Source organism: Coregonus clupeaformis, chromosome 15, assembly GCF_020615455.1.
Source record: "Coregonus clupeaformis isolate EN_2021a chromosome 15, ASM2061545v1, whole genome shotgun sequence".
Lineage (NCBI taxonomy): Eukaryota > Metazoa > Chordata > Actinopteri > Salmoniformes > Salmonidae > Coregonus > Coregonus clupeaformis.
In genome coordinates this window covers 3,266,246-3,338,334 of record NC_059206.1, presented here as the reverse complement: position 1 = coordinate 3,338,334, position 72,089 = coordinate 3,266,246, and the positions used below count along the sequence as shown (strand labels likewise).

Below are 72,089 nucleotides of genomic sequence, written 5' to 3'. Positions count from 1 at the left end.
CTTTAGGACTTGGTCAGGTGGTTTAAGCATGTCCCAGTTTAGGTCACCTAGCAGGACAAATTCAGACTTAGTGTAAGGGTCCAGGAGAGAGCTTAGGACAGGTAAGGGTACAGGACATTGCTGATGGTGTATGATAACACCCAGAAACAGTCAACAAAGAGTTATTTGAAAGTTTAATGCTTAAATCCAGCAAATCAAATTGTTTGGGGACAGACTTGGTGGAGATAACCGAGCACTGAAGGTGTTCCTTGGTAAATATTGCCACTCCACCACCTTTGGAAGAAAAAGGTTATAACCAGAAAGGTTAAAATCAGTGTTCAAAACACTCTTTCTTAACCAGGTCTCAGTAATGACCAACACATCTGGATTGGAGCTGTGAACCCACACTTTCAATTGATACATTTGAGGTAATAAGCTTCTAGTGTTAACGTGCAGAAAACCCAGGATTTGACGAAAGCATAAATCATTGAAGCAGATATCAGTCAGAATTGGGGCTAGCAACAGTAGATGGGCCAGGGTGTACATGCACATTTCCAGATATCATCAGCAGTAATACAATCAGGGAATGGCAGAGGACAGGGAGAGCTCTGCAGTGTTTTTTGTTGTTGTTTTTTTTACATTTGAATGTGCATCAGATGGCAACAAGATCATATTGTACAGCAATTTCATCAGGTAACATGAATAAAAGCCGGCGAGAGGTGGTTAGAATAGGATGGGAGGCCAAGACTCTGTGTAACCAATAGAGAGTCAGAGTCTCGAGTGTGGGAACAAACATAGTCTGGCCCACGGTCGGGTAAACAAGCAAGTTCATAGTCAACAAAGCACACAGGAGTCATGAGGCAAATAGCATAAAGCACAATAAAAAAATATAACGACTTGGGGCTAGCCATTGTAAGTTCAAAGAGTCACTCGCCCCAGTAGGCTATAAAAGTATGAGATAAAATAAATAAATAATAGGCCTATACTAGTTAATTAAAGTGTTTCTGAGTAAGCTCATATAATAAGCTTGAAAAGTTAATTAGCCAACCTAAAATTACGATCAGTCCAAAGTCTGCGATGTGAAGGGTTCAGAGGTAGTGTACTATGTAGGGTACAGTTTGTAAAGGTACTGTATGTGTGTGTTTGTCTGTCTGTCTGTCTGTGTGTGTGTCTAACTGTGTGTAGGCCATTCCCCTGCTCCAGAGAGGCCAGACTCATTCCATCACGTTGTCCCAGAGTCAGATAGCTTGTCTGCTGGCCAATGCCTTCTACTGCACCTTCCCCCACCGCAACTCCCCCAACCCCAGAGCAGAGTACAACAACTACCCCACCATCAACTTTAACAGGTCAGAATACACACAACAAACTCCACTGAGGACCCACACACATAGAGACAAACACTAAGTATTCCAACTTCAACAGATGATAACATGTGACCACTGTATCTCTCTGTGTTGTCAGTCTGTTTGGAAAGTGGTCTGAGAGGAAGAGAGAGAAGCTGAGAGCCATCCTTCATTACTTCCACACTGTCACAGACCAAGGTAAGTTACTACCACACACTACTATAGTCACTATAATGACTGGAATACAAGTACTGTTTTGTACTTTAGGGTACTATGTAGGTTACAGGAACCTATTTAAGACATAGTCTGATGAGTGTAGATGAGGAATACCCTCTGATAATAGTTGCTGTGGGAACCAGGTTTACCTGAGCTTTGACCCTTGTTGTTGTCATGACAGCGACCAAGCCCAGTGGACTTGTGACCTTTGAGAGGCGCTACATCAGCGACAGAGACATGCCCAACTGGAGGAGGTACATACACACACACACACACACACACACACACACACACACACAGACCAACTTAATATGTCCCCTCTTGTCTTTCTCTGTGTCAGTTGTAAGGAGACTGTTGCTAAACTCCACGTCACCTCAGCAGGCTGCATAGAGGAACAGGGAACAGGGATGCTACAGGTTGGTGACAGCTCCAGGCTTGTGTGTGTGTGTGTGTGTTTGTGTGTGTGTGTGTGTGTGTTGCAGGTGTATTTATATGGCTCTGGTGTGTGTGTGTGTGTGTAACACTGTATGTGTGTGTTGCAGGTGTAAATATATGGCTCTGGTGTGTGTGTGTAACGCTGTGTGTAACACTGTGCTTGTGTGTTGCAGGTGTAAATATATGGCTCTGGTGTGTGTGTGTGTAACGCTCTGTGTAACAATGTGCTTGTGTGTTGCAGGTGTAAATATATGGCTCTGGTGTGTGTGTGTGTGTGTGAGTGTGTAATGCTAAATGTGTGTGTGTTGCAGGTGTAAATATATGGCTCTGGCGTGTGTGTGTAACGCTGTGTGTAACACTGTGCTTGTGTGTTGCAGGTGTAAATATATGGCTCTGGTGTGTGTGTGTGTAACGCTGTGTGTAACACTGTGCTTTTGTGTTGCAGGTGTAAATATATGGCTCTGGTGTGTGTGTGTGTAACGCTCTGTGTAACAATGTGCTTGTGTGTTGCAGGTGTAAATATATGGCTCTGGTGTGTGTGTGAGTGTGTAACGCTAAATGTGTGTGTGTTGCAGGTGGACTTTGCCTGTAACATGATAGGAGGTGGAGTGTTGGGCTCAGGTCTGGTTCAAGAGGAGATTCTGTTCCTGATGAACCCAGAACTCATCGTATCTCGACTCTTCACTGAGAGACTAGGAGACAACGAGTGTCTCTTCATCACAGGTGTGTGTGTGTGATTGATCACAGGTTATACCTACCACCCTTTATATCTCTCCCCCTCTCCATTTCCCTCCGTCACATCTTCCCTCTCTCTCTCTCGCTCTCGCACTCGCTCTCTCTCCTCTCTCTCTCTCTCTCTCTCTCTCTCTCTCTCTCTCTCTCTCTCTCTCTCTCTCTCTCTCTCTCTCTCTCTCTCTCTCTCTCTCTCTCTCTCTCTCTCTGTAGGCTCTCAACAGTTCAGTCAGTACAGTGGCTACAGCGACACTTTTCAGTGGAAAGGGCCTCACAAAGACAACATTGAGAGGTGAGCACACACACACACAGTCTTGTGCAGCTAACCTTGTGGGGACATGCAGTTCAGTCCCATTCAAAATCCTATTTTCCCTAACCCGTACCCTAACCCTAACCTTAACCCAAAAACCTAACTCAACCTAACCCTAGCTCCTAACCCTAAAACTAACCCTAGCTCCTAACCCTAAACCTAATTCTAACCCTAACACTAATTCTAACCTTAACCCTAAACCCCCTAGAAACAGCATTTGACCTTGTGGGGACCAACAAAATGTCCCCAGTTGGTCAAATGTTTGTTTGTTTACTATTCTTGTGGGGACTTCTGGTACACACACTCACACTCACTAAAATCCCTGATTGCGCTGCCTGTGTTTGCAGGGATGAATGGCAGAGGCTACACAGGCAGATTGTAGCCATGGATGCTCTCCACTTCAGACACCAGAGAGAACAGTACAACATGAGACAGGTCACCAGGGAACTCAACAAGGTGAGAGACAACCCTCCTCTCCTGTAGGGGACAGACTGCAGCTGATTAGTAGAATCAGGTGTGCTAGCTAGAGCAGGGCTGGAGATAAATCTGATGTCGGTGGTCTCCTGTGATATCCTCCCTCAGGCGTACTGTGGCTTTAAGGCAGGTGACAACACTCACCCAGACCTCCTTCCTGACATCGCCACGGGCAACTGGGGCTGCGGAGCCTTCAATGGAGACCCCAAACTTAAAGGTAGCCCTAACTGTTGACCCTGGCTCCTAACCCCCCAAACACTTCTGACACTTGTTTACAAGCATTTCGCTACACCCGCAATAACATCTGCTAAATATGTGTATGTGACCAATAACATTTGATTTCATTTGACTAACTCAACTCTACCCACAGGATATTCCACATACAGTGGCTTGCGAAAGTATTCCCCCCATTGGCATTTTTCTTATTTTGTTGCCTTACAACCTGGAATTAAAATGGATTTTTGGGGGGTTTGTATCATTTGATTTACACAACATGCCTACCGCTTTGAAGATGCAAAATATTTTTTATTGTGAAACAATCAAGAAATAAGACAAGAAAACAGACAACTTGAGCGTGCATAACTATTCACCCCCCCCAAATCAATACTTTGTAGAGCCACCTTTTGCAGCAATTACAGTTGCAAGTCTCTTGGGGAATGTCTCTATAAGCTTGGCACATCTAGCCACTGGGATTTTTGCCCATTCTTCAAGGCAAAACTGCTCCAGCTCCTTCAAGTTGGATGGGTTCCGCTGGTGTAAAGCAATCTTTAAGTCATACCACATATTCTCAATTGGATTGAAGTCTGGGCTTTGACTAGGCCATTCCAAGACATTTAAATGTTTCCCCTTAAACCACTCGAGTGTTGCTTTAGCAGTATGCTGGAAGGTGAACCTCCGTCCCAGTCTCAAATCTCTGGAAGACTGAAACAGGTTTCCCTCAAGAATTTCCCTGTATTTAGCGCCATCCATCATTCCTTCAATTCTGACCAGTTTCCCAGTCCCTGACGATGAAAAACATGCCCACAGCATGATGCTGCCACCACCATGTTTCACTGAGGGGCTGGTGTTCTCGGGGTGATGAGAGGGGTTGGGTTTGCGCCAGACATAGCGTTTTCCTTGATGGCCAAAAAGCTCAATTTTAGTCTCATCTGACTAGAGTACCTTCTTCCATATGTTTGGGGAGTCTCCCACATGCCTTTTGGCGAACACCAAACCTGTTTGCTTATTTTTTTCTGGCCACTCTTCCGTAAAGCCCAGCTCTGTGGATTGTACGGTTTAAAGTGGTCCTATGGACAGATACTCCAATCTCTGCTGTGGAGCTTTGCAGCTCCTTAAGGGTTATCTTTGGTCTCTTTGTTGCCTCTCTGATTAATGTCCTCCTTGCCTGGTCCGTGAGTTTTGGTGGGCGGCCCTCTCTTGGCAGGTTTGTTGTGGTGCCATATTCTTTCAATTTTTTAATACATTTTAGTCATTTAGCAGACGCTATTATCCAGAGCGACTTACAGTTAGTGAGTGCATACATTCTTCATACTGGCCCCCCGGGGGAATCGAACCCACAACCCTGGCGTTGCAAGCGCCATGCTCTACCAACTGAGCTACAGGAGGCCCCTGTAGATTTAATGGTGCTCCGTGGGATGTTCAAAGTTTCTGATATTTTTTTATAACCCAACCCTGATCTGTACTTCTCCACAACTTTGACCCTGACCTGTTTGGAGAGCTCCTTGGTCTTCATGGTGCCGCTTAGTGTTGTTTCAGACTCTGGGGCCTTTCAGAACAAGTGTATATATACTGAGATCATGTGACAGATCATGTGACACTTAGATTGCACACAGGTGGACTTTATTTAACAAATGATGTGACTTCTGAAGGTAATTGGTTGCACCAGATCTTATTTAGGGGCTTCATAGCAAAGGGGGTGAATACATATGCACGTACCACTTTTCCGTTATTTATTTTTTAGAATTTTTTGAAACAAGTTATTTTTTTCATTTCACTTCACCAATTTGGACTATTTTGTGTATGTCCATTAAATGAAATCCAAATAAAAATCAATTTAAATTACAGGTTGTAATGCAACAAAATAGGAAAAACGCCAAGGGGGATGAATACTTTTGCAAGGCACTGTAGACCCACTCTGAAAATTCACAGAAAATGACTCTGTGATCTGATTGGTTGTTTTTCCCCTCCCAGCTCTGATCCAGCTGATGGCTGCAGCCAGGGTTCAGAGAGGCGTGGCCTTCGTCACCTTCAAGAACTTCAGTTTGGAGAGAGAGCTGCAGAACATGCACCAACTACTGGTCACACACAGAACTACAGTGGGTGAGTTAGTGCACACAAAATAGTGGGAGAGTTAGTACACAAAGAACTTCAGTGGGTGAGTTAGTACACACCAAAGTATGTGAGCTGAGTTGAGCAGTCTGAAATCCGGGAGCGGTGCTTGCGCACTGATTGAACGCGCCACCACCTTTCCAACTGCTCTGCTAAAAACTGCTCTGTGCGCACAGGAAAAAAAACTGCCACTCCAAATTCGCTCCACCCATCTATTCTTGTGACTACTTGGACCTACCATTTGGTTTTGAAGTATTGAAACCAAACCATATGATTTGAATGAAAAGTATTTTAATAAACGTGAAATGGTGAACGTAAGAAGCGCTCATCATTTCAAATAGGCGTATTAAACAGCATATAAACACGAAATCGGTCAGGAGCCAGACAGGGAGCCTAAGAAGGAACGAAAATGAATTATTTAGGCTATATTATTATTTCAATTCTATCAAGGCTATAGCCTACAAAGAAATACATTGTGAAGCATTTATGAGTGCAACACCAGGCTGGTAGTGACATAAAGCGCTCAGCATTTAAACAACATTTTGTTGTATTAAATCATTATACTCTATTAATTGCTCATATAGGCTGTGACTTACTTAGAATTAAAAACAAATTAAATGAAAAATGCCTCATTAGACTCAGTGATGCCTCAGTGATGCCTTTGAATTTATTTTTAGAAACACGAGTTCGGCCGGTCTGTGGCTTCAGGCTCATGCGTTGGTGTCCGGAGAACAGGCCAGGCAAAACGGAAAGCTCCTTGAAAGTGGGAATATGCCAGAACAATTTTATTTTTTATTTTTTTATGAGATCAGATTTTTTGTTTATAAATGCTTTCCTACAATGACACTTAGTTATCTACCCACCTCATTCCTTTATTTTAGCATGTGCACGTAGTAAGTACACCATCATGCATTTGGGATATGTGTCCTTTCAGATTCCACAATGATTATTTAGTTATGGACACTACATCACATCACTCCCTCTCTTGCTCTTGGTCCTCCTCATCTTTGTAAGTCCCTTTGATTTTGCACCTGGGTGTTTTATCAGTTTCTTTATGAAAATATTTAGTGAACTCCATGACACTAGCTAAAGCAAGGGGCTATAGCAGCACACAAGTAGACTAGAAATGCATGCTGGGCCGGGCATTCCCGGAGCTCTAAAGTGAACACTACTGCAGCGAAATTGGATCGGGCGAGAAGGCAGACGCTCCTGTCTTTGGGAATCTCACTCCGCGCACCAGTCAAATTGGGCATGCTCCGCACCTCGCTCAAGCTCCGCTCCGCTCACATACTCTGATACACACAGAACTACAGTGGGTGAGTTAGTACACACAGAACTACAGTGGGTGAGTTACCATAGATAGTAGACACAGAACTACAGTCCATTCGGAAAGTATTCAGACCCCTTGACTTTTTCCACATTTTGTTACGTTACAGCCTTATTCTAAAATTGATTAAATTGTTTTGTTTTTTCTCATTTCTCATCTACACACAATACGCCATAATGACAAAGCGAAAACAGGTTGTATTTTATTGTTGTGCACATTTATAAAAATAAACAAAAAACAGAAAAAACGTATTTACGTAAGTATTCAGACCCTTTGCTATGAGACTCGAAATTGAGCTCGGGTGCATCCTGTTTCCATTGATCATCCTTGAGATGTTTCTACAACTTGGAGTCCACCTGTGATAAATTACATTGATTGGACCTGATTTGGAAAGGCACACACCTGTCTATATAAGGTCCCACAGTTGACAGTGCATATCAGAGCAGAAAACAAGCCATGAGGTCGAAGGAATTATCCGTAGAGCTCCGAACCAGGATTGTGTCAAGGCACAGATCTGGGGAAGGGTACTAAAAAATGTCTGCAGCATTGAAGGTTCCCAAGAACACAGTGGCCTCCATCATTCTTAAATGGAAGAAGTTTGGAACCACCAAGACTCTTCCTAGAGCTTGCCACTCAGCCAAACTTAGCAATCGGGGGAGAATGGCCTTGGTCAGGGAGGTGACCAAGAACCTGATGGTCACTCTGACAGAGCTCCAGAGTTCCTCTGTGGAGATGGGAGAACCTTCCAGAAGGACAACCATCTCTGCAGCACTCCACCAATCAGGCCTTTATGGTAGAGTGGCCAGACGGAAGCCACTCCTTAGTAAAAGGCACATGACAGTCTGCTTGGAGTTTGCCAAAAGGCACCTAAATGACTCTCATGCCATGAGAAACAAGATTCTCTGGTCTGATGAATCCAAGATTGAACTCTTTGGCCTGAATGCCACGCGTCACATCTGGAGGAAACCTGGCACCATCTCTACGGTGAAGCATGGTGGTGGTAGCATCATGCTGTGGGAATGTTTTTCAGCGGCAGGGACTGGGAGACTAGTCAGGATCGAGGGAAAGATGAATGGAGCAAAGTACAGAGAACCTGCTCTAGAGCTCTCAGGACCTCAGACTGGGTCGAAGGTTCACCTTCCAACAGGACAACGAACCTAAGCACACAGCTAAGACAACGCAGGAGTGGCTTCGGGACAAGTCTCTGAATGTCCTTGAGTGGCCCAGCCAGAGCCCGGACTTGAACCCGATAGAACATCTCTGGAGAGACCTGAAAATAGCTGTGCAGTGACCCTCCCCATCCAACCTGACAGAGCTTGAGAGGATCTACAGAGAAGAATGGGAGAAACTCCCCAAATACAGGTGTGCCAAGCTTATAGCGTCATACCCAAGAAGACTCAAGGCCGTAATCGCTGCCAAAAGTGCTTCAACAAAGTACTGAGTAAAGGGTCTGAATACTTATGTAAATGTGAAAAAGTCCAGTGTCTGTGTTCTTTTGCCCATCTTAATATTTTCTTTTTATTGGCCAGTCTGAGATATGGCTTTTTCTTTGCAACTCTGCCTAGAAGGTCAGCATCCCGGAGTAGCCTTTTCACTGTTGACGTTGAGACTATTTTGCGGGTACTATGTAATGAAGCTGCCAGTTGAGGACCTGTGAGGCGTCTGTTTCTCAAACTAGACACTAATGTATTTGTCCTCTTGCTCAGTTGTGCACCGGGGCCTCCCACTCCTCTTTCTATTCTGGTTAGAGCCAGTTTGCGCTGTTCTGTGAGGGGAGTAGTACACAGCGTTGTACGATATCTTCAGTTTCTTGGCAATTTCTCGCATGGAATAGCCTTAATTTCTCAGAACAAGAATAGACTGACGAGTTTCAGAAGAAAGTTATTTGTTTCTGGCCATTTTGAGCCTGTAATCGAACCCACAATTGCTGATGCTCCAGATAATCAACTAGTCTCAAGAAGGCCAGTTTTATTGCTTCTTTAATCAGCGCAACAGTTTTCAGCTGTGCTAACATAATGGCAAAAGGGTTTTCTAATGATCAATTAGCCTTTTAAAATGATAAACTTGGATTAGCAAACACAACGTGCCATTTGAACACAGGACCGATAATAATGGACCTCTGTATGCCTATGTAGATATTCCATTAAAAATCAGCCATTTCCAGCTACAATAGCCATTTACAACATTAACAATGTCTACACTGTATTTCTGATCAATTTGATGTTATTTTAATGGACAATAAAATTGCTTTTCTTTCGAAAACAAGGACATTTCTAAGTGACCCCAAACTTTTGAAAGGTAGTGTACATGTGGGTAGAGTTAAAGTGACTATGCATAGATAATAAACAGAGAGGCAGGTTATCTTAGTGTTCTTGGGCACAGGGACTATGGTGGTCTGCTTGAAATATGTTGGTATTAAAAACTCAGTCAGGGACATGTTGAAAATGTCAGTGAAGACACTTGCCAGTTGGTCAGCGCAGGCTCGGAGAACGCGTCCTGGTAATCCGTCTGACCCTGCAGCCTTGTGAATGTTGACCTGCTTAAAAGTCTTACTCACATCTGCTACGGAGAGTGTGATCACATAATCATGCGGAACAGCTGATGCTCTCATGCATGCTTCAGTGTTGCTTGCCTCGACGCAAGCATCATAGAAGTGATTTAGCTCATCTGGTAAGCTTGTGTCACTGGGCTGCTCGTGGCTGTGCTTCCCTTTGTAGTCTGTAATAGTTTGCAAGCCCTGCCACATCCGACAAGCGTCAGAGCCGGTGTAGTACGATTCAATCTTAGTCCTGTATTGACTCTTTGCCTGTTTGATGGTTCATCGGAGGGCATAGCGGGATTTCTTATAAGCGTCCGGGTTAGAGTCCCGCTCCTTGAAAGCGGCTGCTCTACCCTTTTAGCTCAGTGCGGATGTTGCCTGTAATCCATGGCTTCTGGTTGGGGTATGTACGTACGGTGCCTGTGGGGACGACGTCATCGATGCACTTATTGATGAAGCCAGTGACTGATGTGGTGTACTCAATGCCATCGGAAGAATCCCGGAAACATATTCCAGTCTGTGCTAGCAAAACAGTCCTGTACCTTAGCATCTGCGTCATCTGACCACTTCCTTATTAACCGAGTCACTGGTGCTTCCTCCTTTAGTTTTTGCTTATAAGCAGGAATCAGGAGTATAGAATTATGGTCAGATTTGCCAAATGGAGGGCGAGGGTGCACATTTAACATGCTGGTAGAAATTAGGTAGAACGGATTTAAGTTTCCCTGCATTAAAGTCCCCGGCCACTAGGAGCGCTGCCTCTGGATGAGCGTTTTCTTGTTTGCTTATGGCCTTATACAGCTCATTGAGTGCAGTCTTAGTGCCAGCATCGGTTTGTGGTGGTAAATAGACAGCTACGAAAAATATAGATGAAAACTATCTTGGTAAATAGTGTGGTCTACTGCTTATCATGAGATACTCTACCTCAGGCGAGCAAAACCTCGGGACTTCCTTAATATTAGATTTCATGCACCAGCTGTTGTTTACAAACAGCAGGTGCGGTAGAGAGAGAGAGAGAGAGAGTCGAAAACAGCAGGTCCGGGACAAGGTAGAACATCTGGTGAACAGGTCAGGGTTCCATAGCCGCAGGCTGAACAGTTGAAACTGGAGCAGCAGCACAGCTGTTATGAAAGGCCCCAGAGTCTGCAACACCGCTAAGCAAGGGGCACCACCAAGCAAGCGGCACCATGAAGACCAAGGAGCTCTCCAAGCAGGTCAGGGACAAAGTTGTGGAGAAGTACAGATCAGGGTTGGGTTATAAGAAAATATCAGAAACGTTGAACTTCCCACGGAGCATCATTAAATCCATTATTAAAAAATGGAAAGGATATGGCCTGCCAAGAGAGGGCCGCCCACCAAAACTCACGGACCAGGCAAGGAGGACATTAATCAGAGAGGCAACAAAGAGACCAAAGATAACCCTGAAGGAGCTGCAAAGCTCCACAGCGGAATTGGAGTATCTGTCCATAGGACCACTTTAAGCTGTACACTCCACAGAGCTGGGCTTTACGGAAGAGTGGCCAGAAAAAAGACATTGCTTAAAGAAAAAAATAAGCAAACACGTTTGGTGTTCACCAAAAGGCACGTGGGAGACTCCCCAAACATATGGAAGAAGGTACTCTGGTCAGATGAGACTAAAATTGAGCTTTTTGGCCATCAAGGAAAACACTATGTCTGACACAAACCCAACACCTCTCATCACCCCGAGAACACCATCCCCACAGTGAAGCATGGTGGTGGCAGCATCATGCTGTGGGGATGTTTTCATCTGCAGGGACTGGGAAACTGGTCAGAATTGAAGGAATGATGGATATAGCTAAATACAGGGAAATTCTTGAGGTAAACCTGTTTCAGTCTTCCAGAGATTTGAGAGTGGGATCGGAGGTTCACCTTCCAGCAGAATAATGACCCTAAGCATACTGCTAAAGCAACACTTGAGTGGTTTAAGGGGAAACATTTAAATGTATTGGAATGGCCTAGTCAAAGCCCTGACCTCAATCCAATTGAGAATCTGTAGTATGACTTATAGATTGCTGTACACCAGCGGAACCCATCCAACTTGAAGGAGCTGGAGCAGTTTTGCCTTGAAGAATGGGCAAAAATCCCAGTGGCTAGATGTGTCAAGCTTATAGAGACATACCCCAAGAGACTTGCAGCTGTAATTGCTGCAAAAGGTGGCTCTACAAAGTATTGACTTTGGGGGGGTAAATAGTAATGCACGCTCAAGTCTTCTGTTTTTTTGTGTCTTATTTCTTGTTTGTTTCAGAAAAAAAATATTTTGCATCTTCAAAGTGGTAGGCATGTTGTGTAAATCAAATGATACAAACCCCCCCAAAATCAATTTTAATTCCAGGTTTTAAGGCAACAAAATAGGAAAAATGCCAAGGGGGGTGAATACATTCGCAAGCCACAGTGTACTTTATGCGCATAAAAACATTGGATGAAAAACTGGTTATTGTCGGATTTTTATTTTTTACTGAATCTCCGTTTGGATATTGGTTAGGCTACAATGAGGCTGTGGAAGTGTTAGCTAAGTTGAGCTGAGTACTGCTCATGATCATCTTGTCTGGTTGGCTCATTTATTATCACTGATCAGAACATTTTGTTATGTAGCCTAATAACTGGATTATTTTGCTCTTCACTCACAGTTGCTTAGTAACCTAGGCCTACTCCCAACAAAAAGCCTCTGACTTGTCTTAATCAATCAATGTGATTTTGTTTCACTGAATCTCCGGCTGTAGGCTATATTTGGTTACATTCGTGGAGATGGTAAAGCTCATCTATTCATTTGCTCATCTATCACTGATCAGAAACATTTAGCATTCAATAATGTAGCCTAAATCAAGGCCTATTATTTTGCTCGACCACATATAGGCAATTCCAAAAGTCTGAGGAGGTTATGAAATATGAACACGAGATTCACATGCTTTAAAAAATATACAGTATCTCACAAAAGTGAGTACACCCCTCACATTTTTGTAAATATTTGAGTATATCTTTCCATGTGACAAAACTGAAAAAATGACACTTTGCTACAATGTAAAGTAGTGAGTGTACAGCTTGTATAACAGTGTACATTTACTGTCCCCTCAAAATAACACAACACACAGCCATTAATGTCTAAACCGCTGGCAACAAAAGTGAGTACACCCCTAAGTGAAAATGTCCAAATTGGGCCCAAAGTGTCAATATTTTGTGTGGCCACCATCATTTTCCAGCACTGCCTTAACCCTCTTGGGCATGGAGTTCACCAGAGCTTCACAGGTTGCCACTGGAGTCCTCTTCCACTCCTCCATGACGACATCACGGAGCTGGTGGATGTTAGAGACCTTGCACTCCTCCACCTTCCGTTTGAGGATGCCCCACAGATGCTCAATAGGGTTTAGGTCTGGAGACATGCTTGGCCAGTCCATCACCTTTACCCTCAGCTTCTTTAGCAAGGCAGTGGTCGTCTTGGAGGTGTGTTTAGGGTCGTTATCATGTTGGAATACAGCCCTGCGGCCCAGTCTCCGAAGGGAGGGGATCATGCTCTGCTTCAGTATGTCACAGTACATGTTGGCATTCATGGTTCCCTCAATGAACTGTAGCTCCCCAGTGCCGGCAGCACTCATGCAGCCCCAGACCATGACACTCCCACCACCATGCTTGACTGTAGGCAAGACACACTTGTCTTTGTACTCCTCACCTGGTTGCCGCCAAACATGCTTGACACCATCTGAACCAAATATGTTTATCTTGGTCTCATCAGACCACAGGACATGGTTCCAGTAATCCATGTCCTTAGTCTGCTTGTCTTCAGCAAACTGTTTGCGGGCTTTCTTGTGCATCATCTTTAGAAGAGGCTTCCTTCTGGGACGACAGCCATGCAGACCAATTTGATGCAGTGTGCGGCGTATGGTTTGAGCACTGACAGGCTGACCCCCCACCCCTTCAACCTCTGCAGCAATGCTGGCAGCACTCATACGTCTATTTCCCAAAGACAACCTCTGGATATGACACTGAACACGTGCACTCAACTTCTTTGGTCGACCATGGCGAGGCCTGTTCTGAGTGGAACCTGTCCTGTTAAACCGCTGTATGGTCTTGGCCACCGTGCTGCAGCTCAGTTTCAGGGTCTTGGCAATCTTCTTATAGCCCAGGCCATCTTTATGTAGAGCAACAATTCTTTTTTTCAGATCCTCAGAGAGTTCTTTGCCATGAGGTGCCATGTTGAACTTCCAGTGACCAGTATGAGGGAGTGTGAGAGCGATGACACCAAATTTAACACACCTGCTCCCCATTCACACCTGAGACCTTGTAACACTAACGAGACATGACACCGGGGAGGGAAATTGGCTAATTGGGCCCAATTTGGACATTTTCACTTAGGGGTGTACTCACTTTTGTTGCCAGCGGTTTAGACATTAATGGCTGTGTGTTGAGTTATTTTGAGGGGACAGCAAATGTACACTGTTATACAAGCTGTACACTCACTACTTTACATTGTAGCAAAGTGTCATTTCTTCAGTGTTGTCACATGAAAAGATATACTCAAATATTTACAAAAATGTGAGGAGTGTCTGCATGGCTGTCGTCCCAGAAGGAAGCCTCTTCTAAAGATGATGCACACGAAAGCCCGCAAACAGTTTGCTGAAGACAAGTAGACTAAGGACATGGATTACTGGAACCATGTCCTGTGGTCTGATGAGACCAAGATAAACATATTTGGTTCAGATGGTGTCAAGCATGTTTGGCGGCAACCAGGTGAGGAGTACAAAGACAAGTGTGTCTTGCCTACAGTCAAGCATGGTGGTGGGAGTGTCATGGTCTGGGGCTGCATGAGTGCTGCCGGCACTGGGGAGCTACAGTTCATTGATGGAACCATGAATGCCAACATGTACTGTGACATACTGAAGCAGAGCATGATCCCCTCCCTTCGGAGACTGGGCCGCAGGGCTGTATTCCAACATGATAACGACCCTAAACACACCTCCAAGACGACCACTGCCTTGCTAAAGAAGCTGAGGGTAAAGGTGATGGACTGGCCAAGCATGTCTCCAGACCTAAACCCTATTGAGCATCTGTGGGGCATCCTCAAACGGAAGGTGGAAGAGTGCAAGGTCTCTAACATCCACCAGCTCCGTGATGTCGTCATGGAGGAGTGGAAGAGGACTCCAGTGGCAACCTGTGAAGCTCTGGTGAACTCCATGCCCAAGAGGGTTAAGGCAGTGCTGGAAAATGATGGTGGCCACACAAAATATTGACACTTTGGGCCCAATTTGGACATTTTCACTTAGGGGTGTACTCACTTTTGTTGCCAGCGGTTTAGATATTAATGGCTGTGTGTTATTTTGAGGGGACAGCAAATGTACACTGTTATACAAGCTGTACACTCACTACTTTACATTGTAGCAAAGTGTCATTTCTTCAGTGTTGTCACATGAAAAGATATACTCAAATATTTACAAAAATGTGAGGAGTGTACTCACTTTTGTGAGATACTGTAGATAGCTATTATTTTCTATTGGTATGATGAAGATTCTCTAAATGCAAGACCCTACACCTGCTCCCTATCAAAGCGGACTGAGGGTAGGAAAGAGATCAAACGTGGATAAAAAAAACATGGGCTTGCCTTGGGCTCTTTCAAAATATCAAGTTGTGTGGGGAAATGTTTCCTTGTGTTTTATTCTGTTATATTTCATTATATTCTTAGCCTACTATATAATATATGTGTGTTCACTGTGATCAGGGTAGCCTAAGTGTGTCTTGTCTGTTTAATGAACAAACTAACTGTTGATTTCATGTGCATGTAGTCCATAGGCTGTACAGACCAGTAACATAATGAAACTCAGAATATGCCATTCTATTTAGAAATTCAATTTTATTAGTCATATAATGTTTGTTAGGCCCTGCCTAAAACAAATGAATAATGGATTTCTTTGTGATGGTGTATATTCAATGGATTTATTCATGTAGACATCCACTCACAACGGGCCACATCTACTCCCACTCCTACACTTGCAGGCACGGGAGATATAAAAGGCTTATCCCGGCAAGAATGTGGTAAAAATGGGACTGTATGAATTGGGTTCTGAAAAACATTGCCTTTTTTACAGGCAACATACCATAAAGTCAGTCTGTAAAGTGTATTAGGATACAGGAGGTGAAACCTGATCTGAAAGTCCTCCTTCCCTTCACTGTGTTTAGTGAAACCTCATATCCTCTTAGTGGCCATGTAAATAAAGTTTGATTGATTGATTCCTCTCCCCTGTCTCAGGTAAACTGTATGAATTGCTGGATGACTACTGTGCTGTGATACAGTTGTCTCACACACATGTGGACCTATTTGACTGGATCAGGAACACCCTGGAACACAGGAGTCAGCTGTGAGGACACATCTCAATACTCTAAAGGAGCTTCCTTTCCTTGTCTCCTTTCCTTTTTAGGATTATTGAGATGCACCCCAGAGATAGAGTGGCTCTATGAATGATCTGTGGATAGAAACATAGTACAATTCCAAGTAATGGTTGATTATGAATGTGTTTCTCTTTTCGCTACTACACTGTTCCTAAATCAAACTTATACATTTGTAACTGCTGCATACTGAACTATTTAGAAAACAACTAAATGTGATGATAAAACGAAGCTAATGAAATGATGTCAGCAAAACCAGGGGTCCTGCTTTTTGATTTTTCCCTTGATGATAGCCAACAACTCAACCAGCACCAGTTGAAGTCGGAAGTTTACGGACACCTTAGCCAAATACATTTAAACTCAGTTTTTCACAATTCCTGACGTTTAATCCTAGTGAAATTCCCAGTCTTAGGTCAGTTAGGATCACCACTTTATTTTAAGAATGTGAAATGTCAGAATAATAGTAGATATAATGATTTATTTCAGCTTTTAGTTTTCTCATCACATTCCCAGTGGGTCAGAAGTTTACATACACTCAATTAGTATTTGGTAGCATTGCTTTAAATTGTTTAACTTGGGTCAAATGTTTCGGGTAGCCTTTCACAAGCTTCCCACAATAAGTTGGGTGAATTTTGGCCCATTCCTCCTGACAGAGCTGGTGTAACTGAGTCAGGTTTGTAGGCCTCCTTGCTCGCGCACACTTTTTCAGTTCTGCCCACAAATTTTCAATAGGATTGAGGTCAGGGCTTTGTGATGGCCACTCCAATACCTTGACTTTGTTGTCCTTAAGCCATTTTGGCACAACTTTGGAAGTATGCTTGGGGTCATTGTCCATTTGGAAGACCCATTTGTGACCAAGCTTTAACTTCCTGACTGATGTCTTGAGATGTTGCTTCAATATGTCCACATAATTATCCTTCCTCATGATGGCATCTATTTTGTGAAGTGCACCAGTCCCTCCTGCAGCAAAGCACCCCCACAGCATGATGCTGTCACCCCCGTGCTTCACGGTTGGGATGGTGTTCTTCGGCTTGCAAGCAACACCCTTTTTCCTCCAAACATAACGATGGTCATTATGGCCAAACAGTTCTATTTTTGTTTCATCAGACCAGAGGACATTTCTCCAAAAAGTAAGATCTTTGTCCCCATGTGCAGTTGCAAACCGTAGTCTGGCTTTTTTATGGCGGTTTTGGAGCAGTGGCTTCTTCCTTGCTGAGCGGCCTTTCAGGTTATGTCGATATAGGACTCGTTTTACTGTGGATATAGAATATTTTGTACCTTTTCCTCCTTCACAAGGTCCTTTGCTGTTGTTCTGGGATTGATTTGCACTTTTCGCACCAAAGTACGTTCATCTCTAGGAGACAGAACGCGTCTCCTTCCTGAGCGGTATGACGGCTGCGTGGTCCCATGGTGTTTATACTTGTGTACTATTGTTTGTACAGATGAACGTGGTGCCTTCAGGCGTTTGGAAATTGCTCCCAAGGATGAACCAGACTTGTGGAGGTCTACAATTTTTTGGCTGATTTCTTTTGATTTTCCCATGATGTCAAGCAAAGAGGCACTGAGTTTGAAGGTAGGCCTTGAAATACAGCCACAGGTACACCTCCAATTGACTCAAATGATGTCAATTAGCCTATCAGAAGCTTCTAAAGCCATGACATCATTTTCTGGAATTTTTCAAGCTGTTTAAAGGCACAGTCAACTTAGTTTATGTAAACTTCTGACCCACTGGAATTGTGATATAGTGAATTATAAATTAAATAATCTATCTGTAAACAATTGTTGGAAAAATTACTTGTGTCATGCACAAAGTAGATGTCCTAACCGACTTGCCAAAACGATAGTTTGTTGACAAGAAATTTGTGGAGTGTTTGAAAAACAAGTTTTAATGACTCCAACCTAAGTGTATGTAAACTTCCGACTTCAACTGTATATATACGTGCAGTGTACTGTAAAATACAAAAAAAAAGTTTTTTCTTTAAACATTTTGAATAAATTCCTCTTTATAATCCAGTGACTTCACTCTTTGTTTATTGGTAAAATGAGTCTTGTGGCTGACAGACATACCCGTCTCTCTTTCTGTCTGTCTCTCTCACTCACTCACACACACACACACACACACACACACTCTGTCTCCCTCAAGCTATCTTGTTTTCCCTCCCTCCCTCTCTTTCTGTCTCTCTCGCTCACACACACACACACACACACACACTCTGTCTCCCTCAAGCTATCTTGTTTTCCCTCCCTCCCTCTCTTTCTAACTCCACCCTCTGGCAGAAGCAGGAAGTCCCTCCCCCTCCTACAAACTCTCATCTGTGGAAATAAAACTGATCTCTGTCTCTGTGAGAGTGCACAACAACAGTCCAAATGGCTCAGCGGGGAGTTCTGCTGGACCAGGACCAGTTCTGTTGTTCTGTCTGTCTGGATCTACTGAAGGAGCCGGCTATTCCTTGTGGACACAGTTACTGTAGAAGCTGTATTGAGGGCTACTGGGATCAGGATATCTACAGCTGTCCTCAGTGCAGACAGACCTTAACTCCAAGGAAAGCTAGTATGAAAATAAAAAAGAATAATGTATGCACTAACTGTAAGTCGCTCTGGATAAGAGCGTCTGCTAAATGACGTAAATGTAAATGTAATGTTACTGCGAGACTCACCTCCAACCTCACTATGAATCTCCTGGTTTCAAGAAGCACACATTGGTTAAAGCCACCACACAACTACAGGAGAAGATCTGTTCTCATCATGACAAACTGCTGGAGGTTTACTGTCGTACCGATCAACAGTGTATCTGTTATCAGTGTGTGATGGATGAACATAAAGGCCATGATACAGTGTCAGCTGCAGCAGAGAGGACTGAGAAACAGGTTAGACCAGAGCAACTTGTTGGTAACTCTCTGATAAACACAGAATTAAAGACACAGTATGAAGGTTGGTTTAATAGGAGAGAATAAACAAAGTTGAAAAATGAAATCAATCCACAGCAGAAGAAATATAAACATCAAACCTAAATTATCCTAATGTATTACCATTGTTTAACATCAAACACCATTATCATTCTGAATGACTTTTATGAGTCCAAAGTTCAGTCTCTCTGATTAGTATTGTGTACTGTAATAACTATAATCATTCAACTGTGTGCTGTGGTGACTGTGTAGTAACTGTGTTCTGTGGTGACTGTGTAGTAACTGTGTGCTGTAGTGACTGTGTAGTAACTGTGTGCTGTGGTGACTGTAGTAACTGTGCTGTGGTGACTGTGTAGTAACTGTGTGCTGTGGTGACTGACTGGTGATGTAGGTCAGGACATAGTTTAGTTGAGAGGACTGGCCTTTTTAACAATCAACAATATAGATCATATACTTTTCCAAATGGACTTTCTTAAGATTTTTATCCCTACCCTCTATGTTACTTTACTAGTGAACTATTTTGGACACATAAAACTTGATAGCTCAATGAAGAGTGTTTCTCCACAGAGTCAGCTGGGGATGAGTCAGCAGAAAGTCCAGCAGAGAGTCCAGGAGAGAGAGAAGGTGCTGAAGGAGCTCCAACAGGCTGTGGAGTCTCTCAAGGTGAGTATTATTATTGACCAGAGGAGATGCACCATTTCACTTCCCTCCTCCAGTCAGCCAGTGAGGGAGAGAGGGCACTCTCCAGTCCCACTGTCTGAGTCCCACTGTAGGTAACATGCTGTCTGGGTTCCAAGTTAGAGAGGGAATAGACTGATTAACATGGAGCCTCTCTCTCTCTCTCTCTCTCTGTGTCCTAACAGCGCTCTGCAGAAGTGGACAGTGGCTGAGCTGATCCGCTCCATGGAGAGAAGGCGCTCTGAGCTGAAGGAGCTGATCAGAGCCCAGGAGAAGGCTAAAGTGAGTCGAGCTGAAGGACTCCTGGAGCAGGAGATAGCTGCGCTGAGGAGGAGAGATGCTGAGTTGGAGCGTCTCTCACACACAGAGGATCACATCCATTTCCTTCAGGTAACTATACTGCCTTGTTACATGTGGCCTTATACTGTCTTGTTACATTATAAAATGTAATATCTTATTACAGGTGACACTGACTTAGAGCTAGAAGTGACCCTTCTTATAATCCAGTGAAGTCACTCTTTGTTTACTGGTAAACTAAACTGAGCATTGTGGAGCCCTGTATTGTGGCTGACTGCTGACATTCACAAGATATGGTATTAATTAGTTATTAATAATATACAATATTACCATTACATTCATGAAAAGCAAGCCCCATACGTTGACACAGGCAATGTCATGTCTTTATTGAATGAATAAATGATAAAAGAACAAACATAGAACACTATACTAAAATAAATACATAATTGTATTTAGTCCCAAAGAGATCCCCACCAGACCAGTAGGCATTTTCACCTCGTCACATCATAAGTTACTACTGGATCTTATACAATGTTTGATATAATATAGTCATTTCTCATCAAGTAATCTCCCAACAGTTTGTTTACATTTGGCACAGGAGGTGGAAGAGGGGGAGGAGAAGAGAGGGGGAAAAAGAGAGGTAGGAGAGTGAGTGGACAAGAGGAGAGAAAAAAATAGGGGGATGAAAGGAAGGAGGGTGAAAAGACAGGAAGAGAGGGATGGAGAAGATAGAGAATGAGACGGGAGAGATGGAAAATGGAGGGCATTTGTATGGTTGAATACATAGCCTCATAAAATGGGTCCATTCTTTGTCAGACTCCACAGACATTTCCCTCCATGGTTCAACAGTGCAAGAGGAGCTATGGTCAGTCAATGTGCGTTTTGAGGTATCTAAAGTCTTCCATAGCAGACAGTTCAGTGTGAGTTTTGATATAGAAATAATACAGAGACACTGAATGAGGGTTCAGAGTAAGTGTGTTAAGACTATCCAGTGTATTCTGGTTAAGGGATAAGGTTAGGGTGTAGGGTTTAAGTGAGCTAAGACGCAAATGTATGCATCCAGGTGAAAACCTGACTAAGAAGTGTAGTAACTTCAGCAGAATGAGGTAAGGGTAGGGTATAGGCCAGGGTTAGGGTATCAGTGTGCTAAGACTTTCAAGCGTATGCATCCAGTTAAAAATATTTTAACTCCAGCAGGTAGATGTTAGAGTGGAGTGTAGGCCTAGTGTATAAGGGTGTTTTGAGTAGAGTGTAGGGCAGGGATCATCAACTAGATTCAGCAGTGGGCCAAGTTTTTGTTGAGCGGATGGTCGGGGGGCCAGAACATAATTACAAATAATTTGTAGACTGCAAATTGACCACAAGAGCCCCAACATATATAATGTTTGACTAAAACATTTCAAACCTTGCTTACATTTGTATACGATCACGTGTCTCTCTATTATGCGTTGGAATACTTGGGAACAGATTTCTTAAATTCAAATCACTTGGAGCTGATTTCCTGGTGTTTTTACAGTCTTTTGAAACCCCCCGCGGTCCAAATTCGGCCCGCGTGCTGCCAGTTGGGGAACTCTGGTGTAGGGCGTGGGGTTAGGCTATCAGTGTTCTAAGACTTTCAAGTGTCAGCGTCCAGGTTAAAAGCTGTATCTATGAAGTGTTGTAACTCCACCAGGTGAGGTAAGGGTAGGGTGTAGGGGTTAGGGTGTAGGGGTTAGGGTATAAAAGTGAAAGCGTCCAGGTTAAAAGCTGTATCTAGGAAGTGTTGTAACTCCACCAGGTGAGGTAAGGGTAGGGTGTAGGGGTTAGGGTGTAGGGGTTAGGGTATAAAAGTGAAAGCGTCCAGGTTAGAAGCTGTATCTAGGAAGTGTTGTAACTCCACCAGGTGAGGTAAGGGTAGGGTGTAGGGGTTAGGGTGTAGGGGTTAGGGTATAAAAGTGAAAGCGTCCAGGTTAAAAGCTGTATCTAGGAAGTGTTGTAACTCCACCAGGTGAGGTAAGGGTAGGGTGTAGGGGTTAGGGTGTAGGGGTTAGGGTATAAAAGTGAAAGCGTCCAGGTTAGAAGCTGTATCTAGGAAGTGTTGTAACTCCACCAGGTGAGGTAAGGGTAGGGTGTAGGGGTTAGGGTGTAGGGGTTAGGGTATAAAAGTGAAAGCGTCCAGGTTAAAAGCTGTATCTAGGAAGTGTTGTAACTCCACCAGGTGAGGTAAGGGTAGGGTGTAGGGGTTAGGGTGTAGGGGTTAGGGTATAAAAGTGAAAGCGTCCAGGTTAAAAGCTGTATCTAGGAAGTGTTGTAACTCCACCAGGTGAGGTAAGGGTAGGGTGTAGGGGTTAGGGTGTAGGGGTTAGGGTATAAAAGTGAAAGCGTCCAGGTTAAAAGCTGTATCTAGGAAGTGTTGTAACTCCACCAGGTGAGGTAAGGGTAGGGTGTAGGGGTTAGGGTGTAGGGGTTAGGGTATAAAAGTGAAAGCGTCCAGGTTAGAAGCTGTATCTAGGAAGTGTTGTAACTCCACCAGGTGAGGTAAGGGTAGGGTGTAGGGGTTAGGGTGTAGGGGTTAGGGTATAAAAGTGAAAGCGTCCAGGTTAAAAGCTGTATCTAGGAAGTGTTGTAACTCCACCAGGTGAGGTAAGGGTAGGGTGTAGGGGTTAGGGTGTAGGGGTTAGGGTATAAAAGTGAAAGCGTCCAGGTTAAAAGCTGTATCTAGGAAGTGTTGTAACTCCACCAGGTGAGGTAAGGGTAGGGTGTAGGGGTTAGGGTGTAGGGGTTAGGGTATAAAAGTGAAAGCGTCCAGGTTAAAAGCTGTATCTAGGAAGTGTTGTAACTCCACCAGGTGAGGTAAGGGTAGGGTGTAGGGGTTAGGGTGTAGGGGTTAGGGTATAAAAGTGAAAGCGTCCAGGTTAAAAGCTGTATCTAGGAAGTGTTGTAACTCCACCAGGTGAGGTAAGGGTAGGGTGTAGGGGTTAGGGTGTAGGGGTTAGGGTATAAAAGTGAAAGCGTCCAGGTTAAAAGCTGTATCTAGGAAGTGTTGTAACTCCACCAGGTGAGGTAAGGGTAGGGTGTAGGGGTTAGGGTGTAGGGGTTAGGGTATAAAAGTGAAAGCGTCCAGGTTAGAAGCTGTATCTAGGAAGTGTTGTAACTCCACCAGGTGAGGTAAGGGTAGGGTGTAGGGGTTAGGGTGTAGGGGTTAGGGTATAAAAGTGAAAGCGTCCAGGTTAGAAGCTGTATCTAGGAAGTGTTGTAACTCCACCAGGTGAGGTAAGGGTAGGGTGTAGGGGTTAGGGTGTAGGGGTTAGGGTATAAAAGTGAAAGCGTCCAGGTTAGAAGCTGTATCTAGGAAGTGTTGTAACTCCACCAGGTGAGGTAAGGGTAGGGTGTAGGGGTTAGGGTGTAGGGGTTAGGGTATAAAAGTGAAAGCGTCCAGGTTAGAAGCTGTATCTAGGAAGTGTTGTAACTCCACCAGGTGAGGTAAGGGTAGGGTGTAGGGGTTAGGGTGTAGGGGTTAGGGTATAAAAGTGAAAGCGTCCAGGTTAGAAGCTGTATCTAGGAAGTGTTGTAACTCCACCAGGTGAGGTAAGGGTAGGGTGTAGGGGTTAGGGTGTAGGGGTTAGGGTATAAAAGTGAAAGCGTCCAGGTTAAAAGCTGTATCTAGGAAGTGTTGTAACTCCACCAGGTGAGGTAAGGGTAGGGTGTAGGGGTTAGGGTGTAGGGGTTAGGGTATAAAAGTGAAAGCGTCCAGGTTAGAAGCTGTATCTAGGAAGTGTTGTAACTCCACCAGGTGAGGTAAGGGTAGGGTGTAGGGGGTTAGGGTGTAGGGGTTAGGGTATAAAAGTGAAAGCGTCCAGGTTAGAAAGCTGTATCTATGAAGTGTTGTAACTCCACCAGGTGAGGTAAGGGTAGGGTGTAGGGGTTAGGGTGTAGGGGTTAGGGTATAAAAGTGAAAGCGTCCAGGTTAAAAGCTGTATCTAGGAAGTGTTGTAACTCCACCAGGTGAGGTAAGGGTAGGGTGTAGGGGTTAGGGTGTAGGGGTTAGGGTATAAAAGTGAAAGCGTCCAGGTTAAAAGCTGTATCTAGGAAGTGTTGTAACTCCACCAGGTGAGGTAAGGGTAGGGTGTAGGGGTTAGGGTGTAGGGGTTAGGGTATAAAAGTGAAAGCGTCCAGGTTAAAAGCTGTATCTAGGAAGTGTTGTAACTCCACCAGGTGAGCTGCTTTGTTCCCCGTAGCTGGAGCTGCTGCTGGTCCACGACCAGCATACCTACACAAACACACACACACACACACACACACACACAAAAAAGAATAGAGCACACAATTAATACAATACACAGGTCTATTCCCCCCACGTTTCATCAAATCACTCAATGGTATCTTTCCCTGAGCAGGTGCTGTATGAGAGAAGGAGGGTGGGTTGTACCAAACGGGGCGGGTGCAGTCAACGGTGGTTCGTAGGCGGGGTTTGACATAGTCATAGTAACCCTGGTTCTTGTGTTCTTCCTGGCACCACACCAGGTCAGCGTTAGGATAACGATGTGTCTCCACTTTCACCTGGTCAAATGGAAATGGAGAGAGCTGGAGGAAGAGAGAGAGAGAGAGAGAGAGAGGGAGGGAGGAGAGCAAGAGGAGAGAGAGGTGAGATTGGAAATGTGTGTGTGTGTGTGTGTGTGTGTGTGTGTGTTTGTGTGTGTGTGTGTGTGTGTGTGTACCTGCTCTATGCGTGCAATGGCCACAGTATCATCCATGCCTCTGTTGTTGCGTTCTCGGGTCAGTTCATAGTAGACCTTCCCAGTACAGAACACAATCCTCTTCACCCCCTCTGGCTTCTCACACACAGGACCACTGTCTGGGATCAGACGCTGGAAGTGGGTACCTGAAACACACACACGTCAGAGACACTGTGGCTGTTTCTCAAATAATCTTTCCTTGAGTCCTCACATCCTCTCTCCTCGCCTCCTCCTCAAAACCCAATGAGCCCCACTCATCTTCCACTCTCTCCCTCCATCCCTCCATCTCTCACCTGGCAGCATGTCGTCAAAGCTGGACTTGGCCTCTGGGTGGCGCAGCAGAGACTTGGGGGTAAAGACTATCAGCTGGAGGACAGAGAGAATAAATAAAATGAGGTTAGTAAAAGGGCAATATAGGTATGAAGCCTCTGTGTACAAAGTATGTGAGGCAGAGTGTGTGTGTCTGACACTCACAGGCTTCCTGAAGGGCTGTAGTATTTGTCTGCGGAGGACGTGGAAGTAGTTAGCTGGAGTAGAGCAGTTGACTATGATCCAGTTACAGTCATACAGCTGACGCACTGCAAACTCCTCAGCAGAGAATTTCTATTAGACGAGAGAAGGGACAGGGCATAAACACACACGTTTAGAGACTCCCTCGCTCTCGCTGTCTCTCGGACGTGCACAAATGCACACAAACACTCCTACATGGTCTTTCTCTCTCTAACATGCACAAACACAAACACACACACTTACAGGGTAGGCATCTGGGTCTTCGTTACACATCTGCAGGAACCTCTCTGGTCGGGCCGAGGAGTGCTCTGGACCCTGAGTGAAGAATCATGGGATATGCAGTTTATCATCCACATGTGTCAACAGATTTTTTCCCAAACGGACACCGACATTTAGAGAGACAGAGATAGGAGCTGCAGTACTATTCTGTTCTCAGAGACTATGGCAGGCAGACAGACATAAAACTAGTCCCTACCATTCCCTCCATGCCGTGGGGCAGCAGCAGGACTATTCCGTTCTGTCTGACCCACTTGGCCTGTCCTGGGCAGATGAACTGGTCTATAATACACTGGGCTGTGTTGTGGAAGTCTCCAAACTGGGCCTCCCATAGAACCAATGCATTGGGACTGGCCATGGCAAAACCCAGCTCAAAACCTAGAGATAAAGGGGGAGAGAGGGACAGAGAAAGAGAGAGAGAGAGAGAGAGGATGGGGGGTTGTTCAGGTCAGAAGGAATGAGGGTACTAACTAACAAAACAGACAACCCCCCATAATGCTGTCACCAGACAACCCCCATAATGCTGTGGCATGCTGTCACCAGACAACCCCCATAATGCTGTGGCATGATGTGGCCAGACAACCCCCCATAATGCTGTCACCAGACAACCCCCATAATGCTGTGGCATGCTGTCACCAGACAACCCCCATAATGTTGTGGCATGCTGTCACCAGACAACCCCCATAATGCTGTGGCATGCTGTCACCAGACAACCCCCATAATGCTGTCACCAGACAACCCCCCATAATGCTGTGGCATGCTGTCACCAGACAACCCCCATAATGTTGTGGCATGCTGTCACCAGACAACCCCCATAATGCTGTGGCATGCTGTCACCAGACAACCCCCATAATGCTGTCACCAGACAACCCCCATAATGCTGTGGCATGCTGTCACCAGACAACCCCCATAATGCTGTGGCATGCTGTCACCAGACAACCCCCATAATGTTGTGGCATGCTGTCACCAGACAACCCCCATAATGCTGTCACCAGACAACCCCCATAATGCTGTGGCATGCTGTCACCAGACAACCCCCATAATGCTGTCACCAGACAACCCCCATAATGCTGTGGCATGCTGTCACCAGACAACCCCCATAATGCTGTCACCAGACAACCCCCATAATGCTGTGGCATGCTGTCACCAGACAACCCCCATAATGCTGTCACCAGACAACCCCCATAATGCTGTGGCATAATGCGCAAAATAATAGGCTGCATCTGTATGTATATGAATCTGTGCATATACTGTATGTACGTGTGTGTGTGTGTGTACATGTTTAACTATACTTGTGGAATTCCCATAAGAATAGTAAACAAAAATGTATTTGACCAACTGGGGACATTTTGTCAGTCCCCACAAGGAAAAAGTATATTTCTAGTGGGTATAGGGTTAGAATTAGTGTTAGGGTTAGAATAAGGGTTAAAGGTTAGAAGTTAGGTTTAAGGTTATAGGGTAAGGTTTAAGGAAAATAGGATTTTGAATTGGAATCAATTGTGTGTCCCCACAACGTTAATAAATCAAGACTGTATGTGTGCGTCCGTCCGTGCGTGCGTGCGTCCGTGTGTGTGTCCGTCAGTGTGTGTGCGTCCGTTTTTCCGTCTGTCCGTAGGTCCGTGTGTGTGCATCCGTGCGTCCGTCCGTCCGTGTGTGCATGCGTCCGTGAGTGTGCTAACCCAGTACTCCATACTCAGACAGAGAGCTGTTACAGACGGTGTATGGAGCCTGGTTAGGAGAGATGTGGTTCATGGGAATACAGATCCTCTTATCAACGTTCTGGTCATGGAGAACATGGTGCCTGTGACTGTAGAGAGAGGGATGGAGGGAGAGAGAGAGGAGAGAAAGAGAGGCAAATATAGAGAGGGATGGGAGAAGGATGGGTGGAGAAAAAGAGGGAGAGAGGGGTAAAAAGAGAGGGAGAGAAGGGTAAAGAGAGAGGGAGAGAGGGGTAAAAAGAGAGGGAGAGAGGGGTAAAGAGAGAGGGAGAGAGGGGTAAAGAGAGAGGGAGAGAGGGGTAAAGAGAGAGGGAGAGAGGGGTAAAAAGAGAGGGAGAGAGGGGTAAAGAGAGATGGAGAGGAGTACAGCGACAGAAGTTAACACACCACCAAACTGTGACAGTACTGCTTTAGCTACATGTTCATTAAACCAACATAACATCCAGTTATGTATCCCTGGTTTCCTGAAAGACACCTTACTATAGAATACTCATACTACACAACACTGTCAAGCAACTAACTTACGCACAACATAGTCATAACAGTGACATAGGCTGACCTAAGGGTGACATTAGTACCTGAAGGTTCCTCTCTCCACGTCCTGTCCGCTGAGACGTATGTGTGTTCCCTCCTTGAGCAGTGAGCCAAAGGCCATGTACTCTCCTAGAGCCCAGTCACACACACGCTGGCCCACCATCGCTGCACGACCCTTTAATATACGACTCAGACCTGAACCACACACACAGATGGATGGGGATATGTACTTGTCTTCCACAGGTATTGTGTGTGTGTGTACGTGCGTGGGTGGGTGCATGTGTGCTTCCGTATGCATTTGGTGTGTGAGCTTGTGTGTGTGAATGCATGCATCCCTGTGTGTGTGTGTGTATCAGTACCTCCGTGTATGGTGAAGTCTTCCACGGGGACAGATGAAGCGATGTGTCCTATGTGTCCCAGCTCCTCCTCAGGCAGGCCTGTAGACAGACTGGTCATACTCTTAGGCTGGCCATCCACGTTGAAGAAACCTACACACGCGCGCACACACACACACACGCATGCAGGCACACACAAACACAGAGAGATAGAGAAAGATACATGTTGTTAGTGTCTGTCTAGAGATTTTAACATATACACATACAGTACCAGTCAAAAGTTTGGACACACCTACTAATTCCCGGGTTTTTCTTAATCTTTACTATTTTCTACATTGTAGAATAATAGTGAAGACATCAAAACTATGTAATTCACATATGGAATCATGTAGTAACCAAAACAAAGTGTTAAACAAATCAAAATATATTTTCTATTTGAGATTCTTCAAAGTAGCCACCCTTTGTCTTGATGACAGCTTTGCACACTCTTGGCATTCTTTCAACCAGCTTCATGAGGTAGTCACCTGGAATGCATTTCAATTTACAGGTGTACCCTGTTAAAAGTTAATTTGTGGAATTTCTTTCCTTCTTAATACATTTGAGCCAATTAGTTGTGTTGTGACAAGGTAGGGGTGGAATACAGAAGATAGCCCTATTTAGTAAAAGACCAAGTCCATATTATGGCAAAAACAGCTGAAATAAGCAAAGAGAAATGACAGTCCATCATTACTTTAAGACATGAAGGTCAGTCAATACGGAACATTTCAAGAACTTTGAATGTTTCTTCAAGTGCAGTCGCAAAAACCATCAAGCGCTATGATGAAACTGACTCTCATGAGGACCGCCACAGGAAAGGAAGACCCAGAGTTACCTCTGCTGCAGAGGATAAGTTCATTAGAGTTACCAGCCTCAGAAATTGCAGCCCAAATAAACGCTTCAAAGAGTTCAAGTAACAGACACATCTCAACATCAACTGTTCAGAGGATACTGCGTGAAACAGGCCTTCATGGTCGAATTGCTGCAAAGAAACCACTACTAAAAGGACACCAATAAGAAGAAGAGACTTGCTTGGGCCAAGAAACACGAGCAATGGACATAGGTCCCCTGTAGCTCAGTTGGTAGAGCATGGCGCTTGCATAGCCAGGGTTGTGGGTTCGTTTCCCACGGGGGGCCAGTATGTAAATGTATGCACTCACTAACTGTAAGTCGCTCTGTATAAGAGCGTCTGCTAAATGATTAAAATGTAAAATGTAGACCGGTGGAAATATGTCCTTTGGTCTGATGAGTCAATATTTGAGATTTTTGGTTCCAACCGCCGTGTCTTTGTGAGGCGCAGTGTAGGTGAATGGATGATCTCTACATGTATGGTTCCCACCGTGAAGCATGGAGGAGGAGGTGTGATGGTGTGGGGGTGCTTTGCTGGTGACACTGTATGTGATTTATTTAGAATTCAAGGCACACTTAACCAGCATGGCTACCACAGCATTCTGCTGCAATACGCCATCCCATCTGGTTTGCGCTTAGTGGGATCATTTGTTTTTCAACAGGACAATGACCCAAAACACACCTCCAGGCTGTGTAAGGGCTATTTGACCAAGAAGGAGAGTGATGGAGTGCTGCATCAGACGACCTGGCCTCCACAATCACCCAACCTCAACCCAATTGAGATGGTTTGGGATGAGTTGGACTGCAGAGTGAAGGAAAAGCAGCCAACAAGTGCTCAGCATATGTGGGAACTCCTTCAAGACTGTTGGAAAAGCATTCCAGGTGAAGCTGGTGGAGAGAATGCCAAGAGTGTGCAAAGCTGTCGTCAAGGCCAAAGGTGGCTACTTTGAAGAATCGCAAATATAACATATTTTGATTTGTGTAACACTTTTTTGGTTACTACATGATTCCATATGTAATTTCATAGGTTTGATGTCTTCACTATTATTCTACAATGTAAAAATAAAGAAAAACCCTTGAATGAGTAGGTGTGTCCAAACGTTTGACTGGTACTGTATATGCACTTATTATATATTGTAAAACTTACTGTAGGTGCACGCACGCACACACACACACACACACTGACCGGGCCAGGGCGAGTCCAGCCAGTGTTTGATGTGTAGAATCTTCTCGTCTTTAGAGCGAGCATGAGCCTCCTCACAGATCTTGTCATACTTTGCTATCTCTTCCTACAGAGGGGAAGGGTTAATATCCATTTAATGTTGAATTAAGTTATACTCAACAACACCACCTCGCCACCTCATGTCAATCAGTGAGTACATTCTATTTCATTCAGGATAGTATTTTATGTAAAGACAGAGGACAGAATATGATATCTAAGTACAGGTTTGTAAGGTTTGTGTGGGTCACATGGTAGATAGAGCATGGCACATGCAACGCTAGGGTTTTGGGTTCGATTCCCATGGGGGACCAGTACGAACAAATATGAAAATGTATGCTCTGGATAAGAGCGTCTGATAAATGACCTAAATGTAAAATGTTGTATATGATTTATATGGGCATATATATGGGTATATAGTATATATGGCAGAATGTGTTACCTCATAGTCCTGTCTGGTGACTGCTCCCTCTGCTAGGAGTTTCTCAGAGTATTTCTGGAGGACTCCTTTCTGCTTCTTGATCTGCTTGTACATCAGAGGCTGAGTGAACATGGGCTCATCCATCTCATTGTGGCCGTTACGCCTGTAACACACCTGGAGGGTACACACACACACAGAGATCGGAAGGGTGTGTAAACATTGGCTCATTCATCTGATTAAGACGATTACACTATAGGAACACACCTTGGTGACGTTCAGTGGGGCACGCAACAGAAAACGTTATTAAGAGCTGACAGACATTTGCACTGTTTCGCTATAGCTTTAGTCATCAATACGCAAGAGGGCAATATTTTATTAATGTAGTAGTGTTTCCCCCCCTAGAAAGCTACAGTGAGGGAAAAAAGTATTTGATCCCCTGCTGATTTTGTAAGTTTGCCCACTGACAAATAAATAATCAGTCTATAATTTTAATGGTAGGTTTATTTGAACAGTGAGAGACAGAATAACAACAACAAAATCCAGAAAAACACATGTCAAAAATGTTATAAATTGAATTGCATTTTAATGAGGGAAATAAGTATTTGACCCCCTCTCAATCAGAAAGATTTCTGGCTCCCAGGTGTCTTTTATACAGGTAACGAGCTGAGATTAGGAGCATACTCTTAAAGGGAGTGCTCCTAATCTCAGTTTGTTACATTTATAAAAGACACCTGTCCACAGAAGCAATCAATCAATCAGATTCCAAACTCTCCACCATGGCCAAGACCAAAGAGCTCTCCAAGGATGTCAGGGACCAGATTGTAGACCTACACAAGGCTGGAATGGGCTACAAGACCATCGCCAAGCAGCTTGGTGAGAAGGTGACAACAGTTGGTGCGATTATTCGCAAATGGAAGAAACACAAAAGAACTGTCAATCTCCCTCGGCCTGGGGCTCCATGCAAGATCTCACCTCGTGGAGTTGCAATGATCATGAGAACGGTGAGGAATCAGCCCAGAACTACACGGGAGGATCTTGTCAATGATCTCAAGGCAGCTGGGACCATAGTCACCAAGAAAACAATTGGTAACACACCACGCCGTGAAGGACTGAAATCCTGCAGCGCCCGCAAGGTCCCCCTGCTCAAGAAAGCACATATACAGGCCTGTCTGAAGTTTGCCAATGAACATCTGAATGATTCAGAGGAGAACTGGGTGAAAGTGTTGTGGTCAGATGAGACCAAAATTAAGCTCTTTGGCATCAACTCAACTCGCCGTGTTTGGAGGAGGAGGAATGCTGCCTATGACCCCAAGAACACCATCCCCACCGTAAAACATGGAGGTGGAAACATTATGCTTTGGGGGTGTTTTTCTGCTAAGGGGACAGGACAAATTCACTGCATCAAAGGGACGATGGACGGGGCCATGTACCGTCAAATCTTGGGTGAGAACCTCCTTCCTTCAGCCAGGGCATTGAAAATGGGTCGTGGATGGGTATTCCAGCATGACAATGACCCAAAACGCACGGCCAAGGCAACAAAGGAGTGGCTCAAGAAGAAGCACATTAAGGTCCTGGAGTGGCCTAGCCAGTCTCCAGACCTTAATCCCATAGAAAAATCTGTGGAGGGAGCTGAAGGTTTGAGTTGCCAAACGTCAGCCTCGAAACCTTAATGACTTGGAGAAGATCTGCAAAGAGAAGTGGGACAAAATTCCTCCTGAGATGTGTGCAATCCTGGTGGCCAACTACAAGAAACGTCTGACCTCTGTGATTGCCAACAAGGGTTTTGCCACCAAGTACTAAGTCATGTTTTGCAGAGGGGTTAAATACTTACTTCCCTCATTAAAATGCAAATCAATTTATAACATATTTGACATGCGTTTTTCTGGATTTGTTTGTTGTTATTCTGTCTCTCACTGTTCAAATAAACCTACCATTAAAATTATAGCCTGATCATGTCTTTGTCAGTGGGCAAAATTACAAAAATAGCAGGGGATCAAATACTTTTTTCCCCTCACTGTATGACCTTTGGCTTTCACCTGGAATTGTTTATTTATGTCTGAGAAAAATAAAATAAAAAAATTCAACCCATATGACCTAGTACACAATAGAAGTATAATAAAACATATACAAATATGATGATGTGATCAAATCTATTTGTTTTGTGAATGAATAAGCCTTTTCATACTTTATAATATGTCCATATATAGCTAATCTGTTTTAGGAAAATCTACCCAAAATATTTAACTTTATTACTTTACCAAACATATCATGACATTAGTGATAGTCAAAATCTGTTACATTTGTGAAAGTCTGAATCAACATTTGGGCCATTTAAACAGTGTGCGTCCCTCCTATAGACAAGGGGAGAAGGGCTATGTAAAGGACTCCATTTTGTCATTCTGAGCATACAGTACCAGTCAAAAGTTTGGACACACCAAGGGTTTTTCTTTATTTTTACCATTTTCTACATTGTAGAATAATAGTGAAGACATCAAAACTATGAAATAACACATATGGAATCATGTAGTAACCAAAAAAGTGTTAAATCAAAATATGTTATATTTGAGATTCTTCAAAGTAGCCACCCTTTGTCTTGATGACAGCTTTGCACACTCTTGGCATTCTCTCAACCAGCTTCATGAGGTAGTCACCTGGAATGCATTTAATTTAACAGGTGTACCCTGTTAAAAGTTAATTTGTGGAATTTCTTTCCTTCTTAATGCGTTTGAGCCAATTAGTTGTGTTGTGACAAGGTAGGGGTGGAATACAGAAGATAGCCCTATTTAGTAAAAGACCAAGTCCATATTATGGCAAGAACAGCTGAAATAAGCAAAGAGAAATGACAGTCCATCATTACTTTAAGACATGAAGGTCAGTCAATACGGAACATTTCAAGAACTTTGAACGTTTCTTCAAGTGCAGTCGCAAAAACCATCAAGCGCTATGATGAAACTGGCTCTCATGAGGACCGCCACAGGAAAGGAAGACCCAGAGTTACCTCTGCTGCAGAGGATAAGTTCATTAGAGTTACCAGCCTCAGAAATTGCAGCCCAAATAAACGCTTCAAAGAGTTCAAGTAACAGACACATCTCAACATCAACTGTTCAGAGGATACTGCGTGAAACAGGCCTTCATGGTCGAATTGCTGCAAAGAAACCACTACTAAAAGGACACCAATAAGAAGAAGAGACTTGCTTGGGCCGGTGGAAATCTGTCCTTTGGTCTGATGAGTCCAAATCTGAGATTTTTGGTTCCAACCGCCGTGTCTTTGTGAGACGCAGAGTAGGTGAACGGATGATCTCCGCATATGTGGTTCCCACCGTGAAGCATGGAGGAGGTGTGATGGTGTAGGGGTGCTTTGCTGGTGACACTATCGTGATTTATTTAGAATTCAAGGCACAGTTAACCAGCATGGCTACCACAGAATTCTGCAGCGATAAGCCATCCCATCTGGTTTGCGCTTAGTGGGACTATCATTTGTTTCCAACAGGACAATGACCCAACACACCTCCAGGCTGTGTAAGGACTATTTGACCAAGAAGGAGAGTGATGGAGTGCTGCATTAGATGACCTGGCCTCCACAATCACCCGACCTCAACCCAATTGAGATGGTTTGGGATGAGTTGGACCGCAGAGTGAAGGAAAAGCAGCCAACAAGTGCTCAGCATATGTGGGAACTCCTTCAAGACTGTTGGAAAAGCATTCCAGGTGAAGCTGGTTGAGAGAATGCCAAGAGTGTGCAAAGCTGTCATCAAGGCAAAGGGTGGCTACTTTGAAAAATCTAAAATATATTTTAATTTGTTTAACACTTTTATGGTTACTACATGATTCCATATGTGTTATTTCATAGTTTTGATGTCTTCACTATTATCCTGCAATGTGGAAAATAGTAAAAATAAAGAAAAACCCTTGAATGAGTAGGTGTGTCCAAACTTTTGACTGGTACTGTATGCAATGTGTCTGCCTCCGACATAAAACAAAGGTTTCACTTTTACACAAAATTACTTCTTTACTTATTTTAGGAAGTGTGTAGGTTGCATTCTTTATCGTATAGCTATGCAAGTTATGTATTTAGATCCACCTGCTCGAGACATATTTAGCTATTGCTTTGCCATGTCTGTGCTGTGAAGCAGTCGAGCTGGATACATGTTTTTCTAAGTAACTCCCCTTTTGACGTAACGTTGCAGTGAAGTTATATAAATCGATGTAATGCTGCAGCTGACCACCAGAGGGAGGCAAATACAAGTTTATTCGACCGAGCATGTTTACATGGTCCTTGAAAGGTCTGGATTGCAGTCTTCTGACATAAAACGGTGGGAAATCAATAAAAGAAGTCATGTAAACATATACGAGTGGCGCAGTGGTCTAAGGTACTGCAACACAGTGCTAGCTGTGCCACTAGAGATCCTGGTTCGAATCCAGGCTCTGTCGTAGCCGGCCGCGACCGGGAGACCCGTGGGGCGGCGCGCAATTGGCCCAGCGTCGTCCAGGGTAGGGGAGGGAATGGCCTGCAGGGATGTAGCTCAGTTGATAGAGCATGGTGTTTGCAACGCCATGGTTGTGGGTTCGATTCCCACAGGGGGTATGAAAAAAAAAATATATATATATATATTAATGTATGCACTGTAAGTCGCTCTGGATAAGAGCGTCTGCTAAATGACTAAAATGTAAATGTAAAAATGTACATATTTTTTAAAAGTAATTCTAGTGCCCGATTTCAGGGACTGTCAGGTTAAGAGGTAAACTGACAACGAAAATCCTGTTTCAGTCAGTTTTTTTCCGTTTGCCTAATTACATTTACGTCATTTAGCAGACACTCTTATCCAGAGCGACTTACAAATAGGTGCATTCACCTTATTGTGGGATAACCACTTTACAATTTATTTATTATTATAAAAAAAAAAAATTGGGGGGGGTTGGGGTAAGGGGGGGGTAGAAGGATTACTTTATCCTATCCCAGGTATTCCTTAAAGAGGTGGGGTTTCAAATGTCTCCGGAAGGTGGTGAGTGACTCCGCTGTCCAATGAACACCACCCTGATCAGGGAACACACTTACCAAGTCTACCACCACGTCCTTGTGAAAGGTGGCTCTCCACTCGGCGGCGACGTTACACACGTACATGACAGCCTCGGGGTCGTCAGCATTGACGTGGAAGATGGGGGCGTTGACCACCTTGGCCACGTCTGTAGGGTATGAGGATGATCTCGCCACCCTGGGGTCGGTTGTGAAACCAATCTACAGGGAGGAGAGACAGGTGGTTAGAGGGTTAGTGGGTGGGGGGAGCGGGTGTGTAATGTGGTTGTGCTTGCATGCATGTGTGAGTGATGTAGAAGGTTTTGTGAGTGTGTGTGGGTGCGTGTGTGTGTGTAGGTTACGGAGAACAGCAGGCCATCCATGGGGCTGTTAAAGTGTGTTTGTTACCTGGTTGTTAATCTCGAAACTCAGAACCAAATATTGTGTACACTAGCTAACTCTATTTACGTAAGTAAGCCCCTCCCCACTACAGAAACACCCAACATTTTCAGTAAAACTCCCCCCATCCACTTCAAGCATCACCTCCACAAAATCAGTATTTGTCAAAGAGTCTGTGACACGATATACCAAATGAAGATCATCAGAAGAACTTGGACAGTGCCTTGGGTGGTGTAGCAGGATGTGTGTTACCTGGTTGTTGACCACCACATGGACAGTGCCATGTGTGGTGTAGGAGGGCAGGTCAGAGAGGTGGAAGGTCTCGTAGACAACCCCCTGGCCTGCAAACGCTGCATCACCATGGAGCAGGATGGACATCACCTGGAACACACAGAAATATTCATGCACACGGTTTGTGTGTTTGTGTGCATGTGTGTGTGTGTGTACATACTCTTTTGCCCTCTGTGTCTCCAGAGTAGAACTGCTCAGCCTTGGTCTTGCCCTGCACCACGGGGTCCACAGCCTCCAGGTGGGAGGGGTTAGCCATGAGTGACAGCGTGATGTTCCTATCAGTGACCCGGTTGATCCTACGGTGCCACATCCCCAAATGGTACTTCACATCTCCAGAACCCTGATAGGGAGGAGGAGAGAGAGCGAGTAAGAGAGAGCGAGAACATATGTTTCCCATGCCAATAAAGCCCTTAAATTGAAATTGAATTGAATTGAGAGAGAGAAAGACATCACCTACAGAGAAATGAACCTGGAGAAGAGTCCCCTAAACAAGCTGGTCCCGGGGCTCTGTTCACAAACACAAACAGACCCCACAGAGCCCCAGGACAGCAACACAATTAGACCCAACCAAATCATGAGAAAACAAAAAGAGAATTACTTGACACATTGGAAAGAATTAACAAAAACAGAGCAAACTAGAATGCTATTTGGCCCTAAACAGAGAGTACAGAGTGGCAGAATACCTGACCACTGTGACTGACTCAAAATTAAGGAAAGCTTTGACAGTGGCCTGCGAAAGTATTCACCCCCCTTGGCATTTTTCCTATTTTGTTGCCTTACAACCTGGAATTAAAATGGATTTTTGGGGGGTTTGTATCATTTGATTTACACAACATGCCTACCACTTTGAAGATTTTTTGTGAAACAAACAAGAAATAAGACAAAAAAACAGAAAACTTGAGTGTGCATAACTATTCACCCCCCCCAAAGTCAATACTTTGTAGAGCCACCTTTTGCAGCAATTACAGCTGCAAGTCTCTTGGGGTATGTCTCCATAAGCTTTGCACATCTAGCCACTGGGATTTCTGCCCATTCTTCAAGGCAAAGCTGCTCCAGCTCCTTCAAGTTGGATGGGTTCCGCTGGTGTACATCAATCTTTAAGTCATACCACAGATTCTCAATTGGATTGAGGTCTGGGCTTTGACTAGGCCATTCCAAGACATTTAAATGTTTCCCCTTAAACCACTCGAGTGTTGCTTTAGCAGTATGCTTAGGGTCATTGTCCTGCTGGAAGGTGAACCTCCGATCCCAGTCTCAAATCTCTGGAAGACTGACTATAACCCAACTCTGATCTGTACTTCTCCACAACTTTGTCCCTGACCTGTTTGGAGAGCTCCTTGGTCTTCATGGTGCCGCTTGCTTAGTGGTGTTGCAGACTCTGGGGCCTTTCAGAACAGGTGTATATATACTGAGATCATGTGACAGATCATGTGAAACTTAGATTGCACACAGGTGGACTTTATTTAACTAACTATGTGACTTCTGAAGGTAATTGGTTGCACCATATCTTATTTAGGGGCTTCATAGCAAAGGGGGTGAATACATATGCACGCACCACTCTTCCGTTATTTATTTTTTAGAATTTTTTGAAACAAGTTATTTTTTTCATTTCACTTCACCAATTTGGACTATTTTGTATATGTCCATTAAATGAAATCCAAATAAAAATAAATTACAGTTTGTAATGCAACAAAATAGGAAAAACGCAAAGGGGATGAATACTTTTGCAAGGCACTGTACAGACTCAGTGAGCATAGCCTTGCTATTGAGAAAGGCAGCCGTAGGCAGACCTGGCTCTCAAGAGAAGACAGGCTATGTGCACACTGCCCACAAAATGAGGTGAAAACTGAGCTGCACTTCCTAACCTCCTGCCAAATGTATGACCATATTAGAGACACATATTTCCCTCAGATTACACAGACCCACAAAGAATAAAAAAAAACTAATCCAATTTTGATCAACTCGCATATCTATTGGGTGAAATACCACAGTGTGCAATCACAGCAGCAAGATTTGTGACCTGTTGCCACAAGAAAAGGGCAACCAGTGAAGAACAAACACCATTGTAAATACAACCCATATTTATGTTGATTTATTTTCCCTTTTGTACTTTAACTATTTGCACATCGTTACAACACTGTATATAGTCATAATATGATGTGAAATAAAGGGGAGGGAGAGAGAAAGAGGTTCAGAAGTTAAATGGAGGTGAATTGTATGAGTACTACTTTTTCATTTTCTTTAGCTTATGATAAGACTTTTTCCATGTTATTCACTTTCCACATTGTGTTACCAGGAGAGTTTCCATTGTGTTACCAGGAGAGATTCCACTGTGTTACCAGGAGTTTCCGTTCTACACCTGGGTTGTTATCATTAAGGCAGCAATGGACAGCATGTTACAATGTCCCCCCCCCCGGTTTGGTGATTAATGAGCAGGACCCTGCTCTCTGCTAGCTGTATAATTTACCTCATCAGCAGCCTCCAGCTTGGAGTCAAACTGACAGAAGATCTGATCCAGCTCCTTACGGATCACATTGGCCAACACATTCAACCTCCCCCTAGAGAGAGAGAGAGAGAGCGAGAGCGAGAGAGCGAGAGAGAGAGAAAGAGAGAGAGAGAGAGAGAGAGAGAGAGAGAGAGAGAGAGAGATTAACTTTCATGTACGGTATAGTAAATGTTACAAGTCTAATGAACAGTCTACCTGGGTATTCCAGTAAAGAACATGTTTAAGCAGCATGTAAGTAGTTGTAATGTAAACTGTGAATATTCCCGGGATCCCAGCAACCAGGAGAGCTACAACAGTAGGTTGAGAGCGGTGTCTAGTGCTACCGTAGCTATGCTACGTGTGGGGCAGCCTGTGATTGGTGTTTCCATGGTAACAGAACCTGTGGGGCATGCCCATGATGATGCTCTCCACTCCGTTCATGCTGGACTTGTCGATGATGGTTTTCAGGGCTGGGATGAGAGACTCACAGCCCTCCAGACCAAAACGCTTCTCTGATGACCACTTCCTCTGGAGGAACTCCTCGAACCTGACCAACAGGAAGTCATACCAGGTTAGGCCCCGCCCACTAATTTTACCCAGTCCAGAATCCAGTCCTAGAGTTATACAGTGAGGTCTGGAATTATTGGATCCCTTGATAAAGAGCAAAAAAGACTGAGCTATATTGTATGTAAACATTTTATAAAAATGATATTATTTTATACTAATACAATTGCTCAGGAAAATATATTTTGTTCAACAAGTAATCATACAAAATCTCAAAAAGATGGTCAAAATGATTGGATCCCCTGTTTCCAATACTCCAGCACCCTCCCCTTGCGAGGATAACGGCACTGAGCCTTTTTCTCAAATGTTTTATGAGATTGGAGAACACATTGGGAGGGATCTTAGACCATTCCTCCATACAGAATCTTTCCAGATCCTTGATAACCTTAATCTGCGCTTATGGACTGTCCTCTTCAATTCAAACCACAGGTTTTAAATTGGGTTTAAGTCCAGAGGCAAAATGTTGATTTTGTGTTCAATTAACAATTTCTTTGTGGATTTTGATGTGTGCGTGTTTTGATTATTGTCTTACTGAAAGATCCACTTGTGGCCAAGTTTCTGCCTCCTGGCAGAGGCAACCAGATTTCTGGCTAAAATGTCCTGCTACTGGGTACAGTTAATGAAGCCATTGATCTTAACAAGAGCCCAAGACCAGTGGAAGCAAAATAGCCCCATAATGTCAAAGATCCACCACCATATTTTACAGTAGGGAAGAGGTATTTTCTGCATTTGCATTGTTCTGTGGCCACATACTGGTGTGCATGGCCAAAAACCTATATTTTTGTGTCATATGACCACACGTACAGACAGACAGACAGGCAGACCTGGTGGATCGAACCATTCTGGTCAGCAGGGTCCTCTTCTCCTCCAGGGTGAACTGCATGACACCTGGCCTCTCAAACCTCTGTCTGATCCACTGACACTGCTCCATGTCATTAATGAACATGAACTCTACTCCAATAGACTGACAGTACGCCATCTACAGGACAGGAAAAGAGAGGTGAGGTCAGTGTGTGCACTATTTTTGTTAGTAATGACTAAGTGAGTGTTGTACACGATACGGCGGATCTACTTTACCTCGAGGCGGCTTATGATCTCTCTGAGGGGCAGAGCGCTCTCGCTGCCCCCGATGAAGGTGGTGGTGGGGAGCCGGAACACCTTGTCCAGGTCGGACTCATCCAGACCATAGAACCCTGCCATCGTCACCATGGAGACAGGGGATAGGGGTGAAGAAACGAAATAGAATGTCAGGAGAGAGGAAGTGGAAGAAAGAGAGAGATGGAGAAAGACAGAAAGAGAGGGAATTAGAGGGAGAGCGAGGGGTGGGGGCATAGAGATGGAAGGCAAATATAAACATCAAACCTACTTGATATCTAGAGAAACACACTATATTTGAATCTAAGTTATACAGACAGCCAAAAAAACTCAGCATTGATTGGTTAAAAGCTCATAGAGGCACAACATTAATTTGATGGACAAAAGCAGGGTTATTGCATGACACAAGAGAGATGGGAGGGATAGGATCAGGTGAGAGAGCGGAAGAGATGAAGAGAAAGAGATGTGAAGAGACAATAGCGCAATACCAAAGTTAAAATGGAGAAGGGTGTTGGAGGGAGATAGAGGGGTGACAAAAATGTCATTCAGCGTCTAGAATACTGTACTTCTAGATTCTATAAATTATATTCTAGAGTGGTATAGCAACAGGAGAGAGAGATTATTTCCTGTCTGGAATGAAAGTGTGAGCGATGATGCAAATACAAAATGGCGGCAGGCAATGGCGTGCACGTGATAGCTTAGTATTCTCTGTGACATCCTAACATATGGAATTGTTTTAAGATGGTCAAACCAAGGATCATTTAGCTATTTGATTTCGAATTTTAGAACCCCTTTAGGTATAAAAAAAGTATATAAAAAAGTATTTGATGAAACATTGAATTTGGCCTTACTGCTATTAGCCCATAGAAACGCATTGAATATCAGATTCATACATGGAAAAACAGATAGTAAAAAATTCATCAAAAGGAAGTTTGTTTTAAAATGTCGCCGGCAGGTAGCTTAGTGGTTAAGAGCGTTGTGCCAATAACCGAAAGGTCGCTGGTTCTAATCCCACTTAACCCTAATTGCTCATGTAAGTCGCTCTGGATAAGAGCGTCTGCTAAATAATGTAAAAAAATGTAAAATGTATATCTGAGATATAAGAAAGATCAATATTTTTATTTATTTTTTACCCATATTTTTTTTATGGACACTAAACTATCTCCATATATCCTGCCATTCATTTTTTAAACTGGTATGGGCTAACTTCAGGCGAGTCTTGTGAGGCTTGTGGGCGTCCCAGAGAAAAACATCTCATCTTGCCGTAGAGGGCTCATATTAGTGTGTAGGCCAAACCATTCAGATGCTACAGACGTTTTCGTGAGAAGACACTGCTGTAGCTCGGCCACCTTCCACTGCAGATGTGGAAGGCTACATTTGGCAGATGTGGAAGGCTACATTTGGCAGATGCGGTGGATTGAGACACAGCCCATGCAAAAAAACATCTCTAGTTCAAACAGACCTATTTTGATGTTGTTGTTTTTTCTTCTGCTAATTAGATTTTCGCGGGGGCATGGACATTGACTCTAGAGGTTTAAACAATATGGTCATTTTTAGATATACAGGGTAAAGTTGATAATTTCATAACGAGAACAGCGAACACTTTTGCAAGGCACACTGCATGGTCAAAGTGGGAGGAGAAAAGAAGCACTCCATAAAAACTTCCAAACGGTCAAAACCATTCAATTTTGAGATGGGGGTGAAATCCTATATAGTTGCGCTGTATATTAATTGGCTATGTCATAGCTAATTTGTAAATGATAAATATTGATACATTCATAGCTCAAACACTTAATCTGCAAAAATGACAAGTTAATTAGTGGCTGATGGTGATTTCAGAACCAAAGTGGGGGGACAAAAAACAGGCTACATTGCCCCCTAATCTGATAGTGGTAGTGGGATGGTAGAGGCCTAGTCTCCCTTATGGCTCAACTCAGGAGCCTACATAGTACATACACCATAGACATACATCATTTACACACACACACACACACACACACACACACACACACCCACACACCCACCCAAACACCCACCGAAGTCAGCTCAGACAGATCCAGCTCAGAGAGGCCCAGCTCATGAGCTCAATCAGCAGCAGGTTTTAATTTAGAATGGAAAATGAATGTGTTTCTGCAACAAATGTTAGTGCATTGTTCCTGTATCGTATCGGAGACCATGTATCTAGAGACGTATCGAATCGTCTTGAAAGGGGAAGATGCACATCCTTAACACACTTGTAGGCACTCATGCACTCACACACACACACACACACTTCAGAAAATAAAAACTTGGGACCACTCTACTTCTATCACTACACTACACTCTACTGCACACAGAGCAACCAGATAGATAGACAAGAAGAGCTACAGTAAGAACTAGGGAGCGTAGCGTTATGACTATAGCGTAGCGTTATGACTATAGCGTAGCTTTATGACTATAGCGTAGCGTTATGACTATAGCGTAGCTTTATGACTATAGCGTAGCTTTATGACTATAGCGTAGCGTTATGACTATAGCGTAGCGGTATGACTATAGCGTAGCTTTATGACTATAGCGTAGCGTTATGACTATAGCGTAGCGGTATGACTATAGCGTAGCGTTATGACTATAGCGTAGCGTTATGACTGTAGCGTTATGACTATAGCGTAGCGTTATGACTATAGCGTAGCGTTATGACTATAGCGTAGCTTTATGACTATAACGTAGCGTTATGACTATAGCGTAGCGCTATGACTATAGTGTAGCGTTATGACTATAGCGTAGCTTTATGACTATAGCGTAGCTTTATGACTATAGCGTAACATTATGACTATAACTACTGTTCCCTAAAGGAGGGAAATGAGGTACAACATACTATGGGGAGCCACACTCTCGCGACTTTGGTTGAAGGATCTACAATCACACCTGACAAGGCCAATGAAATCCGTGCCTCGCTGGAAGCCCCGCCATCCAAAGATGATAAGCGTGAGGCTCGGATTCATTCCTTCAATTTAATACCGCTCTTCATCGAGCCCAGGAACTGGCGGCGCGGGGTACAAACAGGTGTTGTACCTCATTCCTTCCTTCAGGGAATAGTAGTTATAGTCATAACGCTACATTCCCTTTGTCAGGAACAACATACTATGGGGAAATATTATCACGCCCCAAGCAGACCCCAACGGATATTAAACGAAAACGGCCCATGACAGACCAACCAGAACTGACACCGCCAGATGCGGCAGTCTGGGTATTATGCACACTTTCCCCTGTTCCAGCCATAAGAACCCTGTGGGCTACACTGGGACCAATGACATCCAAGTGAAAAAAAATCAAAAAAAGTGTGTGGTGTTGCCCAACTCGCCGAAGCACAAATATCTCCTATAGTCAACCCTTTAACCAACACCCAAGACGCTGCCAGACCCCTGGTGGAGTGGGCGCATACAGCACTAGGTAAATCTTGCCCCTTGCTGCTATATGCCAGGGAAATAGCCTCAACAATCCAGTGGGAGAGACGCTGCTTAGGGAGCGCCCTGCTGCGAGCTGGATTAGCAAAACAGACCAAAAGCTGGTCACATGACCAGATATCCCGGGTCCGTTCAATGTCCGTGCGTAAAGCTCGCACCAGACACAGGGCATGTAACATCTGTTGCTCTTCAGAAGCAAAAGGAGGCGAAAAGGGAAATAGCTAAAAAACGAAGGACCTGTAGGATCAAAGCCATGACTTTTGGGAGAAAGGCCACATTTCCACGCAACATCACCTTAGAGTCGCAGGGGGCGAACTGAGTACCGGATAACAGGTTTAGCTGAGGCCAAAGGATACAGCAAAACATTATAGAAAAAGGCAGTCATAAAATGGAGAGAAAAATATATATACAAACATCACAATTATAACATGGGGCATTTATGGGAGGCTTTGTACATAGGACCACAATGGAAACCATATTTTCCTAAATGTATCAGACCTCTGGTATAAATCAAAGGTACGTTTCTCTAGGGGTAGAATAGCAGAAGCTTGAGAAAGCCACATTCTCGCAGATGGTACTTCAGGTGTGGACCATAATAACAATATGCATTTTTTGGCTAAGTAAACAAGGGTATTGAACAGACGTTCAGAGTCAAACACAACATTACAATCAAAGTGGAGCAAATATAAATAAGGTGAAAAAGCAAATTGTCTACCCAAGATCTTCTGGATGTATAAATGAATATCATTCCAATAAGACTGGATTCTGCTACAGTACAAAAAAAACATGCATGAAGGTATGAAAATGTATGCACTCACTAACTGTAAGTCGCTCTGGATGAGAGCGTCTGTTAAATGACAAAAAAAATTAAAATCATCAGCAAAAATTGAAATTCTATGCACTTCGTCACCCTTAGAGATGCCCCTGATGATATTACTAGACCTTATTGCCTCAGCCAGTGGTTCTATGACTAACGAGAACAGAGCAGGAGATAAAGGACAGCCTTTACGACAGCCCCTACCGATAGGAAATCTTTCTGATAATTTACCATTTGTGTTAACTGCCACTGATGGGTTAGAATAAAGTAATTTTACTAAATTAATAGAATGGTCACCCAGATTAACATTTTCTAATACAACAAATAAGAATTTCCACTCAACTCTTTCGAAGGCCTTTTCAGCATCGAGAGAGACAATGAGTGCAGGGTCTTTAATTCTGCCAAGGTGGTTTATGATAGTCAAAGCACGTCTCACATTGTCCATTCCAAATCTGGATTTGACAAAGCCAGTCTGATCAGGATTAATGAGGTCTGGAAGTAGGACCTCCAAACTGCGAGGAAGTGTCTTAGCTACTATTTTAACATCAACTCCTAGCAAACTGATAGGTCTAAACGAAGCGCAGTTTAATGGGTTCTTGTCATTTTTTTGTATCAAGCTAATGGATGCAGTTTTCCAGGACTCTGGTATGATGTCTCTTTCGAACATATCATTTGGAGCAGGCATGAAGATAGGGCATATCTCAGGCCAGAACTTCTTGTAGAACTCTGCAGAGAAGCTGTCTAGGCCGTGTGCCTTGCCAGAAGGCATTGCCTTAATAGTTTCCCAAACCTCTTCAGGAGTAAAGGGAGCATTTAGTCTATATCTATTGTCATGACTCTCCTGGGTGAGGATCCAAGGCTTCAGATCAGCTTGGTAATGGCTGACAATAACCAGACCCCCTCTCACCCACAGAAGAGGGGAGGGGGGGCAGGGCCAGTTTTGATACCTCACACCCTGTCATAAATTAGGGAGGAGGGGAATCTCTCTCTTGCTCTTCAGTATTGGTAAAGGAATGTCCTTTGTCTCCAGAATACTTTTGCCGCCAAAACTATAACGTCCAAAAAGTGAATAATGGAACACTATTTCTAAGATAAGAATGTGGGGAATGGTCAGTGGGGATCTAAATGATTGTTCATTATTTTGTGATGTCATTAAGAATGGTATCAAGAAAATACTGTAACTTGGAAAGTATACACACTGTATGTGTCAGGTTTTCATCCTTTACGTTGTATATGATATGAAACATTGTGAGAGTATTTTTGTTAAGATAGGAATGTTTTCTAATGAGATAATTGTTTTTCATATAAGCTTTGTACCAGTCAGTAGCCATGCCCGAGTGAGCTCAGAGATCGTGTCAGCAAGTAGGAATGCCCCTTTTACCAAGACTGCATAAAGGCTTGAAAGACAAATTAACATCAGACCAGAAAGATGTGAGACGGTGGTCTACACGTTTGAAAATGGTTGGAATGTTGAACCTCAACATGAGGTGAAGAAGATCAACTCCCAGACTAGACCCAAACATTGCCAGGCTGCATATGTGCGTGTAAAGTGGTCCAAACTCTGACTATCCACACAAGCTAAGTAGTTGTTCTATTTGAACATTCCACTACAAGCCAGGACAACTAAGAAGAAGGACATTGTGACCTCTGGTGGACAACCAGAGCCTTACACCAACCGACCCCTTCCCCATAGAAGGAAGGATTGATTGGTTTCAACAGAGATAGACGACGGCAAACACGTAAATACATTCATGATTTCCTACTCCAAACGGGCGGTGGTTCGTGAGCAATGTATTATGATTACTTTGAGGGTAGTTTCCAAATGTATCAACGATAAGTGTCTCTGTCTCTCTTTCTTTGTCCCTCTTTTAGTAACCAAGCAGTCATGTTGTTCTTAGTCGCTAGGGACTTTTTCTAATGTATTAAGTGTGTATGTTATTCTGTGTTATTATTTAGTTAGCTAGTAAATAAATAAGCCAATTTGTGTAGTGCTGAATAATAAGTAAAGCTGGGGTTCGTGCAGATCCCAGAAGTCTGCGACCGTTCAGAATGAGACTGATAAGAGGTCATGATTAATATGTTGACTGTTTTATACATATTGATAGGTAAAGGCCTTTAGAGTTTATTCGGGAGATGGTAACTCTATAAACAACTTTGTCTGTGATGCCCCAACTCCTAATGAGTTAATTGTTACATGATTAATTTAATCGAGTAACAATTAAACATAGTTAGTTGATTCGATAAATAACAGTCATCATATTAATTAAAGTCACGTCATGACACTATGCTCATCTGATATAGCGGGCAAGATGATCTTATTCAGATATTTTGTAATTTCATTGTTCAATCTTGTACATTGTGAAGTATAAAGAGATTTATTGAAGTCGCAAAATGTATTATTGATAAGCAATGGATCAAAAGAAGTAGAGCGATCTGCCATCCTTATAGACTTAATTGATCTTTCATTCTGTTCATTTTTAAGTTGATGTGCAAGTAGACGGCACGGACGGTTACCGAACTCATAATATCTTTGCTTGGTAAAAAACAGTTTTTTGACATGCTTTGTATGTTCTAAATTGAGTTTGGCCTTAGCACAAGCTAGTGAATTCCAGTTTGCCTCGGTTTGTTGTCGTTTATGAGAAAGTTCTAAATGCTTTAATTCAGCCTCCAATTTTTTCCTATTTTTCATTCTAAGCTTCTTGATCAGAGAGGCATGGGAAATGATATAACCTCCTATGGTTGCTTTAATAGCATCGCAGATAGTTGCAACTGAGACAGGAGAGAGTTGATTGTCGAGCTAGTTATGTGATAATTTATATTTTATCACAGAGCAGAATCCTTCATTGTCAAGCAGAGATGTATTAAGTCTCCCATATCTCGTTTTGGGGATTGTTTTGCCAATTTTTATATCTATATACACTGGGGCATGGTCAGGAATTACTATAGAACCAATAGCACATGACTGGACTACATGCATGTAAGCAGAGGGCATAAGAAAATAGTCCAACCTAGAATATGAATTATGGGGTCTAGAGTAGAAAGTATAGTCTCTGACATTAGGATTTAGCTCTCTCCATACGTCTACTAAACCAGATGAATCACAAACGCTTCTGAGAGCATTTGAGGCTCTATGATTCGAGACTGGTGCAGTTGATGATTTATCCAATTTACCCAAAGTACAATTAAAATCTCCTGAAATAAACCCAAGTTCCTTGCAGTGTTGATTAAATAATAAAATCATGTCAGACATAGATTTGGGGAAGTCTGTGTTCGGGCCATATACATTTAGTATAGTAATATGTTGACCAAGTATATTACCTGTAATCAAACTAAATCGTCCTTCAGGGTCTGTATATTGGTGCTCAAATATAAAATGGGACATTTTTATTTACAAGGATGGCAGTGCCTCTTTTGTTTGAACTAAAATAAGAAAAGTACACCTGGCCCACCCAGTCCCGCTTCAGCTTAGCATGTTCTGTTGAAGATAACTGGGTCTCCTGTAGCATAGCAATTGAAACCCTTTCCTTTTTTAAGAACGTTAGAATTTTCTTCCTCTTGACCACATGCCCACTGCCCCGAACATTCCAGGAGACTGCTTTAAATGAACTGTTTATGTTACAGTAATATTAAAGAATAACTTCACCCATACTGAGTAGTGCATCACAAAAAACATACATAATATTGATGTTTGTGTAACCCTAAAATAAATTTTAAAAAAACACTGCCGAGTCCCCAAATGAAACGACAGAACCCAAAAACAGTACCTACCCTGTTTTCTGTCAAGTTACTAACAGGAAGCCCACTAAGGGTTTTTAAGAAAAAAGAAAAAAAACGTTTCACTATGTCCTATGTTGAATAAAGGTGAATTAACATAGATCTATGGACATGTGGATGAAAAATGAATAACCTAATCTTTTAAATTGTCCTAAGCATGATCACTTTTGCACTCATATGCACGTGCCTGAACACACACACCATACAGTCACATGTAGCCTAGCCTATATAATAAAAAATAAAAATTGTGGGTCTAAAGTAAATGAATATAGCCTAGTAATTACGCTCCTTTGCCTACCTTGAGGCCCAACTAAAGTAGCAAATTAACAGGAACGTCATTTGGCTTATTCATTCATGAAAAAATGAAAAAGAAACTCAGTTCTATAAATGAAAAGCTTAGTTATATTACACCATAATGCTTATTAACAATTACTTTGTATACCATGGCATGGTAGACAGTTCCATCCCGAGGTAGTTAGCCATCTATATGCGGTGCATGGACTGCCCAAATAGGGCAAATAAAATGTACTCACGTTCACGTCCATAAACTGACCATGTGTGCACCCTAATAACAGAACTAGCAGCCTTCACAGATCTGGGTTCTGTGCCGCTGTTGAGTGGATATTGTCCCGGTAGAAGGTGAGTGCAGACTGAGGGTCGTCAAATGTGTGGCTAGCCCCCTGGAAAGTAATCCTCAGTTTAGCTGGGTGTATCAGGCCAAATCTGACTCCTGCCTTGTGAAGGTGGGCTTTCACATCTTCGTATCCAGCGCTGCGTCTTGCCAGGTCTGCCGAGTAATCTGGGAAGATATGGATCCGCTTTTTATTTTATTTTTATTTCACCTTTATTTAACCAGGTAAGCCAGTTGAGAACAAGTTCTCATTTACAACTGCGACCTGGCCAAGATAAAGCAAAGCAGTGCGATAAAAACAACAACACAGAGTTACATATGGGATAAACAAAACGTACAGTCAAAAACACAATAGAAAATCTATATACAGTGTGTGCAAATGTAGTAAGTTATGGAGGTAAGGCAATAAATAGGCCATAGTGCAAAATAATTACAATTTAGTATTAACACTGGAATGATAGATGTGCAAATAGAGATACTGGGGTGCAAATGAGCAAAATAAATAACAATATGGGGATGAGGTAGTTGGGTGGGCTAATTACAGATGGGCTGTGTACAGGTGCAGTGATCGGTAAGCTGCTCTGACAACTGATGCTTGTAGTTCAGCTGTCCTTTTCGCGGGAGTTCCGAATAATTTTCTCTTTGGTCTGGAAGTAATGTAGGCGGACCAGCATTGCTCTGGGAGGGCGACCGGGCTGTGGTTTTGCCGCTAGAGTTTGATGCGCCCTGTCGATGACTGGGGGCCTGTCAAACGTCTCTCCGCCGAGGACGTCTTGCAGGAAAGAGGCTATGAACTTGGTAGGATTGCACCCTTCCGTCCCTTCTGGGTTTCCGACCACATGTATGTTCTGTCTCCGGGAACGGTTTCCCTGTTAATCTAGACTAACCTTTAGCTTCACGTCCTCGGAGGTAAGCTCGTCGTTTTTAGTCTCCAATTCGGTAAGCCATTTATCGATGTCGGTCAATGGCGTTTCCATATCCTTTATTTTTTGGGTTTGTGTCGTGATAGTTGTTTGTAGTGTCGTCATAGTTGACTGGATTTCTGTCGTAATTTCAGCTCGTAGACTTGACACAGAGGTACGAAGTTCGGTCATGAAATCAGAGTGTAGTGTAGCCATTTCTGCGCGGAAGGTGACTAGCATCTCCATAACGTTAGCATCCGCCATTGTTGCTAGTCTTTGTCGTGTCTTCTTGTTTACCGTTTCGTCTCGTTTTCCCGGTTCCAAACATATCCAAGAATGCCACCCAAATGTAGGTGTGCAAAGTGTGTTCTCGTTTTGATAGATAAAAGGTTAAAACGTAAAAGTATCAACCCTTAGTGGAGAGGCCTCGGAACACGTCTTTACGTGGCCATGTTGAAACCGCACCCGTCGCCATGTACACTTTTAACGTGGAAAATGCCAGCCCCTGCTCGAAAAGCTCCAGTAGGAACATAAGGATGTCCCTCACAGAGCACTGAACCGGAAGTCCTAAATATCCGGCATCGTTTGCCAAACCTTTCCGTGCGCCTGGGACAACAGGTCCCTGCTCAACTGAAGTTGCCATGAGTCCCCGCCTAAAAGGCGAATGATCTCTGCAAACCAAGTCTGCCTGGTCCAACGGGGAGCCACAAGAGCTGGTGAGACAATACGATAACCTCTACAACCCTTCAATGCGGTTCTATTCGGATAAGCACGCCAAAAGACAACAGCAGGAGGGAGATATCACAAAATGTTTACACCGATATTGATATCAAAGAAACATGGAGAAAGATTCGGGACCGGTATGTTGGCAATCTGAAAAGGGTGAAGGAGACGGGGAGGGGAGCTGGTGTTGGTGTGTTCCCCACCGATTGTCAGACAACTGGATTGGCTTAGTGTTCATATGGAACATCGTCAGACAGACACCAATTTGCCAGATACGGTATGTACTCTTGTCATGCATCCGAGTCCTTTTATACAGTGTGTGTGTGTGTGTGTGTGTGATCTTATGTATAGCAGACGTAGTTAGAACATGTGAAATCAGCTCTTTTCTGAATTTGGAGAAATTGTGAGTGGGAAATATTCAGTGCCTGTGTTATTATAATGATTAGCAGGGCTAGTTCAAACATCTGAAAACAGACACTGTGGTGTGTGTGTGTGTGTGTGTGTGTGTGTGTGTGTGTGTGCTAATTAGATTGAGATGTTTATGAAATCAGTTCTTTTGAGTAAGCAACTGAACTCAAAGGAGCCCATGGAGATGTTTTAAGATAGCTTGCAATGTATTCGTCATGGTACCATGGATGGTGTCTATTCCTGCTGATCAATATGTCCCGTTTGTCAGGGGCATGACGATGTACTTTCACAGGACCATCGATCAGCACTGCGTGTCCACTATCTGCTCTCGAGTGAGACAGAGACCTCCGTCTTACCCCAAAAACTGATGTTGTGTGCTTTTTCCTTATTCACACGTTAGGGTCGTGGGTAATTTCCTTATTCACACGTTAGGGTCGTGGGTAATTTACTGGGGGGCTGCATGTTTTCTATATTTACTTATTTCCTAATTCATGTTACTGGTGTTTACTTTGTGTTTTTTTTGTTATTTCCCCTTTCATCACACCTTTCACCTGTGTATTACATTGTGTTTTACATTGCACTATTTTCCTAAATAAATATCTAAAAGGTCTGCAAATGTATTTGTCTGGTTATTTGTACTTGTGGCATAAAATATACTCTTCTGAATCAGTCACTCAGTAAACGTGTACTGCTTTGTACATGAGCTATGTAGATGAGATTAATGTCTTGGGGGTCTGTCCTTATGGTCTACAGCTGACAACTCATTCTCACCCATATACCAAAGCAGGAAGGTCTCCATTGAAAGGCCACTACACATGACCATGTACAACCTTGTGTTATGCTGATTAAGTAAATGCAGAGGGTCTATCCTTATTGTTTACAGCTGGACAGCCATTCTCACCCATTTCCCACCCATGTACCATAGCAGGAAAATTGAAAGGCCAGTACACAACACAAGGTTAGGTAAATGTCTTGAGGGTCTAGCCTCCAAAGAATATATGACAAACTAAAACAACATAAGGATGAAGTTACTGTCATTATGGTAGTCTTTATTGTGATTTGTAAAGTCTGAATAAGAAAAACAGCTAAATTCAAATGTAAAAACCAAGTGTGTAGTGCACAACATGATATACACTGAGTGTACAAAACATTAGGAACACCTGCTCTTACCATGACATAGACTGACCAGGTGAATCCAGGTGAAAGCTATGATTCCTTATTGATGTCACTTGTCTTGAGACAATTGAGACATGGATTGTGTATGTGTGCCATTCAGAGGGTGAATGGACAAGACAAAAGATTTAAGTGCCTTTGAACGTGTTATGGTAGTAGGTGCCAGGTGCACCAGTTTGAGTGTGTCAAGAACTGCAACGCTGCTGGGTTTTTCACGCTCAACAGTTTCCCTTGTGTATCAAGAATAGTCTACCACCCAAAGGACATCCAGCCAACTTGACACAACTGTGGGAAGCATTGGAGTCAACATAGGCCAGCATCCCTTTGGAACGCTTTCGACACCTTGTAGAGTCCATGCCCTGACGAATTGAGGCTGTTCTGAGGGCAAAATGGGGTGCAACTCAATTTTTAGTGTATAAACAGTCATGGGGCAGCAGGTAGCTTAGTGGTTAAGAACGTTGAGCCAGTAACCGAAAGGTCGCTGGTTCTAATCCCCGAGCCGACTAGGTGAAAATCTGTCGATGTGCCCTTGAGCAAGGCACTTAACCCTAATTGCTCCTGTATGTCGCTCTGGATAAGAGCGTCTGCTAAATGACTAAAATGTAAAATTAACCAGAGGAAGAGAACATATGTGGCACGTTTTCCAAAATTGGAACATTTACACAGCTGGTGTGAGGAAGTAGTCCTTGAGGTTGTAATGCACGTCTATAGCAACTGGTTGCCCTGTCTGCCGACATGTTTCTTAGGACCAGGAAGCTGATATCCCCTTGTATTACCTGTCTCCACTCTCCTGGACGCAGGTCCCCAGTGGGTGTGGAGTGGTCAATAAACGGACAAAGGCCTCTTACTGGGATGCCAGATCACTTTATATGTATAGTCACATGTATTTAGCGTATCTTACCTGGATATGGTCACATCAGGTTTACCTTCAGATGGAATGTCTCATCTCCCATGAAGACATATGGGCTCTGTGTTTGGGTCCCTGGCAAGCACTCCAGCCTTGGTAGCGGCAGCTGGCCTGCAATGAGTTGGGAGCTGAACTTGATTTGTGAGAAGATTCCCGCATCTCCCTCCTGACCATATGCACCCACGTCGATCATGGTGAAGCCCATTTTTCCACGGAGGGATAAGCAACAAAATCCTACAAGATAGCCTGGCACACTTCCGTGACGATGGCACAAACTGTAGAGATTCCTACCTTATAACTTGCAGCGATACTTTCCTGTGTGCTGCCACTCGCCAAAAACCGAAGGGTCACAGACGGCCTTTCTGCAGCTGTGAGTGTTCTCATGTGAAATGTGAGGGGCAAGCTGCTGAAGAAAGTCGTCAAATCTGGCAACCGGCATCCGAAAGTATTGAAAATGTCTTTCCTCGTCAATGCTTCGCATAGGTTGGACAAGGGACGTGTATTCTCCATCGTCCCCTTTTGTAGTGTTCAGTGGACGAACTTTCCATTTTCTCAGGCTTTTTCTACTTCTCCTCCTGAGTAGTAAGAGCAGTTCAAGCTCTTGCTGTTCAAGCTCTAGCAATTGCAGTTCATAGGGAGACATGTTTGCTTCTGCTTCTGGGGCTAAAATGTAGCGTCATAAAGCATGGAGCACCAGACTAGCCTGACATGCAGCTAGCTAGCTAGCTAGCTAGCTAGTTAGTATTATTAAACAGGCATTAACTCCGGAAGTTCAAATGTCGTCACTAGCTAGAGTCAGAAAGAGTGCCTGGGCCCCTCTTGCTTGGTAAGCTACTCTGGCTCCCCAAGCACCCTAGTGGATATACACTACACAAGGCGGACTTTGTCTCTGGGTGGAACACAACGAAAAGAGTCCGCTGCCCCAAAAACAGACTCCACCCACATGCACACACGCACGTAGATCAACAGAGTGGGGCTTGTAGCCACATTTGGTGCGCTTAAGACAGTCTCATGTTCAAATTGTTTTAGTAGCATGAATCGTTCCTGTTCACACCGAGGTGAAGAGGGGAATAATTGAAGAAATGAATCCGAGCCTAAATACTTATCACCTTTGGAAGGCAGGGCTTCCTGGTGGCATGGATTTCATTGACCTTGTCAGGCGTGATTGTAGATCCTTCAACCGAAGTTGCAAGAGTGCGACTTACATTTACATAATTTAGCAGACGCTCTTATCCACAGCGACTTACAAATTGGTGCATTCAATTTATGATAGCAAGTGGGACAACCACTTTTTTTAATGGGGGTGGGGGGGAGTAGAAGGATTACTTTATACTATTCCAGGTATTCCTTAAAGAGGTAGGGTTTCAAGTGTCTCCGGAAGGTGGTCAGTGACTCCGCTGTCCTGGCGTCGTGGGGGAGCTTGTTCCACCATTGGGGTGCCAGAGCAGCAAATAGCTTTGACTGGGCTGAGCGGGAACTGCGCTTCTGTAGAGGTAGGGGAGCTAGCAGGCCAGAGGTGGATGAACGTAGTGCCCTCGTTTGGGTGTAGGGTCTGATCAGAGCCTGAAGGTAAGGAGGTGCCGTTCCCCTCACAGCTCTGTAGGCAAGCACCATGGTCTTGTAGTAGATGCGAGCCTCAACTGTAAGCCAGTGGAGTGTGCGGAGGAGCGGGGTGACATGAGAGAACTTGGGAAGGTTGAACACCAGACGGGCTGCGGCGTTCTGGATAAGTTGTAGGGGTTTAATGGCACAGGCAGGGAGCCCAGCCAACAGCGAGTTGCAGTAATCCAGACGGGAGATGACAAGTGCCTGGATTAGGACCTGTGCCGCTTTCTGTGTAAGGTAGGGTCGTACTCTGCGAATGTTGTAGAGCATGAACCTGCAGGATCGGCTCACCGCTTTGATGTTAGCAGAGAACGACAGGGTGTTGTCCAGGGTCACGCCAAGGCTCTTTGCACTCTGGGAGGAGGACACAATGGAGTTGTCAACCGTGATGGCGAGATCATGGAGCGGGCAGTCCTTCCCAGGGAGGAAGAGCAGCTCAGTCTTGCTTGAGGTGGTGATCCGACATCCACACTGATATGTCTGCCAGACATGCAGAGATGCGATTCGCCACCTGGTTATCAGAAGGGGGATAGGAGAAAATTAATTGTGTGTCGTCTGCGTAGCAATGATAGGAGAGACCATGTGAGGATATGACAGAGCCAAGTGACTTGGTGTATAGAGAGAATAGGAGAGGGCCTAGAACTGAGCCCTGGGGGACACCAGTGGCGAGAGCACATGGTGCGGAGACAGATTCTCGCCACGCCACCTGGTAGGAGCGACCTGTCAGGTAGGAAGCAATCCAAGAGTGAGCAGCGCCGGAGATGCCCAACTCGGAGAGGGTGGAGAGGAGGATCTGATGGTTCACAGTATCAAAGGCAGCGGATAGGTCTAGAAGGATAAGAGCAGAGGAGAGAGAGTTAGCTTTAGCAGTGCGGAGAGCCTCCGTGACACAGAGAAGAGCAGTCTCAGTTGAATGACCAGTCTTGAAACCTGACTGGTTTGGATCAAGAAGGTCATTCTGAGAGAGATAGCAGGAGAGTTGGCTAGAGACGGCACGCTCAAGAGTTTTGGAGAGAAAAGAAAGAAGGGATACTGGTCTGTAGTTGTTGACATCGGAGGGATCGAGTGTAGGTTTTTTTTGAGGAGGGGTGCAACTCTCGCTCTCTTGAAGACGGAAGGGACATGGCCAGCGGTCAAGGATGAGTTGATGAGCGAGGTGAGGTAAGGGAGAAGGTCTCCGGAAATGGTCTGGAGAAGAGAGGAGGGGATAGGGTCAAGCGGGCAGGTTGTTGGGCGGCCGGCCGTCACAAGTCGCAAGATTTCATCTGGAGAGAGAGGGGAGAAAGAAGTCAAAGCATAGGGTAGGGCAGTGTGAGCAGGACCAGCGGTGTCATTTAACTTAATAAATGAGGATCGGATGTCGTCAACCTTCTTTTCAAAATGGTTGACGAAGTCATCCACAGACAGGGAGGAGGGAGGGGGAGGAGGAGGAGGATTCAGCAGGGAGGAGAAGGTGGCAAAGAGCTTCCTAGGTTTAGAGGCAGAGGCTTGAAATTTAGAGTGGTAGGAAGTGGCTTTAGCAGCGGAAACAGAGGAAGAGAATGTAGAGAGGAGGGAGTGAAAAGATGACAGGTCCGCAGGGAGTCTAGTTTTCCTCCATTTCCGCTCGGCTGCCCGGAGCCCTCTTCTGTGAGCTCGCAATGAGTCGTCAAGCCACGGAGCAGGAGGGGAGGACCGAGCCGGCCGGGAGGATAGGGGACATAGAGAGTCAAAAGATGCAGAAAGGGAGGAGAGGAGGGTTGAGGAGGCAGAATCAGGAGATCGGAGGGAGAAGGATTTAGCAGAGGGAAGAGATGATAGGATGGAAGAGGAGAGAGTAGCGGGAGAGAGAGAGCGAAGGTTGCGACGGCACATTACCATCTGAGTAGGGGCAGAGTGAGTAGTGTTGGAGGAGAGCGAGAGAGAAAAGGATACAAAGTAGTGGTCGGAGACATGGAGGGGAGTTGCAGTGAGATTAGTAGAAGAACAGCATCTAGTAAAGATGAGGTCAAGCGTATTGCCTGCCTTGTGAGTAGGGGGGGACGGTGAGAGGGTGAGGTCAAAAGAGGAATGGAGTGGAAAGAAGGAGGCAGAGAGAAATTAGTCAAAGGCAGACGTAGGGAGGTTAAAGTCACCCAGAACTGTGAGGGGTGAGACATCCTCAGGAAAGGAACTTATCAAGGCGTCAAGCTCATTGATGAATTCTCCAAGGGAACCTGGAGGGCGATAAATGACAAGGATGTTAAGCTTGAATGGGCTAGTGACTGTGACAGCATGGAATTCAAATGAGGAGATAGACAGATGGGTCAGGGGAAAATGAGAGAATGTCCACTTTGGAGAGATGAGGATTCCTGTGCCACCGCCGCACTGACCAGATGCTCTCTGGGTATGCGAGAACACATGGTTAGACGAGAAAAGAGCAGTAGGAGTAGCAGTGTTTTCTGTGGTAATCCATGTTTCCGTCAGCACCAAGAAGTCGAGGGACTGGAGGGTAGCATAGGCTGAGATGAACTCTGCCTTGTTGGCCGCAGAACGGCAGTTCCAGAGGCTGCCAGAGACCTGGAACTCCACGTGGGTCGTGCACGCAGGGATCACCAGATTAGAGTGGCAACAGCCACGTGGTGTGAAGCGTTTGTATGGCCTGTGCAGAGAGGAGAGAACAGGGATAGACAGACACATAGTTGACAGGCTACAGAGAAAGGCTACAATAATGCAAAGGAGATCGGAATGAAATGAACTAAACATCTGGGAAAGCGAGAGAGCGGGGCCTCCCTCACTTACGTTTCACTGAAACACTCAAATATAACTCTCCCAACTTCCACAAATTATAATTGTTGTAAACTACAGCGGTTCAATGTTTCTAGGAATAGACTCTAACTTAGTTTATTCAGCTAGCTAACTTGGTACACTGAATCATATGACGCCAAAGCCAACTAGCATGCCAGCCTCCAATAACACGGTTTAGCACCAATACTCGGTTACAACAAACCACCAGTGTGTTAACACGCCAAGCAGATCATTCGTGTCCGTGTCTGACGTTGTGTAAAGTTTTGGGGTAGTTTTGACAGTTTGAGTGAGTACGTCGTCAAGACTTCCCATAGTATGTTGTACCGAAGTTGACTGACTGAAAGGGAACTATCCTACCAACATTCACATCTGAGGGGCTAAGGAACCATTACCAGAAAGCTACAGAGAAATCATGGGACCAATTCCAAACCAATACTGTGGCCTTATCCCTAGGACCTTGCCTCTCCATCTGAGAGTGTAGTCTTAGGGCCATAATCAACCAGTACATAGGGACAGGGGATTGGTGACAGTTTGGAATCAGGCTGCAGCAGTAGCGGAGTTGTAGTGGAGCTAAAGAGGAATTATACTAAGAGCATAGGATCCTGGGTTTTGTAGTCTAGGGGGTGTGTCCATACCTCCAGCTGTGAGATCACACAGACGCTCTTTATACCCAGAGATGTCTGGGGGACACAGAGTGAGAGATACACATACATATGGGTTAGTGAAACGTACACACACACACACACACACAGGTTAGTGACGCGCACACGCACGCACACACACAGACACAATCAAGACACATATTCTTGTGCACACCCACAGATGTCTCTTAAACACACAAACCAGGATATTGCTTCACACGGCCTAGCATTTTCTCAAAGGTGTTGAGTGCCCTGTCAGCTAAAAGTGACAGCCAGTCAACCAGCCAGTCAATCAGTCTGTCTACTGAAGCTCAACAATAACAGTTTGAGCCACACAGAACCAAAGGGCAGAAGAGAACTCTTTGACCCTAACACCACATAGGCTATCTGTACATTCCATGTCGTCACTCCTTTTTGAACTCTGTAACCCTTTCAGTGCACACTCATACGCACACATGCGCATATGCAGACAGTACACACCCACATTGGCGCGCGCGCGCACACACACAAACACACAAGCACACACCCTTTCGCTGCCTTCCCTATCGTTGCTTATGTGAACAACACTAGAATAACACTAGACACGTTGTTCTACGTGAAGGCCTTGTGAGAATGCAGGTGCACAATAAGACCAGTCCCCTACATCATCATGATATTGTCAGGCCTTTTAACCCCCAGTCCCCCATGCAGTTAAACCTACATGGGATGTGGGGGTGGGGAAACACACATTTCCATCTGGAACGTTCTGACAGACTGCATGATGACATCACAATGGGGGAATTCCACTAGAGAATTCCAGAACAGAACACTGGGAATGATGACGTCCCCGAAAACATTCCGTCCTCAAAGGGTTCAAGTGACCATCACCCTTATCTTCTCTTCTCTCATCTCTAGCATCTATATGGATACAGTGAAATATTAGTGTTTTACAAATGTGGGATCTTAATTTGATCACTCTTTTGTTGCTGAGAATTTTCCTGCACCGAAGGAAATGCAGATGAGCTTCGTGATTTACATAAATTCACTGAAAACCCATACTAACACACAGTTATATTAACAGTATTGACAGCTAATAGCCTAACCACCGATCAAGCAACATTATAGACTTATCGTTCAAATCCTGTTGCTGCAGGATTATTTTGCTGTGACAATATAGGACAAATTAAGATCCGACATCTGTATGTGTACTGTAAGAGATCATTACCTAGAGATTACCCAGGCAGGAAGAAGGAGTGATTAGATAACAGTATGTCTGGAGAGATTACTAGATCCCATTGTTTAACAGTACGACAATCTGACTCTCTGTTCCTTAAACGTGACTGAGAATGACTGAAACAAAATGTCGGCACGTGATATTTATCCATGGCATATGCAACACTAGCACAGCCATATATATAGTTTGGCTAGCTGCTATAAGTAGCAGCATGTATGCTATAGTACAGGCTAAGGGAATTACATAGTTGGGTGACAGGTGGGTTTAACCATGTGGAGGGTGAGGATGGGGGTTTGGGGTTAGGGTTAGAGATGTGGTGACAGACCATATTTGAGGCCTAAAACCTGTCAGTCTCCGTTACCCCCTTAACCCCTCCTCTCCTCACCCAATTTGTCATTGGAGGTGATGATGTCAGAGGAGGGAGGACCCGAGTCGATGCCAGCCAAGATGCCCAGAGGGTCCAGCTGTGCCATGTGGTGACCTCAAATCTACAGGGGGCAGGAGGGGCAGGTCCGAGAAAAGGGGGGCATCAAATAAAATAAAACATATTTTTAAAAAACTAAACAGAAAAAGAGAGCAGAGGGGAGGGAGGAAACAGAAAGAGGTGAAAGACAAAATAAATAAACAAAAATATATTAAAATATTTTTTTTAAAGAAAGGAAGGGAGAAGACAGAGGAAAAATAAAGAAAGAAAGACAATCAGAAAGATGAATCACAGTTGGCGCCACACAGCAGCGAGGCAAGGCGCACATTTCTCACCAACTTTCTTCAAACCCAGCATTACTGGGGCCTCATCAAAGTCTATCACACTGATGTCCAGAGGGTCCAGCTTGGCTATGTGATGCCCCCGCACCTAGACATAAACAGGGCAACCACACTCAGTGTGTGTGTGTGTGTTAACAAGTCAGTAATGAATCCTCATGTTCAATTACCTCCATCACAAACAACAGTTCACACCATCTAGCTTTTGTTCAATTTCTTTTGACAAGCAATAAGCTTCACCCACAATGATATGAACCTGATGCCCTGACCTCAAGACCCTGTTGTGGAAACAGACCGTGTGTGTGTGTGTGTGTGTGTGTGTACAGTACCTGGTATGATCGTACGAGTGACTGTACAGCCAGATGGTCCTCCACTAGCTTCTCCATGTTAGGTTGAGCTCCAACCATCGCCTGGGCGTTGGCCAATCCCAGAGCAGCACCACCCAGAGGAGGAGGGCTCTGATAGGCTGCGCCTGGTGGCGCCCCAGCATTGGCATTCCGGAAGAAAATATCCCACGACTACAGAGAGAGAACAAATAGAAGAGAGGGAGGACAGAGAGGGGGCGGAGGAGAGGGAGGGATAAACATACTGCAGCTTGGTTAGAAATCCATCAATCCAGGTATGCCAGGTATTCACCAAGAAATGACATGGTTAAGTTGTATTTATACAGTAATAACCTATGAATTACTCTTGTTCCTTTGGAATACATTTTAAAACAAAGAGCATGCGCTGACCAACTGGCAAGTGTCTTCACTGTCATTTTCAACTTGTCCCTGACCGGGTCTGTATTACCTACATGTTTCAAGCAGACCACCATAGTCCCTGTGCCCAAGAACACCAAGGTAACCTGCCTAAATTACTACTAACCTGTAGCACTCATGTCTGTAGCCATGAAGTGCTTTGAAAGGTTGGTCATGGCTCACATCAACACCATCATCCCAGAAACCTTAGGCCCACTCCAATTCGCATACCGCCCCAACAGATCCACAGATGACGCAATCTCTATTGCACTCCACACTGCCCTTTCCCATCTGGACAAAAGGAACAGCTACGTGAGAATGCTGTTCATTGACTACAGCTCAGCGTTCAACACCATAGTGGCCTCAAAGCTCATCACTAAGATAAGGACCCTGGGACTAAACATCTCCCTCTGCAACTGGATCCTGGAGTTCCTGATGGGCCGCTCCCAGGTGGTGACGGTAGGCAACAACACATCTGACACACTGATCCTTAACACGGGGACCCTCAGGGGTGCGTGCTTAGTCCCCTCCTGTACTCCCTGTTCACCCATGACTGCGTGGCCAAGCATGACTCCAACACCATCATTAAGTTTGCAGATGACACAACGGTGGTAGGGCTGATCACCGACAATGATGAGAGCCTATAGGGAGGAGGTCAGAGACCTGGCAATGTGGTGCCAGGACAACAACCTCTCCCTCAACGTGATTAAGACAAAGGAGATGATCGTGGACTACAGGAAAAGGAGGGCCGAGAACGCCCCCATTCACATCGACAGGGCTGTAGTGGAGCAGGTTGAGAGCTTCATGTTCCTTGGTGTCCACATCACCAACAAACTAGCATGGTCCAAACACACCAAGACAGTCTTGAAGAGGACACGACAACGCCTATTCCCCCTCAGGAGACTGAAAATAATTGGCATGGGTCCTCAGATCCTCAAAAAGCTCTACAGCTGCACCATCGACAGCATCCTGACTTGTTGCATCACCGCCTGGTATGGCAGCTGCTCGGCATCCGACCGCAAGGCGCTACAGAGGGTAGTGTGTATGGCCCAGTACATCACTTGGGCCAAGCTTCTTGCCATCCAGGACCTCTATACCAGGCGGTGTCAGAGGAAGACCCTAGAAATTGTCAAAGACTCCAGCCACCCCTAGTCATAGACTGTTCTCTCTGCTACCGCATGGCAATCGGTACCGGAGCGCCAAGTCTAGGTCCAAAAGGCTCCATAACAGCTTCTACCCCTGAGCCATAACACTGCTGAACAGTTAATGAAATGGCTACCCGGACTACTTGCACTGACCCCCATTTTTTTACGCTGCTGCTACTTGCTGTTTATTATCGATGCATAGTCACTTTACCCCTACCTACATGTACATATTACCTCAATTTCCTCGACAACCTGTACCCCCGCACATTGACTTGGTACCGGTACCCCCTGTATATAGCCTCGTTATTTTATTGTGTTACTTTCTTTTTACTTTAGTTTATTTAGTAAATATTTTCTATATATCTACACCTTTTTCGGCGCATGTGACAAATACAGTGGGGAAAAAAAGTATTTAGTCAGCCACCAATTGTGCAAGTTCTCCCACTTAAAAAGATGAGAGAGGTCTGTAATTTTCATCATAGGTACACGTCAACAATGACAGACAAAATGAGGAAAAAAAATCCAGAAAATCACATTGTAGGATTTTTTATGAATTTATTTGCAAATTATGGTGGAAAATAAGTATTTGGTCAATAACAAAAGTTTCTCAATACTTTGTTATATACCCTTTGTTGGCAATGACACAGGTCAAACGTTTTCTGTAAGTCTTCACAAGGTTTTCACACACTGTTGCTGGTATTTTGGCCCATTCCTCCATGCAGATCTCCTCTAGAGCAGTGATGTTTTGGGGCAGTCGCTGGGCATCACGGACTTTCAACTCCCTCCAAAGATTTTCTATGGGGTTGAGATCTGGAGACTGGCTAGGCCACTCCAGGACCTTGAAATGCTTCTTACGAAGCCACTCCTTCGTTACCCGGGCGGTGTGTTTGGGATCATTGTCATGCTGAAAGACCCAGCCACGTTTCATCTTCAATGCCCTTGCTGATGGAAGGAGGTTTTCACTTAAAATCTCACGATACATGGCCCCATTCATTCTTTCCTTTACACGGATCAGTCGTCCTGATCCCTTTGCAGAAAAACAGCCCCAAAGTTGTTTCCACCCCCATGCTTCACAGTAGGTATTGTGTTCTTTGGATGCAACTCAGCATTCTTTGTCCTCCAAACACGACGAGTTGAGTTTTTACCAAAAAGTTATATTTTGGTTTCATCTGACCATATGACATTCTCCCAGTCCTCTTCTGGATCATCCAAATGCACTCTAGCAAACTTCAGACGGGCCTGGACATGTACTGGCTTAAGCAGGGGGACACGTCTGGCACTACAGGATTTGAGTCCCTGGCGGCGTAGTGTGTTACTGATGGTAGGCTTTGTTACTTTGGTCCCAGCTCTCTGCAGGTCATTCACTAGGTCCCCCCGTGTGGTTCTGGGATTTTTGCTCACCGTTCTTGTGATCATTTTGACCCCACGGGGTGAGATCTTGCGTGGAGCCCCAGATTGAGGGAGATTATCAGTGGTCTTGTATGTCTTCCATTTCCTAATAATTGATCCCACAGTTGATTTCTTCAAACCAAGCTGCTTACCTATTGCAGATTCAGTCTTCCCAGCCTGGTGCAGGTCTACAATTTTGTTTCTGGTGTCCTTTGACAGCTCTTTGGTCTTGGCCATAGTGGAGTTTGGAGTGTGACTGTTTGAGGTTGTGGACAGGTGTCTTTTATACTGATAACAAGTTCAAACAGGTGCCATTAATACAGGTAGCGAGTGGAGGACAGAGGAGCCTCTTAAAGAAGAAGTTACAGGTCTGTGAGAGCCAGAAATCTTGCTTGTTTGTAGGTGACCAAATACTTATTTTCCACCATAATTTGCAAATAAATTCATAAAAATCCTACAATGTGATTTTCTGGATTTTTTTCCTCAATTTGTCTGTCATAGTTGACGTGTACCTATGATGAAAATTACAGGCCTCTCTCATCTTTTTAAGTGGGAGACCTTGCACAATTGGTGGCTGACTAAATAATTTTTTCCCCCACTGTATATATATATATATATATATATATATATATATATATATATATATATTGATTTGAGACACCACAACAACCGCAATACTGTACCTCACTTTCAATGTATATGTGTGTGTGTATTTGTATGTGTGTGTGTGCGCACGCGCGCATGTGTGAATGCATGTGAACCAATATTGCAACTCTCACACACTAACACAGAGTCAACAACAATGCCCTTTAACCAACAGACAATGGTTGCAGGGGAGGACAGGACATTCCAGATGAACGAGAGGGAGAGAAAAAACGAGGGAGAGAATGAGAGAGAGAAAATGAGAGTTAGCGTGATGGAGAGAGAGAAAGAATAATGTGCTTAGAGGTAATGTTTCCTCTAAGCTGCGCGCGCGTGGGACACAGAGAGAAGAACACAATTGAACTTCACTCAACTTTCTAAAGCAGTGGTCACCAACCGGTCGCTCTCCAAGGCATTCCTAGTCTATCGCCAAACATTTCTGTAAAAAACCCAACGATTAAGCCTTGTGTTCCTATTTATTTTTATTGGTCTCGGGCTGTTGGCGGTAGGTGCACCCGATTCAACTGCCCTGCGCTCCGGGTAGGCAACTGTTGCCATTTTGAACCATTTCACGTGTCTGAAGGTACAAACTCTGCCTTCCTGGCGGGCCCTGAGAGCAAATTAAGTGCACTATAGGTTTACCGCTGGCCAATCGGATGGCTCATATTACCGTGTCTGCAGTAATGTAGCAGGCATAAAAGAAAGCTACAGCAAAGTTGATACTGTGAGATTTCAAAACGTTTAAAACCCATGACTAGAGAGAGACTGTCAACGAATACTGTTCTGACTTGGTGGTGCACATGTAGCCTGTAGCCTGTTTCAGAGAAATTTCATTATCGAATATTGTAAGAGCTGTCATTGTCTGCTTATATGCCCCCTTTATTTATCCTACGGTTATGACTTGGTGTACAGGGAGAAGACAGTAAGAACGGCCCATGTTCTGAATTCTGTCGCTGTACATTTCAAAAGTGCTGAACAAATAGTTATATTGACTACGCCCGTCCTAGCTCGCTCATTAATGTCTTAATCGAAATTAAGGATTGCTTCTTATCTGCTTGTGGTCCCCTTAGGCCATAGTTTGTACATCTCAATTGTCAGTAGAAACCACATTTGTTTAAGCAAGTCAGCCATATCAGCACACACACAACCTCTCACATGACCTTGGCAGCATCTCTAGCTTCCTGTATTACCCAGAAATCTGATGTAAGAGGGGGAGCAGTTTGTATGTGTGTGTGTGTGTACGCGCTCACATGTTTGCCCTGACGAGAGGTCGTGCAGGTGTATGCGTAACTCTTGTCCCACTGTGTTTTGAACATAAACAGGCCATAGTCCTGGGAAGCAGCTCACCTGCCTGCCCCACACACACACTCTCTCTCTCTCCTACCTTGTGTACACTGCTAGGGTTCTCCAGCCATGCGTAGTACATCTCTTCTACATAATTAGAACTGGTCCCGCTCAGAAAAGGCTTGGCCGACACCGACGCAGCGTAACTCCTCATTGGCTCATACGTCCTCAAAGCCCCGCCCACTGCTGCCGGCCTGGCCTGTGATTGGCTCTTGGCTGTCTGGGTGGCCGTGATAGGCCGTAGCCTAGCAACAGTAGTCCTTAAGCGGTGCATGGTAGCCTATTACCAGTGGCTCCTACCCCTCTCGCTAAACCAGGAAGTAGATCAATAACAACTCCCGTCGCCAGGAAACACCAGGATTAGGAGGAAGTTATCCTCTAGATGCTGATCTTAGGTCAGTTGTGTGTTTCCCTCCTAATGGTTAAGGTAAGGATTGGTGTAGGAACAGCTGATCCTGGTTCTGTGGCCTACAGGCAACTTCTTCCAGGAGCATGGGACATACAGAGCACACAGTGTACACTCTCCTCCTTCTCCTCCTCTGCTTCTTCTTCCTCTCGTTTACTCTCTCTCGTTGTCTCAGGGGGGTTGAGGTCTAATCCTGTAAATCGTTGTTTTCTCAGGCTGTGTAGAGAGAGATTACATAATTAAACAGAGGGTCAAGTCATACTTCCCAGTTCCCACTGACCCCGCCTGTGCTGTGTGAACATATAACATACAGTGAGCACCATAATTCATTGGACAGTGACCATTTTCTGTTATTTTGAATCTGTACTCTAGCACTTTGAGTTTGAAAGGATACAATGGCAATGAGGGTGAAGTGCAGACTGTCAGCTTTAATTTGAGGGTATTTTCATACATATCGGATGAACCGTTTAGAATTATAGAAGCTTATGCCCCATTTTCGGGCATAAAAAAACATTGGACAGAGTAACATAATGAGAATAAAGTAATCATTGTTAATATTTGGTCGCATATCCTTTGCATGCAATGACTGATTGAAGTCTGCGATGCGTCGACATCACCAGACACTGGGTATCTTCCCTGGTGGTGCTCTGCCAGGCCTGTACTGCAGCCATCTTCAGTTCCTGCTTGTTTTGGGGACTTATTGCCTTCAGTCTCCTCTTCAGCATGTAAAATGCATGTTCAATTGGATTCAGATCCGGTGATTGACTCGGCCAGTCAAGGATTTTCCACTTTTTGGCCATCAAAAACCCCTTCGTTGCTCTAGCAGTATGTTTAGGGTCATTGTCTTGTTGCATGATGAAGTGCCGTCCAATGAGTTTGGAGGCATTTCGTTTTATCTGAGCAGATAAAATATTTCTGTAGACTTCAGAATTAATTGTTCTACTTCATCATCGATGAAGACAAGTGAGCCTGTTCCACTGGCAGCCATACAGGCCCAAGCCATAACACCCCCTCCACCATGTTTCAAGGATGAGGTGGTATGCTTTGGATCATGGGCATTTCTTTTTTTTCTCCACACTTTCCATCACTCTGGTACATGTTAATCTTTGTCTCATCTGTCCACAATACTTTTTTTCCAGAACTCTTGGGGCTCTTTTAGGTGCTTTTTAGCAAACTGTAATCTCGCCTTTCTGTTCTTCAGGCTTATCAGTGGTTTGCATCTTGTAGTGTACCCTCTGTAGTCCTGCTGGTGTAGTCTTTTACGTATGGTAGACTTTGACACATCTACACCTGCATCCAGGAGAGTGTTTTTGATCTGTTGGGCTGTTGTCAGGGGGGTTTTCTTCACCATAGAGAGTATTCTCAGGTCATCCACTACAGTGGTCTTCCTCGGTCTACCGGGTCTTTTGACATAATTGAGTTCACCGGTTGTTTTTTTCTTGTTAATAATGAACCAAACTGTTGACTTGGAGCCTCACTGCAGCGACTTGAAACAAGTTATGTCAGTCAACTATTCACACACAGAAGTAATTATATAAATACCACACATACAGTACTTCTTGTATTCAGGCCCATACTATTCTGTATTCTGCTGCAACTATCGATTAAGTAAGCATTAATGAGCCACGTATTGCAACTCATAACCTAGACTGAGGCCATTTATTATGCGCTAAACTGTGTAGAGCCAGCTGGTAGCGCTATCTACAGTCAACGCATTGCGCTCCCTGCGAGCATTATCTGTGCCTATCAGGTACTGATGGCATTTGGTTGGACAAATATAATTAATGCTTTTAGATTTGTATAATACAACAAAATACCCGGTATATTCATATATTTATAACTAAGAAAACGGCAATACTGACGAGTTCGACAACATATAGTTATGGGCTAAAAGCTATATCTTATGGCTGGCGAGTTTTATGCAAATAACGCAACAATCATTTTTTTGGTAGCTATTAAAAAATAGGCGTCTGTACTTACTTTCCGCGACTTGGAACACTTCGATGCTTTTAGCGTTCTCTCCGTATGTCTCCTCTATAAATTGGCTGGCAGGTTTTCTGATTGCACTGGCGGATGTGCTGAATAGTGTCAAACTGCTGTTACGTCAGCCTGAGGAGAGGAACGCCGTGCACACATTTTCTGCTTTCTGTAGGTACGAGATAAACTGTGTGGTCTATTCTGCCCTACCAAGCAAAATCGCAGTAACTGCTCATAGGGTGAACCTGAGAAAAATTACTTCAACGTTTAATTGTAAAGCCAAATGAATTGTAGGCAGATCATTGGAGATGTGGTTATCTGTTGTCTTGCTATGAGGTAATGTTTTATTCATATTGACCCTGACCCTAGACAGCATTTCCTGCCTTCTTGCTTGGTACACCCACTGACATGTTTCCATTACACAAACTTGTTTTCATAGATGTATTTGTATGTCTCATACAGTTTGATACTTGTATCAGCAAAGAACAATCAATAATAGCAAGGTAAACCGTAGTAACCAAAGCGCGGTGAAACCCAAGTAAAAAGCAGTAATTGACTTGAGTGATTGCAGTTACTGCTTTTTTCCTTAATTTCACTAACTTTTTCCAGTTACTGCAAACATGACCCCCCATTTTCTCCAAAACACAACACAGTGGAGGCAGGATATTTGTCCACATGATAAAGCATGTATTTAATGTATAAAAAATGTCAACTAATTTCTGACCAAATGTGCAGTTACTGCTCTTTTGCTTGGTAGGGCAGTATTGTCCATTGGACAGTGTATATTTGGGCAGAGAGAAATAAGCTTTTCAGTCATTAAAATAAAATAAAGTCTGTAAGTGTAGCCTTGTGCTACAAAAAAAAATCTACAATGGCTGAGCATGTAGCCTTTAATAACGATATATTCACAAAGTAATACAAAATAGGTGTGTACAAGTGTACCTTAGCCTATAGATGTGAAATAAGGAGTTTCACTGTCTTATACACTGTTAAAAGGAAGTGCTTTGCAACACTAAAACTAGTGGCAACAGCACCTTAAAGGAGACGAAACCTAAACTTTGCTGGGATATTGAAACACAACGGTTGTGAGGGTTCTGAAACATGACATGGTGTGTTGGAATACCACTTAATCAAGCGTTGTGCAGAACCTTGCCAGAGACTGGGAGCACTAACCCAGAAAAGGTTGAAAACACTTATGGTGTTTCGAGTCCTGCATAGTACAGAATTAGATCCCTTCTCTTTTGGTGTTGTTTCCTCTCTCTAAAGCTACTAATCACTATGATGGTGTTTCAAATCCTGTCTAGTGCAGAATTAGTTCCCTACTTTTGGAGTTTCCAAATACTGTAAATGAGAGTCCCCCCCTCTTATTGTATATTCCCTGCTCTTCTATGGTGTGCTGATCATTGGTAATTCCAAAAGGTCTGTACAGTATTATGCTCAAACCAAGGACATGCAAAAAGAGTTGTGAAAACTCAAAATACATTATCCAGAATAATAAATGACTACAAATTACTTTTTAAATACATTATTTTGAAGCTTCAAATGCTTTCTTTGCAAATTATCAAATGTGTATATTGAGTTCAAAGACTTGTAAGGTATTTATCATAATAATATTCTTCAAAATCAACAGAAGGCATATTTCATACAAAAAAAAACAGGCAATGACCAATGTCCTCATATTTTTCCGGCACTGAGCAAATTTCAGGTCTGCAAAGCGCAAGCGCAAACTTGAATGGTGTGAAAATTCTGTGCAACTTCCGGCATGCATTTACTGTGAACACTGAGGCTTTACCCTCTTTAAGTTACAGTTTTAACAATAGCAAAGTAGGCTACTGTGGCTATTTGATCATAATGTAGGCCTACCAGGATGGCCTACCATCAAAAACAATGAAGAAGAAAAAAACACATCCCATAACATTTTAACATGGAAATAGCTGTTCTAGCATTCAGCCTACAGTAGCAGCCAATGTGTGGTGTTCAATGCCTACATTCCATGAGACTTTTGAAGAAAAAAAAACACGCAGGGCTTGACATTAACCTGTTTATAAAAACTTGTCCTTCAGACAAGGAGGTGACTGAAAATGTTTTGTTTTGATGCAAGAAATCACTGTACAAAATAAAATGCATTATTCCCATACCATTATTATAGAGAATCAGACAAATTATGCTACGCTCTGCCTTAGCTTATTCAAGACAGTCTCAAAATACAACACTTCCCCTTTAAGACATAATTTAAGACATAAAAATGATCTTTACCTGACTCACTTTTCAAAGATGGCTTGAAATGCACACATTTTGTGCTCTTATTGGAAGCAACCACTCCCCCATTGTTGACTAGAAATGAGCTATAACTGGACTAATAACTCACTAACTAGCAAATAATATGAACAAATGTGCACACCAGTGGAGGCTCCTCAGAGGACCATCCTCCTCAGTGAATTTCTTTTTATTTATTTATTGTAAAACATTTAAAAAGTTATAATTTTTAGACAAAACTATACTAAATATAATCATGTCACCAAATAATGGATTAAAACACACCATTTTGCAAATAAGGTCTACAGTAGCCTCAACAGCACTCTGTATGGTAGCACCATGGTGTAGCTGGAGGACAGCTAGTTTCCATCCTCCTCTGGGTACATTGACTTCAATACAAAACCTAGGAGGCTCATGGTTCTCACCCCCTTCCGTAGACTTACACAGTAATTATGACAACCTCCAACCTATCAGAGCTCTTGCAGCATGAACTGACATGTTGTTCACCCAATCAAAGGATCAGATAATTAATCTAGTACTGAAAGCATACGCTACAGCTAGCTAACACTGCAGTGCATAAAATGTGGTGAGTAGTTGACTCAAAGAGAGAGAAAGACAATAGTTGAAAAGTTTTGAGCAAATTAATTTATTCTAAAATGAAGGAGAAGCATCAGAGAAATGTATATATAGAGACAGAGTGTCCAAATTTTTTCACTTTCGGTTTCACTTACTTAGCTAGCATATGCAGCTAGCTAGTTTAGCCTACTGAAACACCCTGCTCAAACAGAGGGGTGCTATGTTAGCTAGCTGGCTATGACTTTCCAACACAACAGTGGAACTCTTCCAAGTCAAGGTAAGCGTTTGATTTTACTAATTTATTGCCACCGGGGACCGCCGGTATAACTGCTTACTGATTGTACACTAACGTTACTGCATGATTGTAGCGGGTTTACAAATGTGTTAGTTCTATTAGCTATGTTCCCCCCGGTCACCCCCCATCCCCAGTGAAAGTTGCGCCCCTGGTGACAACGATGTAAGCTGTGTGTAGCGGTTTGGCTTGGAAAGGTTTTTTCGCCTGGTCACATACAGCTGATGTGTTGTGCATTGAAGTCCACAAGCGAAGGGAAGAGGTGAGAGGAGGAGAGCACATAGATGCGAGAAGGAATACAACGTGGCTTCTATGATAGTGAACTGTGTTTACGCGTGATCAGGGGTGAATCATTCCGCCGATTCTGTTGAAAAACGTTTCTTAAACGGAAGCAAACGGAAGCAAAAACAGGGATAAACATAACTGAATTTGTCCAATAGAAACTCTCGTTTACAACTGTTGGACTAATGATTACACCCTATATCAGCTAGATGCAGGCAAGAGTGTGCATGGCGGTATTGAATGCCACTGTCTGTCCATGTGTCACCTCAAATTTGTCTCTAGACCTGTGGCTTTGGTTAGGATTGACCAGCCTGTGGGTAACGTAGTTTTCTGCAGGGAGACAAAAAGCAAATAATAACAAGCAATGATGATAGTACATGAAAACATATCAATATGCAAAATGCAGACCTGCTTAAACTATGCAAATATAGCAACAAGATAATGAATTGTCAAAAGTAGGATGCAATAATATGTGGTGTGGTAAGCGAATGGTAGAGCTAGCTAAATTGTAGGTGGCTATTTTGTGTAGCATATAACATGTGGGCATAGCCGTGGGAAGTAGGGGTGCTGAGAGTGCTGCAGCACCCCATGAATGTTTTTCTTCTCAAAAATAGTGCACTGGGTCTTTACTAGTTCTGTATTAGCAGACCAATATAGCCTTCTGTAGAGCTGGCCCCCGGTTGGCGAACAAAATGCAGCTCCCCCACCCCCAAACATCTTCCCGGGGCTATGCATGTGGGTCATACATCAAACAGATAAAGCTCATAACACTAGTATGCAAACAAGCCAGCAGTATTAACTAAAAAGCAGGTCATAATTTAAAACAAGTGCACAAAAGCTGCAAACAATGAAATGTTTCA

The 72,089-nt window shown here is 43.9% G+C and overlaps 2 protein-coding genes across 2 annotated transcripts in view; one reads left to right on the top strand and one right to left on the bottom strand.

The window, feature by feature from the left end:
• Positions 1–16,461, top strand: part of pargl (poly (ADP-ribose) glycohydrolase, like) — a 53,639-nt gene extending 37,178 nt beyond the window's left edge. Inside the window, exons 7-16 of the mRNA XM_041897711.2 lie at positions 1,165–1,325; positions 1,441–1,520; positions 1,720–1,792; positions 1,879–1,954; positions 2,549–2,696; positions 2,919–2,997; positions 3,363–3,471; positions 3,598–3,706; positions 5,680–5,808; positions 15,937–16,461. Of these exons, the coding sequence (XP_041753645.1) occupies positions 1,165–1,325; positions 1,441–1,520; positions 1,720–1,792; positions 1,879–1,954; positions 2,549–2,696; positions 2,919–2,997; positions 3,363–3,471; positions 3,598–3,706; positions 5,680–5,808; positions 15,937–16,049 (1,077 nt within the window). The 3' untranslated portion in view covers positions 16,050–16,461. The remainder of the gene's footprint in view (positions 1–1,164; positions 1,326–1,440; positions 1,521–1,719; positions 1,793–1,878; positions 1,955–2,548; positions 2,697–2,918; positions 2,998–3,362; positions 3,472–3,597; positions 3,707–5,679; positions 5,809–15,936) is intronic.
• A 7,575-nt stretch (positions 16,462–24,036) lies between these two features.
• ogdhb (oxoglutarate dehydrogenase b) lies at positions 24,037–67,970 on the bottom strand. The gene is made up of 23 exons (XM_041897712.2): positions 67,827–67,970; positions 65,481–66,062; positions 60,510–60,698; positions 60,178–60,271; positions 40,398–40,513; positions 40,145–40,299; positions 39,157–39,303; positions 38,739–38,829; positions 36,432–36,611; positions 36,233–36,361; positions 35,624–35,803; positions 30,589–30,741; positions 30,114–30,216; positions 28,067–28,195; positions 27,752–27,902; positions 27,135–27,262; positions 25,655–25,833; positions 25,423–25,494; positions 25,144–25,272; positions 24,963–25,035; positions 24,652–24,815; positions 24,363–24,517; positions 24,037–24,203 (listed from the first exon to the last, which is right to left on the bottom strand). Exons 2-23 carry the CDS (start codon positions 65,712–65,714, stop codon positions 24,083–24,085), a joined length of 3,072 nt encoding a protein of 1,023 aa, XP_041753646.2. The 5' UTR covers positions 65,715–66,062; positions 67,827–67,970; the 3' UTR covers positions 24,037–24,082.
• Between the last annotated feature and the right edge of the window lie 4,119 nt (positions 67,971–72,089).

What these genes read in the sequence shown, in the direction of transcription:
- ogdhb (XM_041897712.2), bottom strand. Translation starts at nt 65,714, where the DNA reads ATGCACCGCTTAAGGACTACTGTTGCTAGGCTACGGCCTATCACGGCC. An exon ending in AGAATGGTTCGATCCACCAG is followed by an intron (nt 39,304 to 40,144) that starts GTCTGCCTGTCT and finishes CCTGTTGGTCAG; the next exon opens with GTTCGAGGAGTTCCTCCAGA. An exon ending in AGGACGTGGTGGTAGACTTG is followed by an intron (nt 30,742 to 35,623) that starts GTAAGTGTGTTC and finishes TGTACCCTCCAG; the next exon opens with GTGTGTTACAGGCGTAACGG.